Source organism: Melitaea cinxia, chromosome 6 (assembly GCF_905220565.1).
Source record: "Melitaea cinxia chromosome 6, ilMelCinx1.1, whole genome shotgun sequence".
NCBI lineage: Eukaryota > Metazoa > Arthropoda > Insecta > Lepidoptera > Nymphalidae > Melitaea > Melitaea cinxia.
The window spans coordinates 16,284,096-16,356,184 of NC_059399.1; the positions used below are offsets into that span (position 1 = coordinate 16,284,096).

General features: G+C 33.2%; 1 protein-coding gene across 1 annotated transcript; it reads right to left on the reverse strand.

Annotated features, from left to right (window-relative positions):
- Nucleotides 1-19,025: 19,025 nt before the first annotated feature.
- On the reverse strand, nucleotides 19,026-43,267 carry LOC123654687 (glutamate receptor-interacting protein 2; the record flags this gene model as incomplete). Its single annotated transcript, XM_045590578.1, has 16 exons — nucleotides 19,026-19,991; nucleotides 24,776-24,883; nucleotides 25,402-25,601; nucleotides 25,933-26,448; nucleotides 26,818-26,946; nucleotides 28,205-28,360; nucleotides 28,433-28,790; nucleotides 29,317-29,462; nucleotides 31,133-31,359; nucleotides 31,816-31,972; nucleotides 32,371-32,472; nucleotides 35,924-36,099; nucleotides 39,574-39,866; nucleotides 40,255-40,499; nucleotides 40,943-41,152; nucleotides 43,246-43,267. Coding segments are annotated over 16 exons (3,117 nt in total), but the record flags the coding sequence as incomplete, so codon positions are not given.
- Between the last annotated feature and the right edge of the window lie 28,822 nt (nucleotides 43,268-72,089).

Sequence of the window (72,089 nt, forward strand, 5' to 3'; positions counted from 1 at the left end):
GAGATATAAGTTAGAAAGAAGATAGAAAGAGAGAGAGCTACGTTTCGTATAGTACAGCAGAAGCTAAAGAAGTTTTGATTCAATCGTGTAGTCTAAAGCACGCTCTTTTTTAAAACATAACCTATAATTTAGAAATAAAAATAGTTTTTGTAAAAGGGAAACAATGAGAGTTACTCTTAAATTAGTAGTTTACTCAAGAATATGTTCTGTCTTTATCATCGTGTAATTTATTATATTTACTAATTATTGATACCTTATTTGTAATAAGCGCTGTATATCCGATTGCCACCTTTTTTTTTTAAATTGGCTTTCAATAGTGCCAAATGAGCACATATGATTTCGCCAATGTCACATCTTTGACTGTGAACAAGCCTTTAAAACACAGCATCCTCTATTTCGTTGCTTTTTGTTTTGTACGTCTCTACCAAACATATGTCATTCGTTTTCTTTTTAATCAAATATTTCTAACTATCTGACAACTCGCAGTATACGCCAACCGGCAGTCGAACATCATGGTGGTTTATGCTCCGACCCGTCTCCTACGTGGAGGAAGAGATCTATCCCCAGCAGTGGAACCTTATAGGCTTAATTGTGAAATATTTTTGAAATAATCGACATCACTATAATAGCCACTGTATTATATCACCAGTTATATAGAAGTTATTCTTAACATACATTAAAAACAAAAATGTACATATAATTTGTCCTTGTGGAGAACCCATTTTAAAATTGACATTTTTTCTACATTTTAATAAACAAATCATCTAACATCTACATTATCGTATACATTTCCTACTTTTCTGCATATTTTTTTATTAAAACAATAACTGTAGTATTTTTCTTAAATACTCGTTTAATTTTATTACGCTCAACTAACGCTTTGTTTTAGAATACAAAAGCTAGCAAAGTGCAGTTTCCTTGTCCCATCTCCAATGAGAGAAGGGTATAAGGGGTATAAACCTTTATAAACAAGACTAATTAGCGTACTCCTAATTAATTGTTAGAAAGAAGTTTACTTTTCCTGTCAAGTTTTAAGAATGAATGTTTTCTTAAAGTAAAATACATAAAATTAGACACTTTGGCGTCTTCGGTGCGACAAAGCCGGCCCTGCGGTCACCAACACGCCTGCCCGGCGTGGTGACTACGGGCAAAACACATGAGTTCACGCCATTTTTAGCGTGAACTTGTTGAGGCCTATGTCCAGTAGTGGACTGCGAAAGGCTGCTGTGATGATCAAAACTATGATAGTATGAAATCAGTGTGGCAGATTAAAATTTGTTATTAGTTTAAACCTTTTCATATTGATCGAGATGGACTGAGGAAACTTGATCAGTAGTTAAATGTAACCAATCTGTTTCAGCTCAGCTTAAGTATTAGTAATTTTCGTGATTTTATACTCTTTACTGTACCACATTAATATATATGAAAGCAAAAGTGGAACAATTACAGGAAGATGTACCAGGGCGGTCTTATCGCTAAAAGAGAGATCTCGTCTAGACAACCTTTGAGTATAAGACCATAGAAAGAGATTTAGAAAAAATACAAATAATTGTTATATAAATAAGAATAAGCTACAATGAAATATAAAAATACAAATATATACAGGATGTTATGCGTTGATATTTATTTATTTATAGTAATAACCTTAAAACTTAATTTCATGAGTCACTGAATATTAGGTCAAAGAATATTTGCGAAAGTATTTGTTTACCTTTGATCTTCCATAAATTAATAATAACTCTGATATACTTGGGTATTTTCACATAAACATTTTAATCGAAAACTGCATAAGATTATAATATTAGTTATTATTTCCAGTTTATTTAAAATTTCCGGACATAAAGACATCTTGACATAAGTTTTATTCTCATTTGTAAACTTCTATTTTATACAGAAACACGAAACATGCAATGACAAAACATCAAGCGAGTGTTTGTAAGACAAATGACGGAATATCTTCTGACAGAAGGTGCTACTTTACTAAAGAAAAGAAAGTTAAAACCTTTTCTAGATAAAAAAGTGTGTGTGTCAGATCCGACGCACGACTGGATTACTACTTTAGATCGGCTAGTCGATCAACTGTTTAATTAGGCACAAAAAAGGCTTACTAGTCTAAAAAAAAGATTAATACCATATAAAATGGTAAATAAACGAATTAAATAACGCCATCTATCCGAACCAAATGTTATTCGAAAACGTCGTTACGCCTTTAGACTTTACGCGATAGATGGCGTTACGAGAAACGTAACGAGGTCATTCGTTCAGTAGATTTTACTCCTATATTGTTTTCTAATGTTTACGCGAATTTTACTCATTTAATAAAACACTTTTTTCGGATTTTATCGCGGTTTATTGTTAACTTTTGATTCCCGACGTTTCGGATACTTTACAGCAACCATGGTCACGGGAGGACTGAGGTGTCAGACGTCCCAACGTTACAAAGTTATTCGAAACTACCCGACGTACATCAATATCTTATATAGTCCTATCTACGCAGAATGTGCTAATTGAGTCTTTAATCTGTGGTGAATTATGCTTGGTTTTTGATTTAATTATATTAATAATGGGGTCCCAAGCAGGTGGTAATTGCCAGCCAATTCTCTATTGAAATTTGGATGTTTTTTAATTTCAATAGCCTCACGGATCATCCTTGGTTGGAATCGGTGTTCTTTTGCGAGGATCAGTGGTTTATCGAATCTAATATAATGGCTAGCTGTGTCTAGACTGTGTTCACAGATTGCGGACTTAGTGTAGCGACGATGTTTTAAGTCAGCTATATGTTCCTTAACGCGAGTTTTGATCGATCGTTTTGTTTGTCCTATATAAGAGAGACCACAGTCACAATCAAGCTTGTATACTCCTGCATCTTGTAAGGGTATATGACACTTGACAGATGGTAAAAATTGACTTATCGTTTTTGGCGGCTTGAAAAAAGTTTTTATAGAAGCTCGCTTTAAGATGAAGCCAATCTTGTCAATGTTGAAACTGCTCTGCGTACCTCGCCCATAACACCCAGGTTCTACAAACGGTATGTAGATGATACTTTCACAATATTACCATCTGATAAAGTATCCATATTCTTACACCATCTTAACTCCATAAATTCCAAAATTCAATTCACAATGGAGTTGGAGGCAAATAAATCTTTAGCTTTCTTAGATGTATTAGTCATCCGTAATCCCAACAATACCTTAAGCCATACAGTGTATAGAAAGCATACCCATACGGATAGGTACTTAAACGGCGAATCACAGCATCATCCTACACAGTTAGCTACCGTGGGTAAATCTTTGTTTCAGAGAGCACGAGGGATCTGCGATGAGCGACACCTGGAGACCGAACTTCAACATGTCAAGCAAGTACTGCGAGACAACAAGCTTCGGGTACCGCGTCCTCATCGCAGTGAACGTGTGAAACCAGCCACCGTCGAACGAGTACCTGCTGTGCTACCTTTTATGAAAGGGGTCACTGACAAGATTGGCTTCATCTTAAAGCGAGCTTCTATAAAAACTTTTTTCAAGCCGCCAAAAACGATAAGTCAATTTTTACCATCTGTCAAGTGTCATATACCCTTACAAGATGCAGGAGTATACAAGCTTGATTGTGACTGTGGTCTCTCTTATATAGGACAAACAAAACGATCGATCAAAACTCGCGTTAAGGAACATATAGCTGACTTAAAACATCGTCGCTACACTAAGTCCGCAATCTGTGAACACAGTCTAGACACAGCTAGCCATTATATTAGATTCGATAAACCACTGATCCTCGCAAAAGAACACCGATTCCAACCAAGGATGATCCGTGAGGCTATTGAAATTAAAAAACATCCAAATTTCAATAGAGAAGATGGCTGGCAATTACCACCTGCTTGGGACCCCATTATTAATATAATTAAATCAAAAACCAAGCATAATTCACCACAGATTAAAGACTCAATTAGCACATTCTGCGTAGATAGGACTATATAAGATATTGATGTATGTCGGGTAGTTTCGAATAACTTTGTAACGTTGGGACGTCTGACACCTCAGTCCTCCCGTGACCATGGTTGCTGTAAAGTATCCGAAACGTCGGGAATCAAAAGTTAACAATAAACCGCGATAAAATCCGAAAAAAGTGTTTTATTAAAAGATTTTACTCCTCATATTTTTTGCATACTATGAAAATCGATAGTTAATAATTAAACTCTAATAAACTCCAAAAATAAATGTAACACAACAAGAGAAACAAGGAAAAACTTTTATTACGTTGCGTGCCTTACGTTATATGTCTATCATGATAATAAAGCCTCTGAACTACGGCCCGACGTATTAAAATTAGTCAAGTATAGTTGCTACCTAAAACCTTAATCTCTCTTTCACAGTCTCTGACAGTGCACGGTGAACGCGACGATGTTTGGTTAGGAAATGACAAGATGACATTGTTAATATTAAGGATGTGTTCAAGGTTAAAATAAATTTGTAGAAGTTATAAATTTAAAAAAGGGCTTATATTTTAGCGTTATAATTTTAGGTAACTGGGCTGTCATTTCAGTTTTTAGGGACTGTGTTGGGACGTCCTCTAATTTTTTTGTAATATAATTAGGTATTTGCACCTTACGAGGATAACGTTTTTTTTTTTTTCATTTGTTCTATTCTTGCATGTATGTAAACATCACATTGGTTAAAAAAGTTATTCTTCTTTATTTTAATTATATTTTCTTTATGGGGATTCGGGTTATGCAATCATCATTACAACCTATGCCGTCCACTGCTGGACATAGGCCTCCACAAGTTTACGCCAAAAATAACGTGAACTCATGTGTTTTTCCCATAGCCACCACGCTGGGTAGGCGGGTTGGTGACCGCAGGGCTGGCTTTGTCGCACCGAAGACGCTGCTGCCCGTCTTCGGCCTGTGTATTTCAAAGCCAGTAGTTAGATGGTTATCCCGCCACCGGTCGGCTTTTTAAGTTCCAAGGGGGTAGCGGAACTGTGTTATCCCTTAGTTGCCTCTTACGACACCCACGGGAAGAGAGGGGGTGGCTATATTCTTTAGTACCGTAGCCACACAGTACAGTAGGTTATGCAATAGTCACATACAATGGCTATATCGCTAGTGCGTTCGAGGCAATGGGGCAAGATATGTTTACCGCTACTTGCATTTTTTTTCACACGTTTCTGGACATCCTACACTATTGTTTTACTGGTGGCAATCAATTGTGAAGCTCTTATTTCATTTCATTACAGCTACATAGTTATACCTGTAGGTATAGGTACGATTATAATTGTATTTATATAAGATAATTTTAGTATCAATCAATTTGAGTTAGCCAATAATAGCTCGGTATGCACTTAATATTTCATCTCGTAATCAAATATATTCAATAAACGATTAACCTTATCTCGAATTCGACGAATTAAATCAGGTGTTCCAATTAAAATTCAATTGGAAATATCTGAATGGGCTTATCCACGAGCGTCGAGAAATTAATCGTCGTACCATTGGAGCCCTCGGGCAAATTAATTCTTAATCCGTACCAAATGAGCTCCGTCCTGATTCTTGGCCACTTATCGGTTCGCTCTGCTACACGTTTCGTTAGGCACTAAACACATGGTCGACAGCGAATATTACTTGACCGATTGTTGTTTTTCATTTTTTTTAAATTTTGTTTATAACACATTATATTATTTACTAGTGGAAAAACGTTGTTCTGTATGTTAAACGCATGAAATTCAAAAAGTCTGTATATTTTCTAAAATTGTTTATTCTGTAAAGAACCTTCTACAAATATCAGATATCGCAAAATAAATAATAGGCGGATTTGTTCACCTGTCCTCACTCTCCGCTTTGCAACGTATCTAGCGATACATTTTATTTGTGAGTTAGTTAGTATATATATATATATCAGATATCGCAAAATAAATAATAGGCGGATTTGTTCACCTGTCCTCACTCTCCGCTTTGCAACGTATCTAGCGATACATTTTATTTGCGAGTTAGTTAGTATATATATATATATCAGATATCGCAAAATAAATAATAGGCGGATTTGTTCACCTGTCCTCACTCTCCGCTTTGCAACGTATCTAGCGATACATTTTATTTACGAGTTAGTTAGTATATATATATTATTAGGACTATTTAGATAAACTGTGTGGCTACGATACTGTACTGTGTGGCTACGGTACTAAAGAATATAACCACTCTTCCCGTGGGTGTCGTAAGAGGCGACCAAGGGAAAACACAGTTCCGCTACCACCTTGGAACTTAAAAAGCCGACCGGTGGCAGGATAACCATCCAACTGCTGGCTTTGAAATACACACGCCGAAGACGGGCAGCAGCGTCTTCGGTGCGAAAAAGCCAGCCCTGCGGTCACCAACCCACCTGCCCAGCGTGGTGACTATGAGTTCACGTTTTTTTTGACGTAAACTTGTGGAGGCCTATGTCCAGCAGTGGACTGTAGAGGCTGTAATGATGAGATGAACTGTAACGCATTTTTAAAATCTATTTTGTTCAAAACATCTAATATGTATAATTTTCATTCTTAAAAGTAAATTATTAATTATTTGACCAACCCGTTGGCGCAGTTTACAGCGGCCCTGCTTCCTGCTTTGGGTTACGAGATAAATTTCTGCCTCGTGTCTGGGTTTGATATATGTATTTTTTAACCGACTTCAATATATATATATATTTAATGTATGTTCGGGGATAACTTCGTCGTTTATGAATCGAATATGATAATTATTTTTTTGTTAGAAAGGAGATATCTCCAGTATGGTCCCCATGGCAAGGAAACCAGGATCTGATGATGGAGTCCCAGATAAATTGAGGGGAAACCCTCGAAAATCGTAGTAACGACTAGTGCGCTTGTTAATACGTTTGTATTACTTGTGCGATATAACTGAAGTCGGTTTTTTTTCGTTTGCGAACAAACACAATTATTGTATATATGTATATACGTATTTATCGAACAAAAAATTTAAGTTATATCAGCCGCTGTTGCTTATAACACAAGCATTAAGTTGCTTACATTAGGAACAGACAAAAGTGTGTGTATGCTGTAGATATTTATTTATTATTAATATTTATTAATATCTCCTACTAAACATTGCTACCAGAATTATAATTCACTGTAAATTAAAGTCAAAATTAAATTCGCGCAGAAGTAATTTCCAATTGTCTTGTCTTATCTGCGTTCCGAGAATTACGTAACAATACAGTCACACGAAAATGTCGCCAACTGTAGCTCTGAGCTTCGAATATTTGAGGAATCTGCAACGCGCTTGAATAAGTACGAATGTTACATAATAATCTTTATGTTTCCATTTCCTTATTGTAGTTTTTAAGGCACCTTTTGTTATATATTTTGAGATAGAATTTTCGACTATATTTTTATAACAGTTACATAATATTTTGATCAAAAGTAGTGTAAAGATTATGCCCCTTTAAGTTTTTGTACTTGTAAAATCGTAGATCATAGATAGACATCGTTATTATGACCATGTTTATCGTACTATTTAACAAGTTCATCTCACATTATAATTGGTTCACAAATCATGTAGACAAATATCGCTTCATCCTGTTATATCCCACTGCTGGGCATAGGCTTCTCTCTTCATATAAGATAAGGACCGGTGCTTTCACCACGCTATTCCACTGCTAGTCAACGGGTATATTCCCTACTACGCTATCAGATGTATATGATAACAACCGGGACTGACAGCTTAGCGTGGTATCCGAGGCACAGTGTTAGACCCACAAGAACAGAAACCCAAACCAAAAAGAAATATATGTGTACAAATACTCATCCAATGTCTTAGGCGACACATGCATCGCTACACCATAGTGTTTTTTTTAATGGTAAATTCGCACTGTTGCTATTTATGTTACTAAAATTTTTGAGTCTTCATCATAATTTGATTCTGCATATCATCTATTCTATCGGTTGTTGACAAGATGAATATAGTAGTATATAATTATGTTTTGAGTTTAGTTTTTGAATGTGCATTAGAAATAAATTATCAGTTGTTATTTTAAATCTAAATCTTTATATTTGTGTTTGCTCACAAACGAAAAAAAACCGACTTCAATTACATCGGCAAGTAATACATCGTAAGCGAAAAAATAGTCAAGTAAATACGCATTATCAACTATTACTCCAAAATTTGTAATCAGATCTTAATGAAATTTAAATGTGATCACATGATAAATATCGGCTTTCGATTAAATTTAAAATCATCAAAATCGGTAAACCCAGTAAAAAGTTATGTGAATTTTCAAGGGTTTTCCCCTTTCCCTCGATTTCTCTGGGATTCCATCATCAGATTCTGTTTTCCTTATCATGGTACCACATCTGGGATATCTCCTTTCCAACAAAAAAAAATATATCAAAATCGGTTCATAAACGACGAAGTTATCCCTAAACATACATTAAAAAAAAATTAAAAAAAAAACAAACATTAAAAAAATAATAATTATACGGTCGAATTGAGTAACCTCCTCCTATTTTGAAGTCAGTTAAAAAGAGCTGAAGCTTCTGAGATTCAAATTTGAAAAAACTTATATCGAAATCTCTGAAGACAACTTAATATTTACCGTCAAAAAAAAAAAAAACATATCTTACAAAAGAGTTTAATGAAGAGGAAGATCGGTGAGTTTTATAATAATCAACAAAACGTGAAGGCCGTCGAAATAACTAATAATAAGGTTCAGATAGTAAATATTACATCATATTACTGAGGTAGGGCACAGCAGGAATTTCCTGCTCAAAATCTGGAGCAGCCCGACTGGGGTAGATGACCTCGACCTTACAGAAGATCACAGCTAAATAATACTGTTTTCAAGCAGTATTGTGTTCCTGTTGGTGAGTAAGGTGACCAGAGCTCCTGAGGGGATTGGGGATTGGGTCGGCAACGCGCTTGCGATGCCTCTGGTGTTGCTGGCGTCTATAAGTTACGGTAATCATTTACCATCAGGTGAGCCGTACGCTTGTTTGCCGACTTAGTGATATAAAAAAATATATATTAATTTCCATTTTTTTTATGGTATCATTTGATCCTGTCCCTGACCCTCTCCAGGAGCTCTGACCTTACTCACCCCAGGAGCACAACATACTTGAGAGGAGTATTATTTACCGGGTATCTTCTGTGGGTTGAGGTACGTCCAAAATTGTATTGTATCATAATAATTATTTTACCGAAATTAATTTAATTTATTTTAATTGTTTAAAAAATACAAAAATGAATCAATGAATTAATAAATAATAAAGTGAGGTGAAATGTGTATGATGTTTTTATAAGAAAAATATTTCCATTTTGTTCAAAATTGCTCGTAAGCCTCGACATCGCCGCATGCATTTTATATTGAAAAATGGGTTAGACGTTATAATATCATATTCGAGACGTCTCGTGTGAATAGAAAATATATTATTTTTTTCTAAATTTATTATTTTTTACAGAATTTTAAATATTAGCGAGAGAAGATCCACTTTTCCCAGAGGAATAAGTACATTTATAGGCCTGAATTTTAAAATACAGAGTAATCAAAATATAAAGCTGAATCTGTGTAAACTTTTTTTTTTAATTTAAAGTATTACGAAGCAGTAAAAAGCATGTTTCAATACAATTGATGACTTTTGAGATTAACGCAATTGAATTTTTCTGAATTAAATAACTAAAGGATAACAAGAAGACTAAGGGATAACAAGGTTCCACTACCACCTTGAAACTTAAGAAGCTGACCGATGGCGGGATAACCATCTAACCGCTGGCTTTGAAACACACAGGCCGAAGACGAGCAGCAGCGTCTTCGGTGCGACAAAGCCAGCCCTGCTGTCACCAACCCGCCTGCTCAGCGTGGTGACTATGGGCAACACATATGAGTTCACGCATTTTTGGGGCGAACTTATGGAGGCCTATGTTCAGCAGTGGACTGCAATAGGCTGGAATGATGATGATGGAATGATGAATTAAATTGAACTTTAATATTCTATAGAATATTTTTTCTAATATGAAGGGCTTAACAGCTACGATACTTGAAAATAGAGCGGAAACCATAAATGCCCATTTGATACAAATTTTTGTGTTTTTGATTCCCACTCAGAAGGATTATTTTTATTTTACATACTTAATTCAGTTTGAGTGGTTTTTTTTGTAGCTATCTCCTTGCGCTACGGAGAGTTCGTTAACCCATTGGGTACCTATATATATCATGTTTTATAAGAACTTTTGGTTCTTAATTAATCCGTTAAATTACAGTGGCGAAACTCCTATGTTGGAGTGAAGATCTTTACTGTGTATCCAGACTAGACTAAAAGGCATCTTTGACATCAAAATTTCCAGACTCAGTCAGTCAGTCAGTTCAGCCTATTGTAGTCCACTGCTGGTCATAGGCCTCCCCAAGGTCGCGCCAGATATCCCGGTTTTCCGCAACCAGACTGAAAACGATTAAACCAATATTTTGCTGCTCTTACTGACACTGCATGCGGTCAGCAGGTTGAATCGCATTTTTCCCTCTTTTCAGTCAAATGTACCGAATTTCTTCGTTAGCTTCATACATTTTGGCGGACTTCAAATTAAATGAAAATTGCCAGGAAACTGTTTTTTACTTTTTAATTTCGTTTTTAAAATGTCACCTTTCAATAGTGTCAAAAAATGCAACCAAAAAGATTTTATTGCAATATTTTACTAGAAAATACAAAAAGACTTTTTCCCCGACCTATTATTATTTATCACCATTTTGTGGATTTTTCCTCGACCCATTTTGTGGATATAGAGAGATCTGGGTATCAGTTCTTATGGGTCTCCCAACCGTATCTCAGAGAGTACGTTAAGCTGTAGGTTACATTTATTATCAGGGACACCTGATAGCGATCGTCACTCTCAGTAGCGATTGTACCCGCCAACACGCAGTGGAGCAGTGTGGTGCATTAAGCTCTGATACCATATGATCCGACACGGAGAAAGAGAAAGATTTTGCAGGTTGAATCAATCAAGAAAATGAAAACAAAATAATGTAATCAGAAATGTGAAAAGGGTAGGAAAAACTGGTAAACACTATTATTATTTTAAAGAAAATAACTTCTTTCTTTAGGACGTAGTCATGTTACAGTTACGCTAGTTCAAAGTAAAGTGCAATCTAAGTTTAAAATTAACTAAAGTTTTATCAGGATATGTAACAGTAGAGGTTCTAGAACGCAATCTTAATTGTAACTCTTTTAGCTTTGTTTTACTTTATTTTTACCAAAAGAAAATTTAAAACGAAATCCGTGGTCTATACTACTATTGTACTCCTTCCGAACTTCGTGAATGATTTTCTAAAAAATTACTGGAGTTCAAGGTTCCCCCTTTATGGCTGACATGGCCCATTCCCAGCAATTCCGCATTTCCTACCATTAACTATCCTGTCATGCATCATTCGGTCAGTCTGAATCCATTGTTCATCCAAACTAAATTTCCCTCTTTTCTTCATACTGGTAACAGTACGTACTGCAATCAGGGTACAGAATTTTGCAATAGCAATGCAATATTTTCATTAATTGCAGATATAATTGCGAAACTATACATATATTGTATAACAACCAGTTCTTCAAAGTCATTATTCAAATTCATGGATGCGAATTTGTACATATAAAAGCCGGTAAAGTTACATCTTTAGTATAGTTTTCATGAAATGAAAAAGTGTTTTGAAATCGATAAGATCGCTTTGCACATATGAAACACACTCAATAAAATTAAATCTCTTTTGTAGGCAGTTAACGGTATCTGACTATTTTTCATCAAGCTTTTTGCTCATTGATTTTTGTTGATTAAGGCCTAAAATTTACTGTGAACTGAATTGATAATAAATTGTTATTCAAAATTGAAGCTGAGAGGCTGTCCAATCCCATCTATTATATAGTAATAAACATAATTTTATTTTTATTTAATTAATTCTCTTGTCGTGGGACATCAGATAGGTTCTTATTATAAAATATTAATTTCAAGTTCTATTTGAGGTATAAAGAAAATAATTGTTCGGGTATACATTTTTTGTTATGATTTTTTATCGATAAAAACCTTTGTTTTATTTACAATGATTTATAAAAATAATATTAATTATCGAATGATATAGTAATATAGTAAAAGCAAACTGCTATAATAATAACAGTCATCAAGCAGACCATACATTTGACACTGTATAGCTATTATACATAGACTATTCATAAAAACCTTACGCTTTTTTTAACGTTACAGACTTTTTTTGCCGACTAGGATACCCTGTTCCAAATAATATAATTTACGCTTCAGCCTGTAATATCCCACAGTTGGGCATAGGCCTCTTTCCCCATGTAGGAGAAGGATCAAAGCTTAATCCACCACGCTGCTCCAATGCGGGTTGGCGGATATATTCCCTACTATGAGTAACGATCGCTATCAGGTGTACATAATAACAACCGGGACCGACGGCTTAACGTGCTCTCCGAGGCACGGTGGGGAGACCCACAAGGACTGCACAATCACCCAGACCACGGCAAACACCTGTATGGCCAATACAAATGTTTGTCATGTGCGGGGATCGAACCCGCAACCGCCGACGCAACAGGTACAATCCATGGCTGTAACTGTCAATTAAAAAAAATACAATTTTTATAAATTATACAATATTATCTTATGATATAAAAGCTTGTTGCGAGATTTACTTGTGTAGATAAATAAAGAAGTGAATTTACTTGATCTGATTGACTGTAATTTTTAAAATTTTCATACAACTCATAAATAAATAAGAGTACTTAAATCGCGCGACAACCTTTTATCCCTACTAATATTATAAATGTGAATGTAAGTTTGTTTGTTATGGTTTCACGCGAAAACTACTAAATCGATCATCATGTAAACATATTCTTGGAGGTATTAGAAGTAAAATTGATGCGAGTGAAGTCGTGGGTAAAAGATAGTATTCTATAAATTATGTAATGATGTTATATGTTGATAGTTAGAGTTTCAAAGAAAAAAATTATTTAATTCTTTTAAGAGCATTTAAAATAAACGCTTGTTTTTTTACCATTTTATCCTTTAATTTATTTTTTAAGTTGTATAAGTAAAGTTGGTTGTTTTTTCTACTTTGTTTTTATACCAGATAACAATTTGTTTTCATCGTTATGACTGTAAGCCATTGTTTAAATTACAGATATTTATAATACATTCAAATTTTATTACACAATATAAAAACAAAAAATAATCTCGCTTAAATTCTGCCTCATAGAGGAAAATGCGTATTCAAATATTTAATGGCATTAACCGACGCTCCTCCGTCACTGATACCCAAGTGACGTATCATGTCTAGACATAAGGTAGGCATAATAATATCTTTACATAGGATTACCTTTGATACTGGTGATGGAGTCACTATTTACGGAACGGTACATTTACAATAAACTATTTCATTAAAAAAGGTCATAATTTTTTAATACATGGATTTTTGTATGCTCCTTTATCAAAATTTAAATCCTGTTTATTGAAGTAAAACATTCTTACGCGCTAGACTTGGGGAGTGAGCTGGTGAATGCTTGACGAGTGTGTTACGAAAAGTGTGATCGGGTGAGGCGAACGGAAGTTGAAAGGAGACGTAAGTTAAATGGAGTAAAAGAAGTTTTACTTCAGTCGAGTGATCTAAAGCAGATTCGTTTTTTTTTTTTTTTTTTTTTTTTTTTTATAGTATGAACCGATCTGTTCCGAAACTGTATCAGTTGTCATGCGTTCAGGTCATGTCAGGTTGATTAAGAGTTGTACGCTGTTTTGTAGTTGCATAAAATTTTATCATTAAACTAGCTGACCCGGCGAACTTCGTATCGCCTAACACAAACTTTATCGTATGGTATTAAAGTTCAAATTGATTTTTAAGTATTATCACAAATCTTTTGTATGGGAGTATAGAAACGTGTTGTTTTTAGACTTTTTCAGGAAGTTTAAATTTTTTTTTTTTTTTTAGAATTTTTCTCTCCGTAAGAACCATCCTCGTACTTCAAGGAATATTTTAAAAAAAGAATTAGCGAAATCGGTCCACCCGTTCTCGAGTTTTGCGCTTAGCAACACATTTTGCGATTCATTTTTATATTATAGAGATAATGATTCACACTTCGATAAACCGTAACTTATGAATTTTTTTTTGAAAAATTACATAACAATTTTTTTTTTCGTCAATTTTACTTGTGTTATGCTTATTTAGACAAGTGAATGCCTAAATTTGCTTTTACTCTTATATTTCGTTTTTATATCGAAAATTTCCCCAAAAACTCGAATCCTTGGAAAATATTTTGGCGAACAGCAATCAGCGTTCGTCCGTGAAAAATTTAGTTCTTGTTGGTTAGATGCAGATCCTCACATAAATTGGCGAGGCGCCGACGGATTCGGAGCATTAATTTGTGGTAAATCGCGTGGAAAATGGAAATTTTGTGCAGCCTCTGGCATCGCGAGAGACAATTTTACGTTTTCGTTTCGAAAATTCATAACACGAACCGCGGTATACAAAATTCGGCTCAGGGGCGATAATGATAAGGTTGTTTTTAATAATCACATGGTTTTGATAAACGCAAATATTCTACTGAATTGTGATGGCGTCAGACGTGATAGGAATACTTCGTTCGTTTTCGTTTTTAATGAGAACAAAGTTGTTTATACATTTTTATAAGGAATTCCGGGTGGGATCCTATTGGAAATCAAATACAATATATCGTAATAATTTATGTTCCTAATATCTTCTGCATTTTTCCTTATCTGTAAAATAAAAAATCCGCTAAGCGAAAGTCGGTCAATGCCTCTCACGAAAGGTTCTATATTTTCATATATATCATTCTAATTGACGAACGCTCTGGTGTAATAGTGCGTGTGCCCTGTCAGCGGCACCTAAACTCCGACAGTCGCGGGTTCCATTCTCGCCCGGAGTGGGTATTTGGGTTATAAAAAATAATTATTTCCAGTCTGGTTTATAGTCCTTGTGGATCTCCCCACCGTGCCTCGGAGAGCACGTTAAGATGTCGGTGCCGGTTGTTATCATGTAGATCTGATAACGTTACTCATAGTAGGGGATATATCCGTCAACCCGCATTGTAGCAGCGTGGTAATTAAGCTCTGATCCTTCTACTACATGGGGAAAGAGGCCTATGTCCAGCAGTTGAAGCGTATATCATTCTAATAATTCAAATGTAGTCACACTGTACTAATTTAACTTATTCTTGGTGGTCACACTTATTATCATTAATTGACTATTGTTTCTTTACTTAATACATAATTTATTTGTAATATATTTACATTGCATTTAATAAATAAAATAAAACTATTTAAATATATAAAGAATAGTTCTGTGCTTGCAAATTGAGGCCAAGTAGGTAGTTGAGGCTCCAGGCTGAAGAACCGTCTCACAATGCGTGAGGTTTCAATAATGCCTTTTGAATCCGACGTTTTAATTTATTTCTATATTTAATTTATCTCGTACATTTTCAAATATTTCTATATTTAATTCAAAAGACAGTTTTCATTTGGTGTCAATTTGAGGCCAATGCTCTCAGCCAATAAAATGGTAACAACAACTTTACTGCGAGATTTGTATTACGTTTAGAGTTACTATCTAGGATAATTTCATCGTTACCATTGTCATATAAATAAAATTATTCATCATGTCAATTTTATATTAAGTTTTATGTTATCTTATATATCATATACAAGTTTGTCTTTAACTTAATAAAAGTTTATTATGAATCTCTAATCTTTATTAGTGAGCAAACATTGTGTTCAATATCTCTAAAGAAATTTACTTACGCTTCATTCTGTAATATTCCACTACTAGGTCTCTTTCCCTATGTATGAGAAGGATCAGAGCTTAATCCACCACGCTGTTCCAAAGTCGGTTGGCGGATATATTCCCTACTATGAGTAACGATTGCTATCAGGTGTACATGATAACAACCGGGAACGACGGCTTAACGTGCTCTCCGAGGCACGGTGGGAAGACCCACGAGGAATGTACAAACACCCAGATCACGGCAAACATCTGTATGGCAAATGTTTGTTATGTGCGGGGATCGAACCCGCGACTGCCAGCGCAACAGCCACACACCAGTACTGTGGCCTGTAACCGTTGCTCCAACGCGTTTTCAAGATATATAATTAACTAAAATTAACTTAACTAGAACCTCGTATTAAATCAAGTGTGCAATAGCAACACTGTTTTTATATAAATATACTAATAGTTTCGTAACGTGAGCTATATAATTATGTACTGGTTAAATAATCAGTATCATGTCCATCGATATCCGTAAATTATATAATCCTTGGTATCCTAATACGAATTCGTGTGGTTTACTAATAAATGAGTCAGATTAATTATTTTAAACGAATCCATTATTAACAAGCATTATTAATCGCTAAACTTTTAAATCTATTTCAGTAATTTACAGTCCATTGAATATGTAATTGATTTGCTATATAAAATATTTGTTTTAATAGCTTTTACGTAAAGTTATAAAGCGAGAAAATCAACTTCTAAGTGTAAACTGTTTAGTTTATAAGCGGATAAGTTGCCGTGTGTTTCAATAACGTGATAAGTACAGGAGTTGGGGTGCTGATCGTTTAATTTTCTCGATATCGGAAGAAAATATTTTCATGGCTTGAATTATTTTTTTTAAGGTGTCTTTGTTAGATTTTGATTTCTAATATTTTGCTTTTGATTATGAAATTATAAGAAAAGTGATATTTTTTTTCTGATCCTTCTTCTACATGGGGATAGAGTTCTATGCTGTGGGATATTGTAGGCTGAAGCGTATAGTTAACAATCTTTGTAAAATATTCAAGTGAGTAATTTATGTATTAATAATTTTTATTTTGTTTGACAAGCACCATTTAACTGGGTGTATTGATTTCGATATTTCTTGTTTTAATCAAAACCTGACGCTTGTAATGTGATCCCATTGATTGAGATCCGATGACCACTTTTTGTGTAAACTTTGTTAACGCGTATTTACTTGATTATTTTTTCGTGTAACTACGTTGTATTTCTTGTCGATCTTATTGCAGTCTTTTTTTTTCGTTTGCGAGCAAACACAGTTATTATGGTTTGATAAAAGTACTTTTATCATGAATTATTTTAACGGAAATGGAAAATATATCAGTTTGTTGAGTTATTTCAAGAAACAAATAAAGTTGTGGAAACTTCTATGATACGTAAGTAATGTTCAATGTTTTCATCAATAAGTTGATATCATCATAAGTTTTTCTGGATTTAAGGATGAGAAATTTGACTTGTTCTTGATACAAAAAAAAAAACAAAGTACAAAAAAGTGTCGTTACAAGTGAATGATATTTAAAAGAGAAACTTCGACTTGCCGTATTATTTTCACCAATATATTCTAACGAACTCTAAACTCGTATTATTCATCGCTACAGTCTATTTTTATTCTAAATTAATTTTTAACTATAAGGCCAAGAAATGATACAGAACTATATATACTCTTTGATTTTTCTTCACTTTAGTCACCACGTAACATTCCACTGCTGGGCATAGGCCTCTTTCACCATGTAGATGAATTATCAGAACTTAATCCACCGTGCAACTCAAATGCGGGTTGGCGAATATATTCCCTACAGTGAGTTACGATCGCTATCAGGTGTACATGATAACAACCGGAACCGACGGCTTAACGTGCTCTTCGAGGCACGGTGGGGAGACCCACAAGGACTAATAACTAGACCGAAAATAAATATTTGTATAAACACAAATATCTACTCCGAGCGAGAATCGAACCCGCGTTCGTAGGTGTTTAGGCACCGTCGACACGGCACTGACAACACACACGCATACAACTTTACTTGATTTTTCCCAACGTATTACTTAAATCACTCTTAATTTGTAGTAGATATTTACTAGGATTCTTCAGTAAAACAACAAATTCAATCACGCACATAATTTTATTAAGTTGAGTGTAGCTAGGCTCTTTTCTATACCTCATTAATTACATAATTGACAATTAATATAAATTATTATCATTAGGGGTATAAAAATAAAATGTAAAAAGTCACTATCTACATATGACCGGCTTGTAACAATGTTCAAGTCACTATCATATTTAAAAAATATTCTGAATCTTAAAATAAAAATGAAGACGAATGATGGAAGTGTTTCTCACAGTGACTTGCATTTATTTTCATTTGAAAGTAAGTGATTGAAATATATTTTTTTTTGCAGATGTACATTAATACATTAATGAATAATTAATAAAGTATAATATGTTATTGAAACCAAGACGATTTTTTTGCCGAAATATATATTGTGAGAAATAATACTTTACAAAAATAAGTAGAATATATTAAATGATTGATTTGATAAATATCATCATAAAATTATTTAAGGTGAAGAAGAAATTAATATCAAATAGTAAAATCCAAGCAAAATATTTTTAATAACATCCCTTACAAAGTTGCAGTTGAGATAGTACAAATTATGCAACATATACCTGAACGAAGTCGTTAGTAACAGTCGAAAAGCGACCGGCGTAACTTCAACGACTCGAAATGCTACTATTTCAGTGTAAGTAAAATTATTAAAAATTTGTTTCTGCTGAATAATTTCATACAATGTATCTATAGACACATTACGCTATAGGAATATACATAGACAATTTAAATCTAAGTACAAATTTTTTAAATGTTATTATACTTTGATATTTAGTGTATTTACTGGAATAAATGTTATTTGCTGTATTAATATAGAAGGTCTAACTAATCATTAAAACGTTTTTACTGTATCCAAATGATCTTTGAATTGTATCTCTAAATTACGTTTAATTGTAACAAAAAAATCGTATATTTATGTTAGTACACTCAAATGCTACCTAAATTTCTATTACATCTGCTATCAGTCTGTCAACAACAGTAACTCTACGGTAGTTTTAGAATTTATTATTATATGCTATAGTAAGTAAATATAGATATATACATTTAAAATATCGTCTTTAATGCTATTAGGTGTTATTTTATTTTAATAAACTTCTAAGCTAATAAAAACATCAACAATATTTTATTTCGTTTTATTATCAACTTCAATGGATACAACTTCTTAATTTTTCAATAATTTATCACTAATACTATTTTACAGTTTTACAGTATCATTATTTCGTAATATTAATTCTCCTGTTTTTCACTAAATTTCGTTGCGACCTGATTCTATTTTAAAATATTGTTCAACAAATTTTAAAATGTTGTATTTTTCAAAGATTTCAGTAGTAAAGATAACGTGTTTGGCTTATATCCAGGCCGAAATGCTGTCGGCTGTATTTCTAATACTAATTTACGAAGTATATTATTTTGTCAAAATTTATGAATGTTATCAAAGAACGAAAAGTATTTTAAGTCTAAAATTTACACTTCTTTTACTACATTCATCTATTCCATAACAATATCCAGGCACATATCAGATTCAACAAACAAACGTGTATCAATTAATCAATTTTCTTTTATAATTTACAATTTTTTAGTTAATTCTACTCTCTATGCGGTGTCTTATTCTTTGGTATCATTACATTTATCTTTGGGTAAAACAAAATTTGCAACTATATCGTCTTTGGTTTAAAGCACTTTTGAATCTATTATGATAACACAAAATATGTCATTTACAATTGAACTTAAAACTCAATTTTCATTATTCAGTAGATTCTTAATAAAATCTTCGTATTCAGAATCAATGCGCTTAAACTACTTTTCATAGAGTTCAAGCGACTTGAGCATTATAAAAAAATCTAGGGAACAATCCATACACTCTTCATTATATGCTAATACTTAACTAAACAACATTATTAACTTATCTTATATAGTAAGTACACGTTATATTAACCGACATTTTAGGAAGTAACTTATAAAACTAGAAGTTTAAATTGTTCATGTCACTTCACTAAAGTCGTGTTATACACTAAATGGTCTTAGTCACAATACTACTATCACTGGGGCTGGAACTGTCTTCTGATCTTTGGATTTTGAGGTCCTGAAACAACGTTTGAATATAATTAGTCATACTAAAATTTATATTTCTGAAAAGAAACTAATTATGTCTTTAGTTTAAAAATACCATTAGTTTTTAGGGTCGTTTGAATATCAAGCGTATTGGAGTTGGAATAGTTCTTGAAACAATATTTCAAGTACCTATTAGATATACATCTATACAAATAAATAAAATTGAAGTGTGTTTGTTATATTAAAATAACCGCTTTTTACTAAATGCAATACGGTGCATATACCAAATTAACATTTTTTTAAATTTTTGTCTGTCTGTTTGTTCCGGCTAATCTCTGAAATGGCTGGGCCGATTTTGACGGGACTTTCACTGGTTGATAGCTGATATAATACGGAGTATTTTAGGCTACTTTTATTTTAGAAATTTATTTATTTTATAACTGCGAACTGAAAAATTTTTTTGTTAAATTCCACGCGGACGAAGTCGCGCGCACAGCTAGTATTAAATATAAATCCATATTAAAAAGAATAATGTGATAATTAAAACAGCAAATGCTTTGAACTTCACGTTACCCTATGAATGCGATGTCCATATAAAAAATACAACTAGGCAATTAAAAATATTCCAACGAATCACAGACAATAATGTAGGTAATACAAAGTTTATTAAGTTTCTATTTAAACAGTTTAAAATAAAAGGGTTTAGTATCGCATAATTTTAAATATAATTTCAGACTATAATATCAACTTAGCTGTTAGCAGATGTGTTAATAATTTTAAAATTTACATTTAATTCGAGATTGCAAACTTTTTGTTTCTAACGATATAAAGTCTAGCGTAGATGATGAGGGATAGAATAACAAAAACCGAGAACTAATTAATTGCTCGTCTACAAAGTTTTGAAGCCTCAATAAAAATTTTGACTAGAATTCAAAATTTATTAAATTTACATATAATCAACGCCGCGTTGGCGCATCGGTTACAGCCATGGATTGTACCTGTTGCGCTGGCGCTTGCGGGTTCGATCCCCGCACATGACTAACATTTGTATTGGCCATACAGGTGTTTGCCTTGGCTTGGGTGTTTGTGCAGTACTTGTGGGTCTCCCCACCGTGCCTCGGAGAGCACGTTAAGCCATCGGTCCCGGTTGTTATCATGGACACCTAATAGCGATCGTTACTCATAGTAGGGAATATATCCGCCAACCCGCATTGGAGCAGTGTGGTGGATTAAGCTCTGATCCTTCTCCTAAATGGGGAAAGAGGCCTATGCCCAGTAGTGGGATATTACAGGCTGAAGCGTAACTTATGCTCATCAGCGTATTATTCGGTTCGGGATTACATAGTCGATAATATAGGCATAAGTATGAAACTCCTAAACTACTTATAATCGAACTTATAGAACACTCAAAAAAAGATTCGTGAATGTCTATAATAAAACCCACAAAATACTGTCGAAATGAGTACACATTTCAAAGGTTGTGTTTTTCTCCGTGAAAATCGATTTCGGTTTTTTTCAGCAGAAAATTCACAGATGACATAATTTCATCGATACATAAAAAAAAAAAAAAAAACGATAGCATTAAGCTTTTTATCGAAATGGAATGGCTTGAAAATGAGTACGTATGGAGAAATTAATTGAAACCACTCGCACGTAAAAAGGTTACCCCTGTTACTTAACATGAACGATGTCATGAAAATAACACTCTTATACCTATATAAATAAAGCACATTTTTATATGTACTCTTCTCGTTTTATGACGTCTTGAATAGATTAATATATATTCTTATTCTAAAAATATCAATGTCTTGACCTTGCTTATTTCCAAAGCAATGTTTTGTGGTAGATAATCATGGATTAAATTTTGCCTTGAAATATTATATACCTAATGTAAATAGTATACACTGGTTATAATTTTAGATCGAAAAAGATGGAAAGACGATATTAAAATAAAAATTGACTTTCTCTCAATATTATCGAAGCCCCAGAGGAGTTAATTTTCTCAATTCTTTGATCTGCCATTAGGCTTAAAGAAGGAGCTCTATTGCACAATGTCAAGCTTTCTAAAACCTAATTGTGATGACCTATCGTATGTTAAATTTAAAACGTGTTTGAGCATTACACTAGTTACGTTATCACATAATTAACATTACGAACTTTATAATCTAGTTTCAATAAATATAGTTGAAAAGTACATTAAAGCATTACTTGATAATTTAATAATATACAATTAAACTAAAATTTAAACTTAGGACATAAAGTTTAAGATAATTACTAATAATTGCATTTACGACCAATTCTAAATGCAAAAGATAATTTCCATTCTTAGGTTACCGATAGATATCAAGTATTTATAATTAAATCCATTACAGAAAGCTTGACGTATCCCAAGAGACAAGATGAAGAGGGTATTTCTATAATCACACCTAGTATCAAATCTACTTAAATATGAACATCAACTTGAAACGGATCATAAGTAACGGCTAACTAATAAGTGACGGCTACACTAACCAAATTTTTATTATCACATACCATTTATTTACATTTGCATACACATTACAACTTCTTTACGCATGCTTGATTTGGGCAGTAAGCTGGTGAATGCGTGATGATAGCGTTACGAAAAGTGATCGGTGAGGCGAACTAAAGTTCAAATGGAGTTATAAGTAGTATATTACTTTAGGGGCAACTAAAGTAGTCATACTTCAGTCGTATGATCTAAAGCACACTCGTTTTTTGCATGTAAAATGTAAAATAATGAATAAACGCCTCACACTCAACGGCCCACACTAGGATTTACTTCTTTGTCGAGGGTCGGAAACACATATAATACACAAGCAGAAACGTCTAGACCTAGTCAAACATCTGTATGGGCAACATTAACACAACATATAATTTATAGATACACTAACAGTGTGAATTGATTAACATGGCTATTACGCTTCAGCCTTTTTTTTTATTTTTTTTATTTTTACGTGGGGAAAATCCATCATTGATACCCTCCAGCGCGGGGGCGCCAGAGGGTTATGTCAGACTGCTACTGACTAAAAACCACCACGTGTTAGCAGTCATCCACCTGGGTGGGGCGAGATGGGGTCGCGCTAGCATTCGCCATCTCGCCTCAGCGGTAGGCCCGGACAAAGCCTACGGGCCCCGGCATAATGATGAGGTGGCCTTGCTCACAACAAGGCCACCCCTCAGACGTATGGGGTCGTGTCGTCCGGCCGGATTACGCTTCAGCCTGTAATATCCCACTAATGGGCATAAGCCTCTTTCTAGTAGGGGAAGGATCAGAGCTTAATCTACCACGCTGCTCCAAAGCGGGTTGGCGGATATATTCCCTACTATGAGTAACAATCGCTATCAGGTGTACATGATAACAACCGGGACCGACGGCTTAACGTGCTCTCCGAGGCATGGTGGGGTCCACAAGGACTGCACAAACACCCAGAACACGGCAAACACCTGTATGGCCAATACAAATGTTTGTCATGTGCGGGGATCGAACCCGCAACCGCCAGCGCAACAGGCACAATCCACAGCTGTGACCGTTGCGCCAACGCGGCACTTTAATATAATAAAACGTCTCAAAATTGTAATCCAGTTACTGAAATGTAAAACGAATACCAAACTTCTTTCAGTTGATTGACTTAGGATTTAGAAGGTAAACAAAATCAAGTCAAGCTTTTAAGATCTTAATATTACTCGGCCAACTGAGTGCACTATTTTCTGTAAATGGATATGTCAATAGTCTTTAGGATCAGAAGCGTAACGATTCATTCGCTGATTTACGGTTGAGATATTAAATTCGACTTACGGTACTTAACTGAGGTAGGGCACAGCAGGAATTTCCTGCTCAAAATATGGAGCAGCCCGACTGGGGTAGTACCTCGACCTTACAGAAGATCACAGCAAAATAATACTGTTTTCAAGCAGTATTGTGTTCCTGTTGGTGAGTAAGGTGACCAGAGCTCCTGGGGGGATTGGGGATTGGGTCGGCAACGCGCTTGCGATGCCTCTGGTGTTGCTGGCGTTTATAAGCTACGGTAATCGCTTACCATCAGGTGAGCCGTACGCTTGTTTACCGACCTAGTGACATAAAAAAAAAACGGTCGTTTTCAGCATATCTCTGGTTTTGCCTATTAGCAATAGATTTTTGACATAATTTGTTACTTTACTTACTTTTGAATTCTATCTCGAGTAAGCAAATTCAGAGATAGAACATTGAAACTGGTCGTTAATCTTATCTATACCTATTTTCTACTGTCGATTGTGACTTTATCTGCGAGACATTTTTCTTATAAACTTTATTTAGTTCTGAGAACATATCATGGTAATGGTTTGCTTGTGTTATTTTTTGTGTAATACCTATAAATGAAGAAATTATAAACATTTTTAATATCATACCAAAAATACCGACGATTCTAGCGGGGATCGAACCCGCACCTCCGGCTTACCGTGTCGGCGCTCTTAACCAATTAACCTATAAAACGATTTACTCGTCCGGCTGAAATCTTTGATATGATGAAATTTTATTCAGTCTTCAACTATTATTTAAGTAATAATATCTAGTTATTTCCTAGATACAATACCTCCGTCCTATCAATTTCTGTTAATGTGAACTTTTTTTTTTGTAACTCGTTCCCACAAACGTTACCTGTGATAAAGTTGGATATGTTTGTACGTATGATCCATACAACCATATAATCCATACAGCACATAACACGGAAGTGTACAGCGTATTTAGGACATTATAAGTCTTGCTTGATATATGCAGTGATGTAAATTACTCGTATAACAGTGTTATCAACATACTCTAGACGTAGCCATTCGTTGCACCACGATCTCCAGCCTGTCTCCGGCTGCAGCTATCAACGGAACTGTAAGGCAGCAATCGTAGTCGACCGTCCTCGTCCCGTTTACCTGTAAGCGATTTACATTTAAATATGTATGAAAACTATTGTAAATTAGGTTGATATTCCTTCAAAACTATTTATATTTTCTCGCTAATGTTAGCTAATGTTAGCCGGCTGTACGTCATCATGCTCATTAGAATATTTTTATACTAAAATTATTTTGAATATTTTAATTTATGCCTTAAATTTTCGTATTTTTTTTTGAAGTTTTGTCACTAAGAAAGGGTAGGTAAGGCCGGTAGTAAGAATAAAATATTCACGAAAGAGCTAAATCGTATGAAACAATTGACGCTGACGGTCACTGACGCTGAGAGTGACGACAGGTATAAATATTAAACCGGCATATACCTTACCGATACGAATAGCAAGCCTCAATTCATATTTTGATTTTAGAAATTGATTATACGAGTATGACATTATAATTATCTCAAATTCTGTACATGTTTTCGGCATTTACTCCATCCATTACGGGAAATTTAAAAAAAGACATTTAAAATACATATGACATCTCATAAATTTTCATACCTGAAGAATTCTATCATAAGGCCTTAATAAACCAACAATGTCAGCTGGACCGCCTTTCCTTATCCTGTTGATATAAACCCCTCGCTCATATAAACCATCTGACACCGAAAATCCGTAGTCATCATAAATTGCATCCTTGTACAAGATCACGTGGTGGACCGAACCTCTAGCGGGCGATAGAGTTTCACTGCTATATAGACCTGAAAAATAAATATTTTTATAATATTTAGGAAATATTAACATATCCAAAACTGTAAAATTTTTAAATGTCTTTTTTGTTGAGTTAAACCGCAACGAACGTAATTTTTATGCAACCTCAATAATTTGATTATAAACGCACACACACATGCACAGACACACACACACACGCGCACGCACACACACACACACACACACACACACGCACACACACACACACACACACACACACACACACACACACTCACATTAAACTCGTCAAATTTACGGATAATATGGATATTGGATAATTATATAAAATTAAGGTTTAGCAATAATATGTTTCATACGTACTGGGCATATCATTTTCGTAAATAGGACTTGTCGAAAATTGAAAACTAGTTGCTGGTATGTTCGGTTTTAGTGGTGATTTTTGCGGCGTTGTTACAGTGTATATTCCATTATTCAGATAATCGCTATCCCAGTTCGGTCGTCGACTCTTCGGCGAAACTATACCATATGGACCCATTTGGACGTAATCGCATTTACAAGACGATTTTTCCATATTATGTAACTGACAGTCTTTCATATTCGATGTCAGTATTTCGATCTGTTGTACGTCATCTTCTCTAGTTATATTCTGCTTATTTTTCAAAGTACTATCTGGTATAATACAGGTATTCTCGTAGTGGAAAGTTTTGAGGGAATTATTTAGTGAATAGTTGGGAAGTGGTAAATCGTGTACACTATACGGAGCGGCGGAATTGAAACTGGATGCCATAAGTTTGTCTTCATCTGTCGGGGAGTAGGGCTGCTTATCTATTATTCTACTTTTATCCGGTACCGCGTATTCTATTACTTCAGAATTACCTGTAGAAAGGATTCAGAAATATATCTTTAAGAGGATTACTTCGTTTTGGAAGAATTGTTTTATTTTATATTTTAAGTCACTTTTCTTTGGCTTCATTTTTTTTTAATAAAAATTGTGGGTGAAGTTTGCTATGGATTCAAAATATTTTTAAGAAATATATAAATAAATATTAAATTAAAACACTGCATATATGTACAGACAAATTTTGTCTCTTTTATATATGTATATCATATTTTATATATATAATTTTCAAGATTAATTCAAAGAATTAATCATTTTTTAATATATAAGACTCTTTTTAAAAATAAAATAGCCAATCATTTTTGTGGAGTAAGTATAAAAAAAATTAAATTTATATTTGGTCATACCACAATTTGCGCTAGTTCGAACGGGAGTGTTCTGATCCCAGGATTCTACCGCACTGTCGTTTGACAGTCCTGGACTTGAAGTAGAATGACTGGAATCTCTCACGCTCGATTCAGCGCAATCTAGTGGACCTAAAAAAAATAATTTAAAATATTAACCTTTGAGAAAAATATAAATAATTATTATTTAAAATGTTTCTTAAAGAAATATTGTGCCAAATAATTATGATTCTTACAATTTCTTATTTAGTTAGATATCGTATTTTTATATTACAAATATAAAGATTAATCATTCATTAGTAACGGTACAAAAAATTGTGTGGATTTAAAAATTTAAATGTGTATTCTCCATTCTACATGACATTGGCGAAATCAGTCGTGCAATTTTGGCACTATTTGAATAAATGAATATTTAAATGTTCTATTCATTAATCAAATTATAATGAATTGTTCATATACCGGCATTTACTTTATATATTTTTTCATATTATATGTCTTGTATAGTTTCTTCAGGAAAAAAACTTCAAAAAAGGAAATTTAACATGTCTTAAAACTATTTACTTGTAATTCAATAAATAATTTTAATCTTTTCCCACTTTTTTATTTAAAACGAAAGAAATTATATTAAAACTTAATTCAGTTCATTAAATTTCTAACAGACATCTTGTATTGTAAAAGTTTGTTGTTTTTCCAATAACGTGACACTGTGACTTTATGTAATGAAAAAACTTAAATTGTTTGACCGCAAAACTCTCAATGAGCTCTCAGTAAACACAATAATCTTAACTTTTATTACATGCAAAACGGAAATCAAGTAGCGGAGGTTATGTTTATTTGAGCAAGTCCTCAAATAAGTAAACAAACGTACCTACAATGACAATAACTTGTTACTAAAAAAATTGTATAATTAAATAACTTATTCGAATTTTATCGCGGCGTGTTATTATTATTTGAACTTAGTTTAACTGCGATAAAAGCCAAAAAAAAAATGTTTCATTATAAGAAAAATAGTTCAGTTATCTTAAAAAACATATTTTTTTTATAAAGTCTCTTCTCTATTAAACAATGTAATCTTTTCGAAATTGATTCATAATATTACCAATGTACCTCGTATGTGTTGAAAGTTACGAGTTATTTTGTTAGGACGTAAGGGAGTTGAATGATAGAGGAAAATCCATTATGGATGGTTCGTACAAGCACTTAGAATAACTAATGCTTTCGAATTATAAATGAATGGTTAAAACGTTTTCTGATTCGGACGTTCCATTCGTATATCCATAGTATAAATGGATTTATAAAATTCTTTATTTAATATTCTTTTTTATACTATTACGCATTTTGGATAACCGCTGAATATATTGCTAGACTTAAGAGAAAAAAAAAGCCTTACCAGTTACTTTCCTACACATTTGTAATTGGACTCGTTGTCCACTTTGCTGTAATAATTTTATTGCTTCAGATAGTGGTTTATTTAATACACTTTCTCCATTGATACTAATCATCTCGTCGCCTATGGATAATTTACCACATTTTTCGGCTAAGCCTCCTATAATTATAAAATAAATATTTTAATCATATAATATATTTAATATCAAATCAAAGAAACCTATTGTTTTACCTTCAACAAGTCCACTTAAGAGAATAGGCTGCGTTACATCCTCACTTCCAGCGATTGTCAAACCTAAAGGCCCATTTTCTTGCCTTATTAATTCAACCATAAAAACTGCTGTATTCCCATTATCACTACCATGACTTCTTTCACTTTCTTTAGCACTGTTGTTAGGACTATCTGTGTGGTGACCGGAATCTTCACCGCTGTGCACGACGGCTTTCGTTTCTATATTACTAAAACTCTGTAACGTCAACTTTGCGTTGTGTTTGTGAATGTTCGACCAGTCTTCTGTTACGTCTCGTTTGCGAATTTTTAAAGTTATTATATCTTCTGGTGAGTTTTGTAATATGTTGAAGGCTGTGTCCTATAAAAAGCAACAATTTAATATTAATAGATATTATTTAATATTAATAGATATTATTATAGATATATTAGTATTACGAAGTGTTGGCGCAATGGTCACAGCACTGGTTTATGGCTGTTGCGCTGGCGGTTGTGGGTTCGATCCCCGCACATGATCGCAGTGGTTTGGGTATTTGTGCAGACCTTGTGTGTCTTCCCACCGTGCCTCGGAGATCACGTTAAGCCGTCGGTCCTCGTTGTTATCATGTACACCTGATAGCGATCGTTATTCATAGTAGGGAATATATCTGTCAACCTGCATTGGAGCAGCATTGTGATTCAACTTCTCATCCTTCTCCTACATGGGGAAAGAGTCCTATGCCCAGCTGGGATATTATAGGCTGAAGCGTAACATATGAGTATTATTAATAAATATAAATATCTATTTATTTAGTTACTCAGTATCATATATATTACGAAAATATGAAACGATATACTATAAAGTATGATTATATGTGAATTTCTTTTTAATATAAATTTGACTGTACCAGAGACAAGTTATGTAATGGTTGTCCATTGATAGCAAGCAGCTGGTCACCAGGAGCTAAAGCGCCACTTCTGTGAGCCACTGAACCAGGTTTGATGTCTGATATTACCATCGGTTCTTCATTACTAAGAAGTTTTTGCTTGCAGCCTGGTGATGAAAAAAAAAAACAAACATTTTTAACATATAGTATTATATTTATATGACCACTAGCTGACTCGTGCCGTTCGTTTGGCGTGAATTATTATTTTTAATGCAAATATATTGTAAACTTTTCATTTTGCTCGCATTTTTCGACTTGATTTACATATACTATTATTTTTCACAGAATTTTTTGTTCAATGACAATAAAATATATCCTATATTACTCCTGAACAGTGTAGCTTTCTGGTAGTGAAAGAATTTTCATGATCGGATCAGTATTTGTGAAGATTACCCCCTACAAACAAATAAAGTTAGAAACTGTACCTCTTTATAATATTAGTATAGATTAAAACTTCGCGCGTGTAATGACAGTTTTGACGTTTGGCAGTTACGACAGGACATCGTCTGTTGGACCAGCTAGTATATTAAAATAGTTTTGCATGAATTAATTTGAGGAAAAATAGCCTTTCTCGATAAATGGACTATCTAACGAAAAATATATTTTTAATTCGTACCTCTGGTTCCTAGGATTAGCGGATTTTAACAAACAAACTTTTCAGCATCATGATTAGTTTAGATATTATGTAAAAGTAAACAAACGAATAATAGATTCATTTACTTATTTAGATTTAACTAGTATAACATGTTCGTCAAAGTTATGAGGAGTGACATTGTAACGATCAAGTAGAACTAAGTAATTATTTAATAAACTAAGTATTTCTAATTGAATTTATTTTGTTCACACGAAAACTGTCAAAACAAATCCAATCACTCTAATATTATGTATTGTGTTCGTCTTATATTTTGGAGACGACCGCACAAAAAAGTCTTGGTACTGAAATTTGTTTTTATTGTAAAAAGACTTTGTTAGTATGCATGAAATAATATTAAGTAGAAAAGAAAAATGTAAAACTATGACATGTCAAACAATATATTATGGAAAATAAAACCCTTTCTGAAATGAGGGTTCATTTTCTCACTAACAGGATACTACTACAAATACGTATATTTTATAAACTTTTGACTTCTAATACAAAATAGAAATGATAAAAAAATTTAAAACTGTCAACTTGCATTAGATGCAATAAACGGCCTTATCGCTAAAACAGCCTCTCCCAGGCCACCTTAGAGCAGCATTTCAAAACATTTTTAATTACTTCAGTAGCTAATATTGATTAGTTTTAAACTATTCAATCTCAGTAGTGAATTATTTTAGTATACCCTGTATCAATTTTACTACGTATGTGTTTGCATTAAAATTAATGAAAAAAAATACCCCAAAAATATGATTCATAATTTTTAGTTTACACCTTAAGAATCGATTTTCATATAAGGCCCCCGCGGTATAAAAAATATGACGAGTAAAATCTACTGAACAAATGACCTCGTTACGTTTTTGTTAACGCCATCTATTGGAACCGGTTCGGAATATAGTTCCAATAGATAGATCTATAATATGGTATTGATGTTTTTTTTAGACTAGTAAACCTTTTTTGTGCCTATTTAGACAGTCGATCTGAAGGAGTAAAATCCAGTCGTGCATCTGTGCTGACACACACACTTTTTTAAACCAATATACAAACTCTTCTTGCTTATAATCATAATTCACGCAATAGTGTAAAACGTTTGAAGTATTTAGTTAAATTTGACCTTATAAAATAATACGTCAAAGATACCTGTGATTGTAACACCGAGACCCGCTGATGTTTTAGCGAGTTTTACATTAAATACTCCGCTGGAGGCTTCTATTGTATTCGGCATGCTGAATTCCACGTTCAATGTCAAATACTTCGGATTATGCGAGTCGTTTCTCCTTTGTAGTATTTCGTTTGCGACTTCGACAGTTAAATTTTCATGTCCATTTATAGACATCACCCTGTCTCTTATTTGTAAACAACCAGACCTAATTAAGAGGAAGGTATTTTAGTTTTTTTTTTTTTCAACTTATACCAACATTTTTTTTTGTATATGAATTACTATACAAATTTTCCTTCTGATGCGTCTTTACTTTTAAAGAACTTAAGAATATTCTGATCATTAAAAAATATAGTATTTTATAGGTTACAAATAAATAAGTACAATTCACACTTTTACAATTAAGGTGGTACAAAAATGTATTTCAAATTTAAGTGCACCTATTATCTGAACTAGTGAGATAACTGTATCTTAGAATAACAAAATTCTCCCCTCTAGGAATCTATATTTCATTACATATTAGATGCGAAGTGTAATACAGAGCAAACAATTGTTACCAAAATTGTGCTACATGACATTTACTTAACCTATCTACTTTGATATTTAAACTTTCATTTATTATTTTGTATTCCTAAAATCAAATTATATTAAGCAATAAACTCACCTATAAGCCGGAGATTGAGTAGCAACATGGGATATAATTAAGGCAGCGTTCTCATCATGAACAGCTAAACCACTAGTCTGCCCCGGGGGTACTTCCAACTGTATATTCAATGATTCCGTCCTACACACTCCCATATTCATGTAATTCTGTTGCCCATCTATTAAATTAATTAACACTATATATATTATTTTATAACAAATACATTGTTGTAATACAAAACTAGGTGAATTAATTAGAACACAATAAAATCCTAAGTAAATATTGGCTTGACCTTAATCCAAAGCCCTCCGTTTATTACACAGACAAAAAATATTTGACCTGTTTCGAATTTTGAAATACTGTTTTTTAAGTTCGAGATTTTCCTAACAGTCAATGTTTGAATAAATTAAAAATATATAAATTAAAAGTGTCAGGGTTTGGGTCGGCAACTCCTTTGCGATGACTGGTGTTGTAGGCGTCTATACATTACGGCAACTGTTAACAATCAGGAGGGCCGTACGCTTGTTTACTGGTCTTATAAAAAATATTGTTTTAATAGGAAATAAAACAACGTACCGTAATCATCTTGTATGCCTAGTTTTGGCATTGAACTTTGTCTAAAGTTTCTTTGTCTATGTTTTTTCGGATTTAACGTCGAAGCGCCAGACATTGAATTTTCTGAAAATAAAAAATATTTAAATTAGAAGCAAATATAAATATGATGGTTTTTCTAGTTCTGAGGTTTTAAATATTAATTTAGTAATTAATTGGTTTAATCTTCCTATTTTCAAAAACGGAAAAGTTAAAAAAAAATAAAAAAGAATAGTTAACTAAAGTCAAGTTTTTCATGAACATTAATTCATTATTATCTTACATTTTCGTTAATCATTTTTAGATTAAATTTTATAACCTTAAAATGGATGAAGAACGCATTAGAAGAACACTTGCCCACCCAGACAGATAAGACGAATAATTGATAAAAATTGCAAACTAGACGGTCCTGAGACAACTTTGGTAGCAATAAACAACAAAATAGGTCATTGTTATTACTGCCTCTCTAAAAAAAAGTCTAAAAAACTCGACATAATTGCATCAATTGTAAAAAAAAATGTATAGATAACTTTGGGAAAGGCTGCTATATTCTCTTTCATCATATTATATTATTATATTCGTTTGCATCCTATATTATAAAACCTTATATTGAAATACGTCAGCCCTGAGTTTGTTTTTCAGAATGATAAAGAATACTATTATGATATGTTTTGATCGTTCTGTTGAGTCGTCTCGGGTGATTTAAATGTTTTTTTTTCCGTTTTACATGTGTTATTTTAAAATTTAAAAGTGTTTTTTTTTATGTTGATGTTTTTGTAGCTACTAAGAACTATGTAATTTTTTTCCAAGGTAAGTAATGAGTGACTGTTAGTTGGTAACAAAGTATATTTTTTATAAATCTTTGCTTAGCATATATCTATATATTCCTATCTATACCCAAACTTCATCTACAGAAATTTTACTCAACAAGTTATTAAAACGGCATTAAAACTTTCGGTCCCATAGACCGTGCCCGGGTATATGTGTTACATTTTTGAATGCGGGTATAGGAAGGTTAATCAAATTATTACATATTATATATATATATATATAGTAAAGGCAAAATATTGCCTTTTAAAAATTATAATTAAGTCAAAGTAATTTGAATTTCGATTAAAGTTGTTTTCAAGTAATAAACTCTGTTTATAAATCAACAATATTAAAACATAAAACTTTCTGAAATATTTTGAGGAACTCTTAGCTTTTGTCAGAAAAACTTCACGATAACAATTACATATAAACGACCAAAAGTTTATAATTTACATTAATTTATAATATTTTGTTGCTGTCACTTAATTAAATTTTCAACTTCTTCCTCGTTACAACAGGTCAGACTTTTATCTGTTAAATAGTTATACAAAAAGCAATATAATAGATTCGCTTGTGATATAAAATTCCTAACTCCCAATATATTCTAACATTTAATATCGCAGAAAATAATCGAATACATCTTTCTCGATATCCTATTACAGTATAATAAAAATTTCGTATCGAAAAAATATTACAATAAGGGAAATAACACTAAACGTTTTCCCAGAACGAGTAATAAAAATTATATTTAGCGATAGAATTGTGAAAAACGTAATGTTGATAAATATATAAATGTATATAGCGTGTTTTACTAGAAACTAACTGTGCCTGCGACTTCGTCCGCGTGGAACTTAACAAAAAAGTTATTGTTCAGTTCGCAGAGTAATTAAATAAATAAATTTCTAAAATAAAAATATATGTAAGTACTTCTTATTACATCAGCTATCTGCCAGTGAAAGTCCCATCAAAATAGACCTAGCCGTTTCAGAGATTAGACGGAACAAACAGACAGACAGACATACAGATGAAAATTGCGATGATTCAGGCCTTGCATGCGTCTATAAGCTACGGTAATCGCTAACCATTAGGTGAGCCTTACGCTTGTTTGTCAATCTTGTTCACTATAAAAAAACATATTTTTTATCTTCTAACTAATGAATCATTCCCGTAGGCTACATTTATATGTACATCTTATTACTCTACATAAATTGTATAATTAGCCATGGATGCCAAATATGTACAATGATATTTTCCATTGCGTAAACTCCACCCTTACCTTTGTTACATTTGTAACATTTTCGAAATAAATGATATTGAATATTTAGCTATGCAAATTAATCTAAATTTAGAGGCGAGACTAGTATCATTTAGCTTTGACATTGTTCACCTTAGCTCATGCGATTCACGGATTTATCGTCTCCGTGCAATTAAATGCAGTTTAACCGCACGATAATATGTTTAAACAATGCAATTACAAACTAATTACAAAGACACTAAAATATTTTTGACTGGAAAGTGCAATTTGGAGAACATTATATTTTAACATGAAACTTTGTAAAAATTATACCTATTTGATGTCTCCAAACTATTTTTAGGCATTTGTACGTTATCGAGTATTAAAAAAAAAATGACAACATACTAAATGGAATTTTAATTTTTTTTTTTTACAAAGATATATCCACAGGCTTATAATGCCCGTGCTTTTGTTATTCCAATTTTTATTTTTGTTAGTGATCGCTACTTGGTACACTACTGCAGCTTACATTAAGAAAATTAATTAAAATTGAATGGAATTTTAATTGAAATTGTACAAAACGATTACTTAAAAAAATACAAGAAATAAAAAAAATGGTTTTGAGATATATAAGGAAAACGCTTGGCGCTTAATGTTTACTCTGACTAAACTTTCTTTCGACTTCGAGTAGATTTAGCCCCCAGATTCTCGACGTTGTTGGGGAATTAACTTCGTAATCATTCCCCGCTACCTAATTTTGTTATTGGCTAAATTCCGATGTGTTAAGAATTCGTTTAATATAAATAACGTAAACTATTAGGATAATATTATTAGTTAAACAATTTCTAATTATCTTCTCGCTGTTACTGTGTGGTTACGGCAGTAAGAATATAGCCACCCCCTCTCTTCCCGTGGTTGTCATAAGAGGCGACTAAGGGAGAACATATTTCCACAGTACCACCTTGGAACTTAAAAAGCCGACCGATGGCGGAATAACCATCCAACTGCTGACTTTGAAATACACAGGCTTCGGCAGGTCTTCGGCGTGACAAAGCCAGCCCTGACGTTACCAACCCGCCTGCCTAGCGTGACTATGGGCAAAACACATTAGCTCGCGTCATTTTTGGTGTGAACTTGTGGAGGCATTTGTCCAGTAGTAGACTGTGAAAGGCTGATGTGAAGAAAGACTAGCATCTTTAGTAAGCCGAAGAAAAGTTGTCCCAGCAGAGAAACATTTATTGCTGACTTCAAATGCTCTATTGCTTTAAGCTTGTGTTATTTTAGAGAAAATATTTTTAGCGGAACTTCTATATTTTCTATGTCTATAATTTAACGAAAGTTGTAATCTCGACAGCGCCTATCAATTTCCTTTTTGTGTTCTCCATCCTAAGTGATCTTGTCGAGATTATAATAATTTAAAATTTTCTATATAGTAGCAATCCGAATGAATAAACGATTTATCATTGACACAATAAAAAAGAACATCCACGGTACCTCTCGTGAATCGCCCTCCATGTGCAAGAATGTGTCTTGGTGCCACGTGTAACCTTGTAAATCCAGCTTCACAATTCTCTAGATAACACATAACTTCTTCAGCTGTGTAATTATTTCCATCTATTACGTGATCATCGAAGGCCAGCAGCTGATCTCCAGGATGTAACGCTCCACATCTGTGAATAATATAGTTTATTAACATAACTTCAATTTAAGGTATTCTTTGAATGTGTTCTTTAATCCATTAAATTTTTTATAATAAAAGTATAATTGTGTTTGCTCGCAAACGAAAAAAAAACCGACTTCAATTACATCGAAGAGTAATACAACGTAGATCGACGAAAAAATAGTCAAGTAACTACGCATTATCAAAGATTACTCAAAAAGTAGTTATCAGATCTCGATGAAATTTAAATGTGACCACATGATAAACATCAGCTTTTCATTAAATAAAAAAATTATCAAAATCGGTACACCCAGTTAAAAGTTATTGCGGATTTTCAAGAGTTTCCCTCTCCTATTTCTCTGGGATCCCATCATCAGATCCTGGTTTTCTTATCATGGTACTAAACTAGGGATATCCTCTTTCCAACAAAAAAAGAATTATCGAAATCGGTACATCCAGTAGAAAGTTATGCGGTATAATACAACGTGGGTCGACGAAAAAAGCGTCAAGTAAAAACGCACCACCTTTCGATTAAAAAAAAAATTGTCGAAATCGGTCCACCCGGTCAAAAGTTCTGATGTAACATACACAAAAAAAATACAGTCAAATTGAGAACCTCCTCCTTTTTTGGAAGTCGGTTAAAAAGAGTTAAAGTGACCAAATCAACCACACATGTATCTCAATGTATTAATCACTGCAATACTTGTACTAGCTATATTAATTAGATAATAATTTTGACTATACCGTTGCATCAGTTTGCAGTGACCCTGCTTCCTGCATATGGGGTTGTCTATTCCCACCTCGAGTTTGGGTGTGATTTATCTATGTTTTTATTTATATGCTTACCTTAGAGGCAGACGACCGTGTGTGTGTTATAGATATATAGATATAAATAATGATAAATATTATAATTATGATATATTAATGATGAAGATGCGTACATTTAGAGACGCTGTAATTCATACAATATATTAGAAAATTAATAATGACTGGTATTTTTTTAGAGTGTATATTTTGTATTTTTTGTTAAATCTTCTCAATAGAATTTACATTTCGAATCATTATTAGCTTCATATTACTTTACTACTACTATGATTAAGGGCTGCTTTATTTATTATATGCTATGGTTAGTGGTTGTTTTGGTAAAAATATTTTATTATGTACTATCGCATTAGGTAATAAACCTGTAATGGTAGTCTATTTACGGCAATATAAATAAATAAATACTTTTCATTTTGAATTGTGTGATCACATGAAGTTAGTGAACAAAACCCATAGCTAGATTAAGTTACGAATTGGGATGGGCAAACATTATTATAATTACGTTACGATCAGCTCGTTAAAGTAGATCAGTTTGCACAGGTTAGGTTATTTACAAATCATTAGAGGAATGCTGACTGTTTAATTTGCGTTATATGCTTTAGCAAACATCATCAATTGATACAACATATCTAATGTAAGGAAATATTGCAAATATCTTTTACAACTATCTATAGGTTGCAGTATGATGTTAAATAAGGTTCTTTCATAAAGAAATACCTGTGTCTATATTTGCAGTTGTAATATAACTGTAGCAGGACCATATTTTTATATTAAAGATATTACAAAATAATACATGGATATTTATTAAATGATACAGAATGATCTCCAATACAATGATGCTAAACTTTAAAGTTTTTCATTTTATCAGCCTGTCTGTTGGAATCTTAGCCCTTCGTTACAATGAAAAATTAATTTGAATTAAACTAGACATAGTTTCAATAAATGCGACAAGTTTGGACTAGCTAAATACTTTTATATTGAAATTAATTACGGGCCAATTTGATGTATTGTTGTAATCGCGAACACAGCCTGTATTAAATATAATTGTTTTAGGAAATTATACAGAATTATAACTACATTTAGGAAAAAAATCAAAAGATCACAAAAATAGGAAATTATATAAGTACTGTTCGAAGAAAGATGAATTACAATTTTACGATTTGTAATATATTATTACCTGAAGACGTATAATCGTAATATACAAAATTTATTAAAATACTATATAAATTGTCAAATATTTAAACATAAATTGTTCCTTCTATTGAGCTCCATTGCGATTTTATAATTTCGTATTGTTTTTTAGTAAAAGCAAAACAAATAAAAGCGAACAACTTGACGTTGACAATTAAAAAAGTTTTATTACAAAAGTGTAGAAGCCGTCTATTCTAAGCCTTTAACAATTGATCCCACTGCCTTATCTTAGTACAAAAGACGTTATGAATTACTCGTTGGGAACGGAAAGCTATCTATAACAGAGGGATTTATTATTAAAGACCTTTGAACGTTACTCTTAATTCAACGTATTTGTAACTATCCGACTCCTTTGAAAATAAATCGCAGAACCAATTTTACATGTTAAAAAAAAACTATTTATTTGGAAAGTTATTTGGAAAGATGAAAAAAAAAAATATTTTATGTTTCATCTGCCCCATTTCACCATAACTGCCCCTTTTTTATGTCAAAGTATATTTAATATAAAATGGGTCAGATTTTGGTCAAATAAAAATATGTTTTACGAAAATTGTACTACCTAAATAAAGGAAACAAAATGATAATATAATTGACGAATGTATACTTTACTAGCTTTTACCCACGGCTTCGCTAGCATTGATTTTTTTAAATAAAAAGTATCTTGTGTTACTTCTAATACCTCGAAGAATATGTGTACAAAGTTTCAGAATGATCGGTTAAGTAGTTTTCGCGTGAAAGCGTAACAAATAAACTTACATTCACATTTATAATATTACCAGCTGCCCGGACAGACTTCGTACCTGTCAAAAGTTAATAGTAAAAATATTTTTTTTTTAATTTTTTTTAGTATAAAAACCTTCCGTGGGCCTTAGAGAACATACAAAAAAATAAATTAACCGAATTGGTCGAGCCATCCTCGAGTTATGCGCTTAGGGACATTCATTTTTATTTATATAAGATAGTACAGATTTTTGTGTATTTCATAGTTTAGTCAGAATATCTTTTAATTGTAAATATGCCTAATTTTATATCAAATTATGTTTTCACAGTGATTGATACTACCTACTATTTAGTACAAAATATTCTGTTCTAACTTGACAGGTAATGTTAATTAAATCACAATCTTGTAACATGCATAACATAGTATTAAATATCACGATATACAATCATACTAGCTCAATCTATCAATCAATTACAAATTTTATTGTATTTAGTACTAGCTGACCCGGCGAACTTTGTATCGCCTAACAGTCGATTCTTTAAGTTTATTATTTTTTTTTTTAGAATTTTTCTCTCCGTAAAAACCATCCTCGTACTTCAAGGAATATTTTAAAAAAAGAATTAGCGAAATCGGTCCAACCGTTCTCGAGTTTTGCGCTTAGCAACACATTCAGCGACTCATTTTTATATTATAGATTAAATTTCACGATATGCAATCATAATAGCTCGATCCATTACACATTTTACTTACCTATCACTAATACTCGCCGGTAAAATACTGTCAATGTATATTGCATTACAATTTCCGACTCTTTGATAAGTATCTGATCCTGAACTGTAGACATCATCCGAATATCTCTGATTGCTTAAGAACAGTCCCAAGTCCTCATTACACGGCCTTTCGATTTCAATTAGTAAGGGACCAGTGGCCATCTTAACTGATTCCATGATCGATACGTCGTATTCGATAGTTAAACTTGTCACTTGGGGACAGTTCTGAAGGATCTGATGTACTTCTGATAATGTTTTGTTTGTTAGCGATATCTGTAATATATAAATATGACATTTTTTTTAACTAGGTCAGTAAACAAGCGTACGGCTCACCTGATGGTGATTACCGTAGCTTATAGACGCCTGCAACATCAGAAGCATCACAAGCGCCTTACTGACCCTACCCCCAATCACCTCCAGTAGCTTTGGTCACCTTACTCACCACAGGAACACAACACTACTTGAAAGCAATAATATGTAGTTGCAATTTTCTGTAAGGTCTTCCCCGGTCTTCTTCAAGGTACTTCCCCGATCGGAAGGAGTTAACAATTAAACAATATGCAATAACGTAAAAACTGTAAGATGTTTATATTTTTTTGCCTTTATAAAATAATACGAATATTTTTTGCTTCAAAAATAGTAGTAGTAAAAACAGACTTACATGATCAACTTTTAAAAGTCTGTCGCCAGGTTTAATCCTAGAAGTGTTATAAGCTGCACCCCCTGGCCTAACATGTGTTACAACTAAGGGGAGGGCGTCCAATGATCGACTATTAAGTACCAAGTCTGCGCTAGGTGCCGAGTTCTCTGGGAGACCACCTCTTATAGTTATTCCTAATGAACCATTTACTTTCTCAACTGGCACTTCCGCTAGCTTAGTTGTAATGTACAGTGAATTTTGGGAAGCTGAAAGAGAATTTGAACTAAATGATCCTGAAAAGGAATGATAATATAAATAAAAAATTTGAGCATAATACAAGATAAAACTTGAGTACCAACAATAACGTTTGTTATAAAAGAACTAAAGTTGAATAACTCTTCGCGGTCGAATGTTTCATGAAACAGTATCAACATAAATGCGTTAACTTGTATATTTTTGTGTGGCTTTTGTTTGCTCGTTCGTAACTTTCTGACAGGATGTCAGCTTACCCTGTTATTTTCTCTGTTTATTTCCATGCGGTTCCGGATTAAATAAAAATATAAAAGGGAACAAGGGCACGTAATAAAATAAAACGTGTCATCGCTTTCGTTGATGTTAAGATCACTTTTAATTAAGTTTGGTAATAATTAAATTGTTACAGATAGTCGTTTCGAAATTATTTATGGAAACAAATTTGTCTATCACTTACCATAATTAGGCATGTAGTATTCCACTTCCAAAGAAGCTCTTTCTTCAACATTGTCTAACAGCCGCAATACTTCTTCATTGGTGAGTCGTGCAGTGGATATACCATTGACGCTGCATATTCTATCTCCTGGGGCAAGACGGTCCGATTCATGAGCAACTGAATCTTTGGTGAAGCCCACAATAGAGGGCACTACTCCTGGTTCTGATCGACCTATAATGAAAAAGGAAAATTACTTTAATATTGACTTTTAAAAATTTAACAACTATCTTAGTTATAATGATTACAAATCTTAAGATTTTTTAAGATAAAAGAGAATAAGCAATAAAGCTAACGGACTAATTAATGATAAAATGTTATCACTTCAGTAATTAAGGTAAACTTAGTCACCAATTACTGGCGTCATTAATTATAAACGTGAGGACGAATTATTCAGACCACATAATTATTCACTGCATATTAGGTATGTACTATGTGAGTGCATTTTAAGACGCCAATGATGAGGTTGAAGTTTTTAGACATTTAAAGCGACTGTAGCAAATTAATCAAAAACCGGCTGTAAATGATTCAATGCTGGACAATGATTCCTACATATCCATTTACATAATATAGATGAAGATTAGAATCTTAATGAAACGCTACCACATTAGCAAAAAAAAAAGACAGTTATAAAATGAATAAGTAAATAAATAAATCCAAAAATTGTATCTTTTTTATTTTAATTATTTTTTATACACGACAATAAAAATAAATCTTCCATAATTAAGATCTGAGCTATTAGTTCCATTTATCTAGTCGTGCCGTGTTATCAACATTTTCTTCATTGACTGATATTTTGTGTACTATATCACTATTAAATATAACACCGCCTTTGCACGTTTTGACGTAAAATGTTGTTAATCCTTAGTGTAAATGTGAATTCATTAAAAATAAACAAAAATAAACACAGTTATCAAATAATTTTGGTATCAAACTAGAATCGACGGTTTCACGTGCTTGCTAAGGAACAAGTATGTAAACTCAAAAGGGTAAACTAGATGACCAAAAAATAAATATTATAAATACAAGTAACAGGAGCGGGATTCGATAACTCTACGATCACATACCGTATTAAATATTATAAAATCGTATATTTTTCAGTAAAAATATATTAAAACTTTAATGTTTTTACGCTCTCTTAAATATTTTACAGCTAATAAACATACTAACATTCTGAAGGCTTACTTTTATGAATATTTTATTTTTTTCTTATTTAATGATCGAATATACTGTAATTTTTTTTTGTAATTCTGGTAAAACTTTATTTTGGTGTATGGTTACGGCAGCAAAGAATATAGCTACCCCCTCTTTTCCCGTGGGTTTCGTAAGAGGCAACTAAGGGTTAACACAGTTCCACTACCACCTTGGAACTTAAAAAGCCGACCGATGGCGGGATAGTTATCCAACTGCTGGCTTTGAAATACATAGACCGAAGACGGTGCAAAAAGCCAGCCCTGCGGTCACCAACCCGCCTGCCCAGCGTGGTGACTATGGGCAAAACACATGAGTGCACGCCATTATTGGTGCGAACTGAAGGCCTAATGTCCAGCAGTGGACTGCAATAGGATGTGTCTGTGTGTGTGTGTGTATGAAAACTTTATTTCAAAACTATGAAAAATTACAAAGTCAATCGTGATCTAGGACAACTTGTTTTTAATTTTTGAAATGACACCGCGTCGCGCCGTGCGTATAAAATGCCCGAGATGAAAATCTTTTAGTACGTTTTTTTCCTAAAATTAACGCGGTCAAAAACGTGGTCCACAGCTGGTTATTTATACAATTGTATGTGTATCCAATCGACGTTCATATTTAAAAGGATTTTAGGAAAATTTAGAAAATTGGTAATATAATTTTTTGAGTATTTGATTCTAAAAATAATGAAAACAGCAGTTAACAATGTCGTAAACTTCCCTACATAAAACGAGGTTTGATCGTAAACACGGTGTTAGACATCAAATTGCTTTCTCCATGCCGTTTTAATTTTAAACTTATCCAACCTCAGAGACGTAAAGACTTCCTAGAAAATATATTTAAAGTTTTAAGCTACGAAGTTGGTAATAGATATATTTAAATAATAATTCTACCACTATCAACATGACATACACATATAAATACATAGTCTTAAGTACATATATGTAAATAATATTATTATATATAGTTTATTGTTTAAGGATAAAAAATGGCTGAAGAAAAACAATTCTTAAATCATACTTTTGTTGGCTTTTAGTTGCTTCTATGATTCTGCAGCATCTTCGGTGCGACAAAGCCAGCCTTGCGACCACCAACCCGCCTGCCCAGCGTGGTGACTATGGGCACGCTATTTGTGGCGCGAACTTGTGGAGGCCTATGTCCTGCAGTGGACTGCGATAGGCTGAAGTGATGATGTGAGTGATGATTAAAAATCGTAGTCGGGTATAAGGTGTACACATCCGGTAACGAACATAGGAAATATGTATAAAACCTAATCTCAATAATTTTAATATTAAAGTCTTTTCATAAATAATGAATATGAAGTAGGTATTCCTTGCATTATATAATTGCATTCTTCACTATTCAACGAAAACAGAAAATGTAAATAAAACAATTGAAATATTTAAGTAATACACTCCAAACTTTAATTAAAGGAAATTAACATTTTGTCTCATTAAAAATTATCGTTGCTTTTATATAGGAACGCTTTTGTGCTTCTGAATACACTAAGACAGTCATTAAATGTTATGATATTGCATTAATTACACTAAAACTACTAGACTCGTACTAACTACTAACATTTTGTGCCTCTTAGTGAGTTCTACGTTACTGTTCAACTGTACGAAAGTTATTTTACGTTATAGCTAATATAATTTTGATTACTATTTTATTTTCACTTACTTCAAAAAGGCTATCAATTCGACTGTGTGTTTTTTATGTGTGTTACCTCACAACTTTTTTGTAGTTGAACGAATTTCTATGATTTTTTTGAATGCTGAGTCTTGTACTTGTCATGTTTTTCCATTTAACGCGATCTAAGTAGTTTTTAAACGGTTTTATTTAGCTCACCCCGTTTGTTTTATTTTTTTTAATTGAATATTTATTTGGCTACTTAAGTTACGTTACTTGTCAATGAAAATTTAAGTCACTTTTTTTCGTTTTATTTTGTACTACTACGATATCAATCAACGATCATACAAACGTAAGTCGGGCCATTAGTATGTAATGTACCTGGTGCACTAGGTACATTACAAGCGTGTTACTGATTCTACCTTCACTTAACTTTGTTCCATTCAATCAGTCTAGACCAACGGCATTCCTAGGAGCTCGGGTTATCATGCTTACCACACGAACCCAACACCAATTGTGAGCATTATTATTTGACTGTGATATTATCTAAGTTTAAGGCACTTCCTCATTTGGGTTGCTGCTGATTTTGCGTAAGGTTTTTCCTTATGTAACCTATTTAATTTAATGGATTATACTTTCTAAAATTGTTAAAAATATTCAACTATAAAAAGCCGTAAATATAAAAAAAATATATAATATTACGAAATGCTTATTACATATTATTTCGCTAGGATTACTACGAAAGGGTTGGTGCGGGTGGACCTTAGATGAACATCTCATATTCATGTTTTTATGAAAGCAAACAACTTTATTTATTCAGGAGCAATCGCTGTATCCTTTTGAATATTTCGTGAATATTTCGAACGTTGAATATTTGTTTGTCGTTTGCTTGTACGTAACGGCTAATATGAAATTCAGTTTTACGGATTTGAACTAAAATAAATGCTAATCTAATGCGCAATTCCATACTCTATTTTAATCTGGCTTAAATAAAATTATTGAGTACAATTTATTAGCAAAATATCCTAACAAAGCTACTAAAAAAAAAATTGAAGTCGAGTTCAAAATTATATACCAAGTATTTTGACACATTGGCACTAGCCTTAAAACGTTTTAAAAGTGCTTTAAAGCCTACTTAAGGGGTTACACCTAGCAGGCAACTGAAAAAAAGGCATGTTTTTGTGATTTTTAGTCTCCAAATGATTGTTGGTAGTGAACTGATTTTTTTTTTTTACAAAATTAAAGTATATACTTTTACATTACTTACATATATTTTATTTTTATTTTAAGGGTTTCACTAATACAGGAGATATAAGATATTTCGCTGCACTCAAAATCAAGAAATTAAACAAATTACGTTTTTGTATCGTAATATCCCGTATATATCGTAATAATCCTTGATCGAAGAATTTTATATACCTATAATTAATCTTTTTATAAATGGTCGGCAATTAATCGTTAAGGTCTGAATTTCGCTGAAAAAATTACTACATTTTACTTAATATTAAAAAAAAGTAGAAGCGAGAGTACGAACTTCGAAAAAGAACTCTTTTCTAATAATTATAGATAATACATATACAAAATATCCTAACAGAGCAATTTGTAAACGCAGTGTGGGACGTCCTCCGGCCCGTTGGACCGACGATCTACATAAGATTGCAGGTGTGGGCTGGATGAGGATTGCGGAAAATCGGGATGTCTGGCGCGAACTTGGGGAGGCCTATGTCCAGCTGTAGACTGCAATAGGCAGAGTTGACTGACTGGCTGACATATACAAAATTTCAAAAAAAAAATCTATTCACTGGTTTTTAACCGACGAAAAAACGAAAGAAGGTTCTCAAGTCGACGCGTATATTTTTTTATATTTTGTTGTATGACCACGCATAACTTTTTAGAGTGGTCCGATTTTGACAATTTTTTTTATTGGAAAGAATATACCCCGAAGTTGGTTCCATATAAATTTAAAAATAAAAATCCAACCCTAAGGGTTGTCAGGGCATGATTGATTGTTCACTCACAGATTGTAAAGTATGTATTTTAAAAGTAATCAAAAATTAAGCATGTAGTAAGTTAGAGGATTATAGCCACAATAAAATATGAAATAAAAACTTTTTAACAAAAAAATAAACCGACAAAAAAACTGAAAAACAAAAAATAATAAACCTTTTTTATTTAACCCTAATAACTAAGTTCTTAAACTAATGTAAGTATAGCTAAGTAATTTTGAGTCTGAGTGAGTATTTTTCAATTTTTTCGGCGGTTTAATTTTTTGTTAAAAAGTTTTTGTTGAGTGGTCACCGATTTTTAAAATTTTAAGTGCCTTTTGAGAAAAACGCGTTTAAAGTTTGACGTTGAACGTACAGAAATACAATATAATTCTTAAGATGCTGCAGATGTAGCTGCCTCTAACCTGGTACTTTATTCAAGAAAATCCACTTTATAGTATTATTTTTAGAAATAATATCATCCACGTGCTCTTTTTGTACGTGATGCAATTTTGCTCATCCATCCATCCATCATTTCACAATAGACTTTAGGTTAGCAGTCCTGATACTGTGTAGAAAAGCAAGGATATGGTCTGGTACTGAAGGTTTTTTTTATACTACGGGTAGTAAACAAGTTTAAGTTCCACCTGATGATAACCTGTTACCACAGACTATCAGACAGCATCGCAAGCGCGTTGCCAAATATACCTTTGATCCTGCCCAAGAGCTCTTCTTATTAATTGTTATTAATGAAGGAATACAACACTATTTGAGAGCAGTATTCTTTGACTTAAGCGCTCTAGCGTAGTGGTGCGTGAAGCGCCTTAAACATCGGTACCAAGAACAGGGAGGTATGATAAATATTATAGTTTTAATTAGTATTTTACCATCACTATCATCATCATCATTACAGCCTGTACAGTCCACTGCTGAACATAGGCTTCCACAAGTTCGCGCCGAAAATGGCGTGAACCAATGTCTGTTGCCCATAGTCACCACGCTAGGCAGGCGGGTTGGTGGCCGCAGGACTGGCTTTGTCGCACCGAAGACGCTGCTGCCCGTCTTCGGCCTGTGTATTTCAAAGCCAGCAGTTGGATGGTTATCCCGCCACCGGTCAGCTTTTTAAGTTCCAAGGTGGTAGCGAAACTGTGTTATCACTTAGTCGCCTTTTACGACACCTACGTGAAGAGAGGGGGTGGATATGTTGTTTAGTACCGTAGCCACATAGCGCTAGTGTTTTATAGCTTGAGACAATAATGGGGTAATCTATACCCAAATGTATCTTAAACAAACGTCTAAAATAACGAATTTGGTGAAGTGGTGCGTGTGTCGTGTGTGCACCTAAGCAGAGGCAGTTTGTGGGTTCAATTTCTCGGCTTGGATATTTGTATTTATACAAATACTTCTTCCAGTTTGGATGTCTGTCCTTGGTTTCCCCACCATGTCTCGGAGAGCACGTTGGGCTATCGATGCCGGTTATTATCATAAATCACTCTTAGCGATCGTTACTCATAGTAGGTAATATATCCGCCTACCGGCAATGGCGCAATGGATGAAGGAATATGTAGAAAAAGACCTAACCCCAGCAGTGGGATGCTACAGTCTGAATCGTGGTTGTTGATTCATGGCTATAATCTTTTGTATCTTCTAATCTATACTAATCTATACTAATATTATAAAGCTGAAGAGTTTGTTTGTTTGTTTGTTTGTTTGAACGCGCTAATCTCAAAAACTACTGGTCCAATTTGAAAAATTCTTTTAGTTTTAGGTAGCACATTTATCGAGGAAGGTATATCATCACGCTAAGACCAAAAGGAGCGGAGCACCGATGAAGAATGTTTCAAAATCGGGGATTCTTTTTTCCTTTCGAGAGCTTCCGCTGCGTGCGCTGTGAAAACAGTTAAAGTTTCGCAAAAATCATGTATGACGGCATTGATCCTCTTTAAAAGTTCTGATAAAAAAGTCAGCGACGGCATATATCTATCTTTTAAGGTTGGCTCACTATAACCTTTTTTATGCTAACCAAGTTCGTTCTAAAATAATGCATTATTTGCGAACATGTTTTTATAAACATTATATTAATCCTTATCTTAATAAATACGTTATTCATTACAAGTATTTAATTTAAAACAAAATAGCTTATAACATAATTCGATTTCAATGAGTATCTTAGGAGATATCGCAGTTTTAAAATAAAATCGCAACAAAATAATGATCAAGTATTGCGCGAGCCTCTGTTTCACGCGGACGAAGTCGCGCGCAGAAGCTAGTATATTTATTATAAAACAAGCGTTTGGTTTCCTGTACGGTAAGCAAATGTTAACGCTTTTACATTGAAAATTGAAATAGATCCCAAAGGAAAACCCCATGAATATAGGTTGACATAAAAATTGTTTTAAAACTTCGGGTCAACGATATTGTAAATGAAAACTCATAATATTTTTCACATCATATTTTTTACCAGATTTTTTTTTATCAACCACTACTAGTCGTAATAGATAAAAATCTAGATATAATAAAAAAATGTCTGAAAATTATATTGAAATATAAAAGATATATTATTTTATACGGTATCAAAGTTATCGAATGCCGATTTCGAGTTTTTACTTGTACATACAGGTTTTAAAAACGAGCTAAAATGAATTGAAAATGGAACCATTATCGTGTAACGAATTGAAAAAGGATGTCCGATATGTAAAGCACTAGTTCAACAAGCGATAAAGTACGATAGATTACTTGTACGCGTTATCCAATGCTCGTTGTATTGACGAAATCGCTGATGTTATGAGGCTATTACGTTCAGAGCAAGCTTTGGATGCAAACCAAATGACTTTGTCGAACGAGGCATAAACTCGTTCTGACCGCAAACTGCCTGTTCTCTCGAATAAAATGTTGTACCAATATTGTACGGCGTTGTAATAGGAATTGGTTTTTTGAATTGAATTGAACGTAAGTTATACAGGCAGTAGTGACACTGTGGTAATGAAAATGCACCTTAATTTTTATTAAGTAGAGATTTTAATCGCTTGAACTTTTATAACTAAATTTTACTCTTGGTTTAGTAATTCCTCTTCTAGTATTACCCACCATTTAAGACATTTTTTATTGAATTTTATTAAATTTGATTTCCAGTTTGGTAATTTACTTACATTGATTTTAGTTCTGTACCTGTAATTACTTTTTTCCACCATAAATCTTTTCTTAAAACATGTATACGTGCATTTATTTCTTTACGTTCAGTCTCACATAATTCGTTCAGCGTTCGACAGTTTTATGCGCTGGAAAATTCTGAATAGAAGTATATACACTATTGTTATAAAGGAAAACAGTTATTTTCAAGAACTATTCTGAGCAATTATTGGATCACTTTAATAAATTTTATTCGTGGTAACATTTTCGTAAGTAAGCAAACCATTGTCATGAAGTGAAAGGGTTGAAGCGAATGCTTAAGTGTAGATTAATTTTCTTCCCTTCCGTTCCTAACCTTCTTGGTTAAAAGAAATATCAAAACGAAATGTTAGGCCGGGGGACAAGTTTCTTCCTATTTATATAGAAATTCAGGGTAAGATTTAAAAATATATATTTACATTAATTTATACATATATGTACCATTTTGTTGGACTACTTGGTGCTATCAAGTAGGCAGTAAAAGGATTCCGTTACTGTAGAAATTGTCGGACTGCATATTAAAAAAAAAAAAAACTGCGAAAAATAGTTTTAACAGTACTCTCTTGATGTTAATTTTATATATAATCTGGGTTTCGCGATAGTCTGTGCAGCTTTGTCGACCTTTGATTACGATCTCTTTCGTATATTCTTCAAAAATTGTTCGATATCATTACGTCTAAAGAAAGAATTGCAAATGAGTACACGGTGTGGTATGTGTGTGTGGTGGCATGGCGAGAAACTGTTTCTTACTTTTAATTCCATTTTTAAAACGTCACCTTTTCATGGTATGAAAACCAGCCAGTTACAAACGATACTATCAAAAAGGATTTATTGCAACGTTTTATTAGAAAATAAGAAAAGACTTTATTAACGGTCTACTATATCTAATAATTATATATTAATTATATTATTTATCTTCCTTTATCCTCTAATTACATAACATAATCAAAGCTAACCAAGGACAGTGGTTTCAAAGGTGTCAATAATTAGGTATTCTGTCTGTAATTATAGCGTCAGTAAGCCTCATATTTAATTAACGAAATAACTTAATAAACATTGTATAATCTGGGGGCACGGTAGTGCCCCCGCCAAGACGAACCAAAAAAAAAAAAATAAAAAAAAAATAAAAAATAAAACGAAAAGCACTACCTATCTTTTCTCGAAGTGCTTCGTCGTTTTTTTGAACCCTCATAACTTGGGTTTGGATTATACCAGATAAACAAAATTCTGGGGATATGATGTCAATAGTGAACTTATTAAACATATAAAGTTTCAATTGCATAGCTCTTATACTTTAGATTTTATTGATATCTAAAAAACCCCGATTTCGTCACTCACTGATGATCATCAAAATTCTTAGAGCACTTCCTGAAGTCCCAGAAAGCTGAAATTTGGTATGTAAGCTAGTATTAGTACACAAACAACAAAAAAATTCTAAAACTTGGAACTTTTACCCCCCAACCCCTTAAACTGGGGGGTGGAAGTTTGTATGAGACTTCCGCAAATTTTGATGCTAGAGGTCTGAAAATTGATATAGTGACTCCTTGTTATTAATAATAATAATAAAATACATAAAAAATAAAAATCGGTTATTAGTTTATGTCGAAAATTTACATTTTGTAATTTTGGTATTTAAGTTTTGGCGGAGATCACCGTTTGCATATCAGTTCAACATAAAATCAAAAACAGCGTGCTTAAACCGAATATGGTGAAGATTGGATGATATTTATGGTATAAAATGTGTCTGAGGTAAAATGCAGCTGTAATATTGTCATAAGCAATTTACAAAAAGAAGTGAAATCCCACCAAAAACATTTTCATGTAAAATGTTGCCAAGACGAGATCATATGGCTCGCACTGTCATAAAGTTATCAGATCTCATGTAGAGCCAAGCTTCTAAATCTACACGCCCTAACTCTACAAGCTCTAACTTCACAAACTCTACACCTTAGTCAAAATATGTGGCTTGGCCGTTTCGTTACTGCCGGCTGCCGATGTTGTAGATGACGACTTTCCTGTGTCATTTATTTATATATATATTCTCTTTTTATTTTTATTTTTATTATATGTATATCAATTATTCTTCTTCTTTTTATTTTTTCTTTAATAGAACTATTGTATGACAGAAAAGTAAAAAACAGTGAAAAAAATTTTCACCTTACGTGACGGTAGCGAAACGGCCAAGCTACATATTTTGACTAAGGTGTAGAGTTTGTGAAGTTAGAGCTTGTAGAGTTAGGGCGTGTAGATTTAGAAGCTTGGCTCTACATGAGATCTGATAACTTTATGACAGTGCGAGCCATATGATCTCGTCTTGGCAACATTTTACATGAAAATGTTTTTGGTGGGATATCAATTATCAACTAGACGGCCGATGTAGTTTCACCACTCTTCCTTTTTTAGTACATGTCGCACCTTTAATAAAACAAAGATGTAACTCAAAATTTGTGGATTTGGAGATTTTACAATAAAACCCGTCTTCGTCGCGTAAAGAATAGTTAGACTTCGACTCCGGCGTTTTAACTATAAGATACAGAGAGATACGCGACTGTTGCTCTCTTTCCTATCAACTGGAAGTGACAAGTCAGTTCTTATAAAGTGGCGTGATTCAGAGATGCACCGGCAGTGAGCGGAGATTGAAGTGCTGCCGTTTTGAGTAACATCAAATAATTCGATATTAGATTAAAAGGGATTTAAAATAAAAAGATGATTTTTGTTATACTTCATTCTCTCAGAAAACGCATTTGATAATGATGTGTAACATTTGGATTTACTTCGGTTTTGTTTTAAAAATTGACAAATTTTACAAAGTTAACGCCTAACACTTCAGTTTTATATTGAAATATATGCCTTAGTTGTTGGAGTAATTGGTTAGGTATCACTTTATTGTAATAAATAAGGCTATTTATAAAAGTCACTTTTGTTTACTTCTTTTTATTATTTAGAATGACGAAAGATAAGTAAAAACTTTCAACATTAATTCCCATTTCGTGTAAAAGTTAAGAATAACTTGTAACTGTTGTGCTTATTTGTATAGGTTTTACTACCAACTACACACTACAACCTATACAGTCCACTGCTGGACATAGGCCTCCACAAGCTTTCGCCAAAAATAGCGTGAACTTATGTGTTTTGCCCATAGTCACCACGCTGGGCAGGCGGTTGGTGACCGCAGGGCTGGCTTTGTCGCTCCGAAGACGCTGCTGCCCGTCTTCGGCCTGTGTATTTCAAAGCCAGCAATTGGATGGTTATCCCGCCACCGGTCGGCTTTTTAAGTAATATAATAATAGTGTAATAAGTTATAAATTTTTTTTCATCTGATTACTGTAATAAATGTGAAAGTTTATGAGGATGACGTATGGATGGATGATTGTTACTCTTTTATGGCAAAACGACTGAATAGATCATTGTCATTCAACAATGCTGCTATTTTGACGTTAAATAATTATGATTATTATTCATCCTTAAAATATACTACAGTGTTATGAATTATTGGTATTTTAGACTAAAGAAGTTATGCAGGTTGAAGAGGAAAATCAACAAAATACATATATCTCCAGAGCCCAAAAATGTAACTGCAGAGCTGACGAAAATGATGACACCGACTCAATATTTTACTGTCACTTATGAGTTGACGAGAAAAATGACACCTAAATAATACTAGCCATTTACAGTCCTCTAGTTCGTCTTCAAGATCATCTTCATCTAGTTCCGATTCATCTAGCTCATCATCGTCAAGCTCTTCTAGCTCATCTTCATCCAGTTTTTCAAGCTCCAATAGTTCAATGCCTACCCAAAACCCTGCCCCACAAAACGTTACAACGGATTGTGAAGAAAAGACGTCTTACACCAATTCAACACAAAATATGAGCAAATTCAGCTGAGAGAGCGACGAAATTACAATAGTGTGGCCAGTTACAATATTTCTCCAGTATAATACACAGATCTAAGTGACGTCGACCTGAGTGACGACGATGCACTGTAGATTTTAATACGTTCTTTAATAAACCTGTCAACAGAAGAAATTTTATGTTTGAAAATCAAAGTTCTTCTGACTCTGACTGCAATAATAAACCAAATATTTGTCAGTCAGTTCAGCCTATTGCAATGCACTGCTGGACATAGGCCTCCCCAAGTTCGCGCTAGACATCCCGGTTTTCCGCAATCCTCATCCAGCTTACACCGGCAATCTTAGGTAGATTGTCGGTCCAACGGGCCAGAGGACGTCACACACTGTGTTTGCCAAGACGCGATCTCTACTCCAGGACGCGTCTGATCCAACAGCCACCGGTCCTGTGCCACAGATGACCAGCCCACTGCCACTTCAACTTGCTAATTCTGTGGGCTATATCGGTTACTTTCGTTCTCTCGCGGTAGTCTCGTTTCTAATCCTATCTTTGAGGGAAACCCCAAGCATGGCCAGTTCCATTGCACGTTGAGGGACTTTATATTTGTGGACCAGTCCCTTCGTCAGTGTCCATGTCTCGGCTCGGTATGTTAACACAGGCAGGACGTATTGCTCGAAGACTTTTGTCTTCAAGCATTGCGGAATCTTCGAAGTGAAGACTCGACGAAGCCTGCCAAATGCCGCCCAGCCCCACCGAATCCTCCTATCGGCCTCCTTCTCAAAGTTGTTGCGGCCTAGTTGGATAGTATGGCCTAAGTAAATATAATCCTGAACAACTTAGAGAAGGGTACCATCGACCGATACCTGTCTCGGTATGACTTGGTTGTTAGACATAACTTTCGTTTTGTTCAAGTTCATACAGAGAACGACACGTCGGGAGGACTCGTTTAGACCGGCTAGCATTTGGCCTAACTCATCTAACGTGTCCGCAAAGATGACGATATCGTCGGCGAAACGAAGGTGAGAGATGTATTCACCGTTGACATTGATGCCTTGTTCAAGATCTTAAAGATATCCTCCAGCGCAGTGGTAAACAGTTTCGGTGATATTACATCTTGCTGTCTTACCCCACGCCGCAGGGAAATAGGTATTGTTCTCTGGTCCTGAACATGAACGGTCATCGTCGTTGCGTCGTACATACATCTCAGTACCACGATATATCGCCAGTCGATATGACATCTCTGCAGAGAGTTCAGGACAGCCCAGGTCTCGACACAGGCTTTCTCGCAGTCCACAAATTCCATACACAGCAGCTGATTATATGTCTCTGTCTTTTGAATAATCTGTTGAACAGTATGGATGTGGTCTACGGTGTTGTAGCCATTTCGAAACCCAACCTGCTCTGGTGGTTGGAATTCGTCGAGTCTTATGGCGAGACGATTCAAATGTGCAGAAAATATTGATTCCGACGGTATTTAACTTAGGGTTTCACCAACCAAAAACAGGTCAGTGTGATCTATGTGTATCATATGATAATTCAAACAATGAGCAAAAACAAGATGATAGACATTATAAGAAAGAAGAGACTGCTGATTTTTATACTATTTACTAGCTGACCCCGCAAACTTTATTTTGCCATATATGTTATTAAACCCCTTAATCCCCCCCCCCTTTTAACTTAGGGGTATGAAAAATAGATGTTGTTCGATTCTCAGACCTACCCGATATGCACACAAAATTTCGTGTGAATCGGTCTAGCCGTTTCGGAGGAGTTTAACTACAAACACCGCGACACGAGAATTTTATATATTAGATCATTTGTGGTTAGTAATTATTTGTGATTTTAGAAGATATTTACTAGAGACTAATTGTACCTAATTCTTATAATAGTGTATAGTTTTTGTTTTGTTTAAAAAACAATATTTGTAGCCATAAAGAGATTATATAAATATGAGATGATTAATAAAAATTTGTTTAATTTAAAAAAAAAGGTGATAAATTTCAGTTTTCGTTTTATAAAAAAATGATGCATTAATACATACAACGCCATAATTACAATTAAATAATCATAAAACGAAACATTGTGATTTATTTTTAAAACTTTTTGTTATGTTTTAATACTAAAGAGAATTTTTTTGAAATACTACCTAAAATATTAAGTAATTTTTGGCATAAAGAGATTTAAGTCGGAACTTTTTTTTCATCTCCATTTTACAGCTATTATAGACTGTAACACAGTTGTTTTTCTATTATTCTATTAATCTCTGTACTTTAAACTACTGATATCAATAGTAAAAGTCATTAAGAGCATTACAAATAATTGGTAATTTTTAATCAAACACAATGCGGAAAAAGTGCTAAACTTCAAACGCCAATTCCCACAATTTGCGATTTTTGAGTTACATCTTTGTTTTATTAAGGGTGCGATGTGTGATAAGCTAACAGTGTTGCAACATTTATGTATATTTGTGTCAAGCTGTATTTTGAAAGGTCTTATAACCTTTTCTAATAGAGATCTGGAATAATTTTTGAAATTATTCAATGACATTCGGACTTGTCCACGCTTCAAAATATGTTGCAGTTGGAACAGTCGGTTTTATGTGTATTTTAAAAATATTTATTTATTTATATTCTAATATAAAAATACAGACAAAAATTAACTTAGTTTTATAATATTAACATAAGTTTAATCGTGGTTTCACGGCTACACAACTAAATGTGACATTGATGATTCAACAATATAATAATGTGAAACATATTGTAAGCCAAAAAAAAAATTATCGAAATAAGATATGACGATATAGTTTTGTACCTAATGGCGACAAAAGAAAAAAAATTAAAAGCACAGTAAAAAAAAAATACATAATACACAGACATTAGAATACAATTTTGTCCAAACAAACGTGTGCCATGTAGTGTAGTATCTAATTTCCCGTGTAACGTTTTCAACGAATTATAACATAATTTGAAATTCGAACTATCGAAACGAATGCGATATTTAACTAGAAATTTAATTTATTATAACAAAAAGCAGTAAATTGAATACGCATAATTAGGAATAACTCAAAATGTACCCATCAGACCTCGATCAAATTTAAATGGGACCACATGACAAGAATCACCAAAACCACCCAGTGAAAAGCTATATGGTACAATACAACGTTAGTCGACGAAAAATAGTCAAGTAGCCCGATTTCAGATCCAAATAAATTTGCTCTCAATTAGTGTGTATATTTTGTATTTGTAGAAATATTCATTTTCTGTTTAGAGGTTTGTTCTTGTGGGTCTTACCATCTTGCCTCGGAGAGCACGTAAGACTATCGATCCCAGTTGTTATCAAATATACCTGATATCGATTGTGACTTATAGTAGAAAATATATCAGCCAACGAGCAGTGGTTTTATTGGATTAAGATCCAATCCTCTCGTACTTGGAGAAAGATGCCTATGCCAAGCAGTCGAAAGTTTCAGGCAGAATCGTAGTGTGCATTTATTTTGGTGGTTAAGGTGTAGCCAAAGAACGGGGAGAACGCGATTGTCTTACAAGTATTATATCTTATCGTAACATCTTAGCATTAGGTGGACCGTACCTACGCTTGTATGAAAAAAAAGTGTCTTTTCTATACGAGTGCTTTCACATTTTGTTATCACGTTATTTGTTTTGGTCGAATACCTTTGTGTGTATTTCGGATAAAACTAATAAAATATTGGATAGTTTTCGTAAATAAAGAACTCGTTACAAGAGAATACAAAATTTAAAAATAAAATTGATAAATGGAATATGTGGTTATGTTCAAACAAAAATATTTATAAAAGCTAACCATTTGTAAAATTGGAAAATCCGCAATCATAATTAGTCTGTGGGTTTCATTTGCAACCGCAGAACACACGATAAATTAATACGATATGGCTACTCATAAAAGCAAAAATATTTTTTTGCGCAGAACTAAACTAGCTTATAGATATTCCACTGCTTGGGGAAAAAATTCTTCTACTACTTTCATTACTTTAAATTGTTGTTTATTTTATGTTTAATGATTGTCAAAGTGACAAGAACTAGAACGACATGTTAACGCGCTTTACGAGTCAATAACAAGGAAAAGAACACTTCTTCCGTCTCTGCCTGTTTTCGCTCAGTCTCCTCTATCGTTAGTTTATTGTATTATGCGCTACTAGATATTTGTCTTTTTGTATATGCTTTTACGTTTTTTTTTTTGCCTGAAACCTACCGTCTATAATTTCTTTTTGTCTTTGAACACCTTAGTATTGTTTATTTCTTCACAATTATGTTGTGTTACTTAAAATTTACTTACAATAAAATCCACTGTTAATATTATTTCATTCACAATAGCCCTATGAATGACACAACGCGTACTATCTTCTATGGTACCTGATTTACACAACAAACGCTGCCAGCACATATCTTAAAATATTCAGGTCGCTTGCAGGATTTGCATTTGAAACGGTAGTATTGAATGCATTGATTACTTTTAGTTCATGTTACATGATATTAGCAATCATCTAGTACTGTTGACTATGATGTTATGCATGTAATTATTCATTGAAATCCACTTTTATTGTATGATAAAAATTTGTATCAATTAATGACTTTATCATCAGCAATATCTGACCATATGAATGATGTCATTATGATTTAAACGATATTGAATTGTTATATTTTTTGGCGACATGGTATAAAATACAAATAATATAATATTAAAAAAAAAATACTTTTGTTTTTCTGCCTGTATGTGAGCATTGGTTAGATCTGAATTGCTACGAGCTAGGCTACTATGTATTTTTTTTCCAGATATTTGACAAGGTTCTTTTGGAAGAAGGGCTTACTATCAAAATGTATATAAGATTGATTAAAAAGATGGTAATCTATGAAGATCTCGTACACAAAAGTGACAAAGTGGGTCTGACAAAAATACTGCAAAAACTAAATTAATGACAAAACGACAACAATATTGAAATAAAATATGTGGAAGAGTATACATACCTAGGACAGATCATATCTCTAAAAGACCTTACAAAAAAGTTAATAAACAACTGAATTAACAATATGGAAACGAAACTGGTCTCTCAAAGATATTTCTGAAAAATTCTCAGGAGCCGATCATGGCTAAAAAGAAAATATTTCACGTGTGTTGTACCTGTCATGATGTATGAATGTCAAACGTGGAGTTTAACTAATTATAACATGCACCAACTAGAAGTTTGGCAACACAACATGGAAAGAAGCGTCCTCAAAATCAAAATAAAAGACAAAATAAGACTCGAAACTATAAGAAACTAAACTAAACTGATTGATATTACCGAATCTATTAATAAATTAGAATGGAGATGGGCCGGTCATATAATTAGAAGTAAAAATCGGCCAAGTGCGAGTTGGACTCGCGCACGAAGGGTTCCGTACCATTGCCTAAACTAAATATAAATAATCGTTCTGTGAAATATTTAATAATTAAATAAAACTAAATATTTTGTGAATATTTCAAGCATTTTAATATCGGGAAAAAAGCGGGAAAAGAATCACTATTGTTGTATGAGAGCCCCCTTTAATATTTTTTTTAATATAATTTTATTATTTATTACTAAAATAAATATAAAATTAAGCATTTTGTGAATATTTTAAGTGCCTACCTATTACCAATTATTGATATCGAGCAAAAATAGGCAAAAAATCGCGTTTGTTGTATAGGAGCCCCTTAATTTCTAATTTTATTTTGTTTTTAGTATTTGATGTTATAGCGGCAACAGAAATACATAATTTGTGAAAATTTCAACTGTATAGTTATCCCGGTTTTTGAGATACAGCCTGGTGACAGACAGACGGGCGGACGGGCGGGCGGACGGACGGACGGATGGACAGACAGTGAAGTCGTAATAGGGTCCCATTGTTACCCTTTAGTACGGAACCCTAAAAAGAAAGAAAAACGGTCGAGACATATTACAGAGTGGTGTCCAAAACAGTTTAAAGAAGAAAAGGAAGATAGTGTCGTAGGAGAGAAGACGATTTTAAAAGTATAGCAGGACCTGTTTTGAGACAAAAACCTGTTTTGAGACAAAAACACATAGCTGCACACTGTGGCAAGCTCTGTGGACAAGACAATTTTAACGCACTGGTATCAACTATTAACTAAACTATGAAATTTGTATGTTACAAATTGCGTAAGATTGTTTAAATAAAGGCTCTTATTATCTTTATTATTACTTTAATTAAATTATATCTTTAACGAAATTGCAGGTAAAGCCAGTTTCAAGTAAATGTATTTTTTTGGAATGATTTTAATATGAGGGCTATAAACAAATTATAATTAACGGAACATACTAAACGGGCTTTAAATTTATAAGGCAAAAATGTATCCGTTCTCTTTCTACTAGAGAAACGAATAAGTCTTGGGCTTAAGCTTTTTAGAATTTTTAGTATCGCCCCTTACAGACCAAAGGTTTCACTACAGAGAAAAAAAAATACTTTCTTTTTTCTAGTAAATAAGTTAAGAATAATATTAAATTAAATATCTCATTATTGATTTGAATAGTTAAATGTTATAAATATAAATATAATAAAATTATTATAATGGCTACAGTGATTGATAAGTAATATTATGTAAATACAAAATTGAATCCTAATTATTTGTCACCATTAGCGGTTAAATAATTCATCACTTTGATGTAGTCAATACGAAACCGCCATTATTGTATTGAATAAAACCCACATATTAACGAAAACAAACTGGAAACAGTAACAACTAAAATTATTCTCATTCATTTTCAACTAACGTTCAACCATTTTATATTGGTTAAGTTTTTATTATTATTATTATTATTGGTGTATAATGAAATGGTTACCCTGTCTTTTGTTCAAGCTTCTGCAGTTTCTTTACGTAATAGGGGTATATTTCGATCTTAGTTTAACATTAAAAAAACCATATCAATTTTGATTGTGGTAAAACACTGAGATAGGACACAGGAGAAAATATTCCGCTCAAAATCTGGAACAATCTAACTGGGGAAGTATCTATTCTATCTTACAGAAGATTACAGGTAAAGAACACTGCTTCGAAACAGTGTTGTGTTCTTGTCTGAGTAGGGTGGCCAGAGCTCATGTGAAGCGTCGAAGGTAACGCATTTGAGAGCCTTCTAGTGTCGCGGGCTAAGGTAACCACTTACTATCAAGTGGGCCGTACTTATGTTTGTCTGCACTAGTCGTTTCAAAAAAAACTTTTAAAATGTCTTATAACATTGTCAGGTTTTGATTTAGTTTACAAATATCGATAGCGATGAGTTGCGATAAAAAAATAATATATTTATTTACACACCTTATAAAATGATATATTTAAAGTAAAATGGTACTGGTAACTAAATTGAAGTCTAGCACTTAAAAAATAATTCAGATAAAATTGTAGTTGCTTTTAGAAAGAACATTGGCTAAGTGGTTCCGTTGAATTAAAGATAGCTCTTGCTTCCTTAAGACAACAGCAGACAATAGACTAAATCGAATTGTGCTGGTTATTTACTTACAAGTATTAGGAAATCGTTACCATAACAATAATTTTCAAAATAAATACTCATTTTAAGAAGTAAAGATTGTTGATTTTGTTATTAGTAAAATTTTCCTTTTATTAGAGTTATACACATCAATCTTGGAAGCTTGAAACGAGATAACTAGACATTAAGTAAGTGCTACTTAAAGCAGCAGAACAAAAGTGTAAATGGTTGGATATTATTTTTTTTAATGCGATAAAATATAACATAAAAGTAATATTATATTTCAAACCAATTTTTATTATAAAATGAAGGTATTTCTAAAAACGTGTCCGGTGTAGAAGTTTTAAAATTTGAATATAAAATACTTTCAAAATAATATATTATATTTTTTTGTCTAATAATAACTAAGCAATTATAATTCATGATAGAAAATAAAGAAGCGTGGTGAATAGTCTTCGACTCTTTTCCTACATGGAGAAAGAGGCTTATACTTAGTAGTACTTACAGGCTGAATTGGTCAAAAATAATTTCATCATCATTTCAGCCTATCGCAGTCCACTACTACAACCAAAGGCCTTCACAAGCTCGCGCCAAAAATGACGTGAACTCATGTGTTTTGCCCATAGTTAGCACGCTAGGCAGTCGGGTTGGTGACTGCAGGGCTAGTTTTCTCGCACCAAAGACGTTGCTGCCCATCTTCGGCCGTGTATTTCAAAGCCAGCAGTTGGATGGTTATCCCGTCATCGGCCGGCTTTTTAAGTTCCAATGCGGTGGTAGAACTATGTTATCTCTTATTAGCCTCTTACGACCCCCATGGGAAGAGAGGGGGTGGCTATATTCTTTACTGCCGTAACTACACACCATCATCATCATCATCAGCAGCAAAAATAATTTATGATTTTTCAATAAAGGAATAAAGTTAAATAAACATAGCCCCCGCGCTGGAGGGTATCCATAATGGATTATCCCCACGTAAAAAAAACGATACTATTACATCATAAAGGTCATTGTACCTTAGAGAGCACGTAATGATATGAAATGAAAATATTTATTTCACCATTAAGTGATACACAGACAACGTACGTCCAAAATAATATCATTTACAAAAAAAAAAAAAAACTCAGTAATAATAAAATAAAGGTAGCAAAAATATCAAGCAATAAAATAAAAAAATACATGTTAATATTAGGTACATTACAAACGTAAATCCGTAATTACCGGTTGTTATGACACCTAATAGTCGGTCATTACTCATTGTGGAGAAATTTTCTTTACCCAGCTGATTTCAGTCTTATTATTTTAATCAAATGCATTATGTTTAAGTAATGTTATACTCAACCTATATTTTTTTTATATCAGATGCCTGAAGACTGCTTCCAACTACTAACACTATTCTCTCTGTCGATTTCAATATGTATACTTAATTCTAATGCATTCTTTATGACATAGCTAATGACGACATAATATTAAAATTGTCTTTAAATTTAGGATTCACATTTTGCCGACAGTTGCCAACATTACCCTAGTTACCTTGTTAACATACTAGTATTATATTATAATAATTGCAAACATAAAAAAAAAAAATTGATTAAAGCTAAATTGTATCAATTTTAAACTTTTTCACTTTTGAGTTTTTTTTTTCGTGCTGTGAACTAAAATAATAGAATACAATTTCTATTATTATTAGACAGTCAAATATAATCTAAAAAACACGTTGAAATAAAATACAGGCCTTAAATTTATTAAGAAACACAACAATTATATACATACATATGTAATATTGTTTGTTGGTATTACATAAATCAACGTCTAAATCTAATTTATTCTCAGTAGTAAGGAATTAGTTTAATACGTTCGTTTAATTCAATCCCTGTTCACTATTCTTTGGCTGATCCGCTCTAGTCTTAAGCGCTTGAATTAAGTCTACCTCATGTTATCCTGTCTGAGATTTATCGACGAGTACATTTTTCTGAGATACATTAAGTTATATAAATGGTTCAAAGCTTAAAATATCTATTCACGCTAGAAAATTGTCTCGGAATCTGAATTTTTAGCTTTTAAATATTATAATATGTCAAAAGAACTAAAAGACTAGATGGAAAGAAATCGCATCATATTATTTTTACTTAGCTTTTTCTTCGGCGAGAGATATGTGTATGTAGCGTTGTTAGTTGTTATTATTCCGATATCTGCAGGATTTAACTGAGGTAGGGCACAAGGAATTTCCTACTCAAAATATGGAACAGCCCAACTGGGGTAGTACCTCGACCTTACAGAAGATCACAGCTAAATAATAATGTGTACGCAGTGTTGTGTTCCTGTTGGAATTGTAGAAAAAATGAAGAGAAAAAGTGAAATTGTAAGGTGACCAGAGCTGCTGGGAATGGATTGTGGATTGGGTCGGCAACGCGCTTGCGATGCTTCTGGTGTTACAGGCGTCTATAAACTACGGTAATCTCTTACCATCAGGTAAGCCGTACGCTTGTTTGCCGATCTAGTGATGTAAAAAAAAGATGTATTTTATAATATAAATACGTGATTGTATTTTCTTAAATAAAACTTCTTTTATTTTTTAAGGATTGATAACGCATAATATTTGGTTAAAAAAAACCTATTTATTGATATAGTATGTTATGGCATAGATAAGAAAATGTCAAACAATTTGACAAGGATCAAAAGATGATACACAATATGTATTGCGTGACTACTTCCGTTTTTAAAGAACAAATATAATATATAAAGGTCTTTTTAATATAAAAAACGAGTATATGCTTTAGACAACACGACTGAAGTAAAACTTCTGCACAATATGTCTGCACTATGTCTTATATGAAGCGTAACTGGCTATGAAAGAGAGAAAGAAAATATGTGCTCGCACCTTTTGTCTTGTTCCGTTCGCCTCATCCGATCACACTTTCCGTAACGCTCTCGTCACGTATTCACCATCTCAATCCCCAAGTCAAGCGTGCGAAAAAAAGTTTTAGTTCAAAAATAAGATTTTGTCAGCAGAAACAGACTAATATATCCATTATTATATTTGCTTAATCTAATCGCTGTATAATTCGTTAGTATTGACTGCGTCTTTTCTCATGCAATATAATCCTTTCAGTCATTTGTCGCATGAACGAACGCTTGAGCCAATGATTTAAGGTACCATACTTTACATACATATTATGTAGTTTACTTAACCTACACGGTATATCGGATTTAAGTGTTTAATTATTTATTTCATACTACAGTGCTTTAATTTGTGGTAAGAACTTAATGAGTTATTGCTGTCTTTGATACTTTATTTTTATACGACTAGGTCGTCCAACTGCGTCTACGTGTTGTCGCAGCGGTCACAGCACTGGTAAGGCTGTTGCACTGGCGGTTGCGGGTTTAATCCCCGCACATGACAAACATTTGTATTAGCCATACAGATGTTGCTGTGCTGTGTGGCTACGGCACTAAAGAATTTAGCCACCCCCTCTCTTCCCGTGGGTGTCGTAAGAGGCGACTAAGGGATAACAAGGTTCCACAACCATCTTGGAACTTAAGAAGCCGACCGATGGCGGGATAACCATCCAACTGCTGGCTTTGAAATACACAGGCCGAAGACGGGCAGCAGCGTTTTCGGTGCGACAAAGCCAATACTGCGGTCACCAACCCGCCTGCCCAGCGTGGTGACTATGGGCAAAACACATGAGTTCACGTTATTTTTGGCGTAAACTTGTGGAGGCCTATGTCCAGCAGTGGACTGTATAGGCTGTAATGATGATACAGATGTTGCTAGAATGAATATGTCACTAGAATTGAAAAATAATAACAAGTGAAACCGTAGTTTTTTTTCCTTTTATTCTGACTCAAATACTTCTAAAGTTTCACACTGCTCTCAGAAAGAGTATGCATTATATAACATTTTGTCACATAAACGGAACCTAAAAAAAATCTTCGCCGCATATACGAAAAGAGAATACGGAAATAGTGGTCTCGTGTCACAATTTCGTGAAATACTGACTCAGTCGCGTGACTCGATGACTCACTCACAATTTTTTTATTAGCATATGACAGGGCTTTTATGTTCTATGGCTGTGGTGAGTCACGGTGAACACTTAGTGTCGTAAAAATCAAAGAGCGTTATTAGTGTCCGAACAATTATGTGTTGTTTAGATCGTAACAAGTTCATATGATATAACATACGGAGAGAAATAATCACAACAAATGTTTGGTTATTACTATGTTAGATTTTTGAATATACAAGCCTATGCTGTTGTCAAGTGTTACAGGCTGAATCGAGTATTACATTAAATGTAATACTCGATTCAGCCTGTAACACTATTATAATTGATTTATTTTTAACCGATTTCCAAAAAAGGAGGAGGTTCTCAATTCGACTGTATTTTTTTTAATGTATGTTACTTCAGAACTTTTGACTGGGTGGAGCGATTTCGACAAATTTTCTTTTGACCAAAAGATGGTGTGTGTCATTTGGTCCCATTTAAATTTATTTGAGATCTAATAACTACTTTTCGAGTACTTTTGATATCTAATAATGCGTTTTTACTTGACGCTTTTTTCGTCGACCTACGTTGTATTATACCGCATAACTTTCTACTGTATGTACCGATTCTGATAATTCTTTTTTTGTTGGAAAGGGGATATCCCTAGTTTAGTACCATGATAAGGAAACCAGGATCTGATAATGGGATCGCAGAGAAATCGAGGGAAACTCGAAAATCCGCATAACTTTTTACTGGGTGTACCGATTTTGATAATTTTTAATTTAATCGAAAGCTGATGTTTATCATGTGGTCACATATAAATTTTATCGAGATCTGATAACTACTTTTTGAGTAATCTTTGATAATGCGTACTTACTTGACTATTTTTTCGTCGATCTACGTTTGTATTACTCGTCGATGTAATTGAAGTCGGTTTTTTTTCGTTTGCGAGCAAACATAATTATTAGTTTAATAACATGCATGTTATTATTAAATCTCGCTAAATTTGTATAACGAGATTTAATAATCACATACATGTTATTTATTAATCTTATTTGTCATTTGAAGTTGACGTCTTATTACGATGGAGCATTAGAACCATTATTTATGATTTTGCTTTTATCATAATTACAATTAATACTATTTTATACGCAGATTTTGAGCATTAATTTAATCGAGTTAAATTTATCACGGAACTTTTTGGTAAGATTTAGTTTTCATTTTACTACTTTATCTACTTTATCTAACAAGTGATTTTCAGTTTATCAAAAATATTAATTAGAAGTACATGCTAATTATTACATAGAAAGATTGTTGGCCTTAAAATATAAGTATATTGTTAACCTAAGAGCATGTTTAAATATCAACTATCTATAAAAATGAAGAAAAATCCAGACAATCTGGCTTAAACTTTTTTACCCATATCTTTATACACAAGACATGTAAATATAAAAGGCCATTTAGATTTAAGTAATTTCATAGATTCTAAAGCACTGTCTCATGCAAAGACCAAACGGGCAAAATATATGGTATAAACCTGAACGGTAGAGAAAGCAAATGGCAAACTTAGAACATTTTTTATAAACTATAGTACAGTAAGAAATGGTCGTACGGTCCACCTGATGGTAAGTGCCTCAGTATGTGTACGTTGCAACGTGGAGAGCAACTAGCGCGTTGCAGACCTTAAAACATTGTACCTAAATAAAAATAAATGTGATAGCCCTGCAGCACAAAGCGCCATTTTGAGAAACTTTTACTCTGTAATGGTAATAAAAACATTCCAAGATTTATAATAAAGAAAAATATCAACTAATTTCAGAATATAATTCGTTGCGAGATACTTGAGTTTAGAATGCCGTTAGTTGAATCGCTCTCGGATTAAACTGAGTTACTCGTAATTCCCCCTAAAAGGGTGAAAATTGAATCTCTCCGTACTGCAGCCGTTCGATCTGGGCTAGCAAGACTTGTTGTTCACTTGGCGAATCGCCTTATAGCTCTAAATAGCGACTCTTGCAATATTCATTTAACGTTAACGTTATTAGACGTTGAAGGAACTGAAAATATAAAACTAACGTTTAAGATAATACAGTTTTTCTAAGACTATTTTAGACCAGTCTTTTGAACAAATAAAAAGTCTACATATTACTTTCAATTAGTTTATTATCAATAATTCTTTAAAAAGTTTTGGAATTAAAGAAGAAGCATTGGTATATTTTCAGTAAAAAATAAAATTAAAATAGGAACTATTTTCATTTTAATTTGCCAACTATGAATTTACTTTTGCAGATATATTCCTTACTATGAGTTATGATCGCTATAAGGTATACATGATAGGAACCGTGACCGACAGCTAAACGTGCTCTCCGAGGCACAGTGGGACCCACAAGGACTGCACAAACACCCAGACCACGGCAAACATCTGTATGGCCAATACAAATTATTGTCATGTGCGGGGTCTCAAACTCGCAACCGCTAGCATAAAAGCCACAAACCAGTGCTGTGACCACTCGTTCGACGCGTTCATGTGACCGCTCGTCGTCAAGATCAACGCGTCGTCATCAAATATCGTCAACTCACATGAGCATATGTATTTTAAGACACTACTCTTTCGACTACACAGACCACAGACTACAAAAGTCTCAAATCTGTGAAAAGGTGTTTTTACCTGTGAAAGTATTTGAAACCTAGTTTGCCACATTACGTCAATTTGAAATGCTGATCTAGTTACACACACACTCACACACACACACACACACACACACACACACACACGCGCGCGCACCCACACACACACACACACACACACACACACACACACACAAACATACACGCGCGCACCCACACACACACACACACACACACATATATATAATGTTAATGGTGAAAGCTTAGTTTAATCTTTTTAGCGCATATAAAATAAAAGCTAGTCTTTTCAAAAGTTTTTTTTCTTTTAATTTATTTGGAAATAAAGACAAGATTATATCTTATAATATAAAATTCTCGTGTCGCGGTGTTTGTAGTTAAACTCCTCCGAAACGGCTTGACCGATTCTCATGAAATTTTGTGTGCATATTGGGTAGGTCTGAGAATCGAACAACATCTATTTTTCATCCCTTTAAATGTTAAGTGTAGTCCACCCCAATTTTTTTTTTAATATTTAGATAAATTTTTTTTTTTTTTTTATGGTACAACATTAAAAAATACATACAACCCTAAATTTTCAACCCTCTACGATAACTCCTTTATTTTATTTGTTAATTATAAACTTTAATTTTTTGGCAAGATTTTTATTTTTATTTTGTCATGACTTAGAATAAAAAAATTATATTACTCTTAATTTTCTACCTCTCTACGATCAACCCCTATTTTTCCATCGTAATTTTCTCAATTCAATTTGATCTGCATTCACCAGTCGATAACTATCAATCGATCAGTTATCCCCACTAGATGTCTACCATTGTCACCTCGCATCCAGCCACAGAGTACATTGTAATATAAGGGAACATCCAGCAAACATCACGGAGTAGGGATGAGAATGAAGCCGGTCTCCTGTCTTACTCACTATACCGTTTTCGGCCATTTTTTTTGTTTTATTTGTGTATCGATCGTAGCAGTGACTATTTTACGTGTTATTTTAACTTTTCTGTGCACTAAATAAAGCATACTTTCATTGTCTACAACGCTTTCGAATATAAGTTAATCCCTGCACAGTAGTAGTAGATAGTTTATTGACAAAATAACGTTTGCCGGGTCAGCTAGTAAATATATATTTTAATATTGTTATAGCAAGTCGACAAACACCTTTATAGATCAGGTATTGGAAGCATATTTGCTGGTAGATTTCCTCCAAAAATGATTTGCTACTGCATGATATATCCGGCAAAGCTTTTTGATTTATTGCTACAATTTATGTAACATTTTACTAGTTTTATAGTTCTCAATTTGGTTAACAGACATGTAAGTGGATAAAGTTTATCCTGCAAATAAGTCACGAATAGGTAAATTAGGACCTGATTCTGCTCAATTAATAACCAGCTCTAACTCATAAATATATCGGAATTCAGTTGTAAAAAAGAATAATGTATCAAATCCTATATCTGTTGGATACCGTAATTCACCAAATAGCGCTATCTACAGTTGGCGAAGATTATAAAAATGTTATTTGTTCCAAAAATTTAACATGGGTGAAAGAACATACGTTTAGCAATAAACATTTAATGTTAATCGAAGAAATATCTAAGGAACTTCATGATATAGACTTAGTCCTGTTGGTCGTCAAAGTGATTGCCGTTTACAGTAATGGAAAGCCCTTTGGCGCGAAAAGCCATTGATCCGATTACGGAATTGAATAGCTTTTGTGAGGATAAAATATACATATGGGCTATTGGTTTGTAGTACCATTCGTTAGTGTTAGACCCAAAGCACCAACTCAGGTAATAGAAATGTTTGTATTGTGCGCTGATTAGAATGGATTAACGGTTAAAGGCCATTTTTTTTTCATAACACAAATATTTTCGAGAGACCGTGGCCCAGTAAATTATACAAGTGCATAAAAATGGGATTGTTGGATCAATATCAGATTAGAATCACTCAAAGTTTCGATTATATGATATTGTATGACAGTATAACATGATATTTTATATCCCATCTCGTTGTATTGTTGACGACAAAAAATACACTTACTAAATTTACTTTGGGAAATTCAAATTTCCATCTAGAATTAGACGCAGCGTAGCCAAATTTCCATCATCATGTTATCGTACCGACTTTGATAAAAAAATTCTTTACCAAGTAAGTGACCTTAGTCCAACATTAGACCAATACACTACGTAGCTTAGGTTTTACCTCACAATAAAGCGTTGAAGATGTGTAGTTTTACTTCTAGAGTGTTTTCAAAATCTCGAAGACATAAAGGAATCTTTGGCAGCTGTAACGAGCTTTAAGCGCGTATTGACCTTCACGTACCAAACACGAATCCTGCATTTTCTTACTTTTAGCTACGGCTGCTATTTAGTGTCACCAAATACTTTAAAAAGTATAGCCAATAAGAAATACTAATTATATCGAGTAATCCATTAATAAATAAGTTTATAACACAAACTATTTTGTAAAATGTCACCATTCTTCTTGTGTTCGGGTAATAATTATAAATATATCTCTCATCCGACATTATTTCTGGACCCTTTTCATACAACCTCAATAATTACATCGTTTGATAACAATCTACATAACTCATTAATACATTTTCATATTATGAGCGTTAATTTACTATTTTCCGTAGACTCGAAAGCGAAATAAAATTGTATTCAAATTAAATAGATTCCAGTAATGAATTGCTTTATACGGGAGACGCGTCTGAATTTCGCATTATTAATTTGGTATCATAAATATAATTGAAATAGCGATCCATTTTAATATTTTTCTTTAAATTAAATTTGTTATTAATTAATTAATAAAAAAAGTGATTTAGCCTGTCTCGCCATTTTCGAGTATTGAGTAAATATACACAAAATTAAAAAGAGTATTGGAAAGATTCAAAATTTACTGAAGTTATTTGAAGCTCATCTAAGAATAACGTCTAATTACCGAATTAACTTGTGTGTTATGTAAGTGATTTCGTAACTTATGACCTTTGTACTCTGAACAGCGGTACGCTCATATTCACATAGCTACCAACTTGTAGGGAACCGAAAGACAATGAACTTTTCACACGGTGCAATGCGATTTCGTACACACTTTAAAACGTTTTAAATTTTAGATTATATTCTTTTACTCGGCTGATTTATATTCAGTGTGTAAAGCTCTCAACTTTTTATACAGAGCTCCATAACAGTTTTATTAAACGTATCGTTTGATAACAAATTATTTATAGGCATAATTTTATTGCGGTTTTATTGAAGCAAATAAATAGTAAGTGTAAATTTAATAGATAGATTCGAACGTAATAACAAAATGTTTATGACAACTGTTATGTCATAAAAAGAACGATGATTGTTAAATAAAAACATAAAAAATAGAAAATATGATTGTTTTTATTCATATGATACGACTTTCGTGGTGTCAACCGTGGTTATAGTTATGGTTATTGCTCTACTTCTATGAGTCGTAAGGTGATATTTTATACCCTATAAACTTACCCGGTAAACAGGCTTTCAAATGTAAAAATGATTTATTAAATGGAGTTGATAGACATTTAAACGAAATCAAATTTCATTGGTACATGTGAAAACGTTGTTTTTCTTTTGATATATCCATTTCCTGTATTCCTTTTCGAGCAGTTGTAAAAGAAAATAAACTACCCGTTAGTCGAACACAGTCGAATCGAACAATGACGATTTTATTTTCTCACGAACGATGGAATCGTTCGTTCGCTTAATAATCTTTTTGCAACCTTTCATATTCCTTTGATGTTCTCTCAGATAGACAATGGATGTCTCGCGAACCAACAATTCCGTTTTTTATATAAAAGAAAGAAAGTAAATAAACGCTTGTTTCCTTAGTTCCGACCACTTCTTTAATGCTTTTGTAATTATTCTTTTAGTATGAGAACGAGTTATATAACTTGGTATATGTATTAAATGTTTTCTGTTTGTGAAATATTTTAAGGTTTTATATTTATTTAATTTTATTTAAAGTTAATTTTATGTCTTAAAATACTTTTTGAACGAAGAGTATATGACACACCAGAATTTTTTTTTACAGCCAGAGAATATAAATAATTATGTAATTACTAACACTAAGACGAGGGGAATATATAAGCAATTGGATATGTAGATTTTATTTTGGAAACTAGTTTTAAATTAATTAGCCAAAAAAATCATAAAATTTCCTTTGTTAAAACTTTTAAGGGGGGAAGATGACGTCATCTTGACATATATGCTGTCAAAGATTTTAATACAAAAGATAAATCGAGTTGAAAGCTCTTTTATGATTTTCATTATTCATATAATGAGTTTCACAGCTAGCTATAAATCGAGTCAATAGTAAAATCACTTCAATTGAACTTAGTTACAATATAACCAAGAGCTTGGCATAAAGTTCTGCAGTTAGAACAATCGGTAACGAACGTCAGCTGGGCTTGGTTAATTTAGTAGACTGCTAGGTTTGAAATCAAATGCTTAATTCATTTCTAAATAGTTGAACGTAAAGTCAAATATCAAATTTACTAATACAGTCAAATGTTTTCGAGCGTTAATAATGTTCCAGACGTTAGAACCTTGAAATTAAGTTATATAGATAGTTTTTTAAGAATTTTACTTTTATTTATTTATTCTTAATGTACACCGAAATACAGACACATAAAGAAATATACAATACAAGATGTAAAAAGGCGATCTTATCGCTAAATAGCGATTTCTTCCAGATAACTTTTGGGGTACTGGACACGATACAGTAGCAGCAGTATTACTTATACAGTAGTATTACTTACATAATTATTAAAGAAGAAAAAAAAACATATAAATAAGTAAATATTTAAATACATTGTGATTTTCAAAACATTAAAAGTGTTTTTCTAAGCTCCAGATGGACAAAGGCGAGACGACGAAAATTACAATAATATGCTTAGATTTATAAAGTTACCATACACTCTTGCTTTAAGCTCTTCAGCCGATAATAATTGAATAAAAGAATCTCAAACTTTCACTAACAAATTGGTTAAGCTTTAGCCGAACTCGATGAACAAGTCGTACCAAAATACTGCTACTACTATTTTGAAAACCATCGAAGAAACTCCTAATAAACTAACAAGTAACCTAAACAATGAATTTGGAAACTGTCAAAGTGCGCAAAGTTTTCGACCCTAAATATTTCTAT